Source organism: Saimiri boliviensis, chromosome 12, assembly GCF_048565385.1.
Source record: "Saimiri boliviensis isolate mSaiBol1 chromosome 12, mSaiBol1.pri, whole genome shotgun sequence".
In the NCBI taxonomy this organism is placed as follows: Eukaryota; Metazoa; Chordata; class Mammalia; order Primates; family Cebidae; genus Saimiri; species Saimiri boliviensis.
In genome coordinates, this window is record NC_133460.1 from 76,521,420 (window position 1) to 76,593,508 (window position 72,089).

The following is a 72,089-nucleotide window of genomic DNA, read 5'->3' on the forward strand; positions in this document are numbered from 1 at the left end:
GGCATTACCCCTCCCTGCTTTCGTCTGGTTACGTAGTTTCTCCTGATGGATGCCATCCTTCAGATCTCAGCCTTCCGTGACTCCCACACTAGGTCAGTTTTCCCTTCTGAACCCTCCTAACACCAATGGCTTTTCCTTCCTGACACCTACACCAGCTTATAATTCAAGTTATTGGGAGAGTTCTGATTAATATCTGACTCTCCCACTAGACTGTGAGCTTCTTAAGGGCAGGGACTATGTCTTTCTCTACTCACTTGTGAATGTCTGGGGGCTAGCCAGCGTCTGGCACACAGTCAGCACTCAGCACTCAGTAACTGTTAAGCGGATGCACAGCAAGGATCTTCTGCAACTCTCAATCACACCACCCATGCCCTGCATCTGCACAGAAGTTGGAGAATGGGCTGTAATCCACAGCAGGAAACCAGCCTCCCCTTGACTAATAAATGACAAACAAGAATGCTGCCAAACCGGCATACCTTGGGTTTATCCTTTTGACTCATTCCTAATGTGAACTCACAATGAGCACAGACAAATAGCTGTTTGTAATCCTAATAGCTGTTACTTGTAAAAGGCTGTACTGTTACCCCCAAAGCATAAATCAGAAGATGGAGCTAAATCATATATTTAAATTAAAAGCATGGAACACATTCCAACAGTACTGTGGCTTCTCCAAAACTTGAGATCAAAAAGAAATAAAGTTAAGTTGAATCCTTCTAAGTTTAAGGCACTGCGAGGATTCTCCAGAATTATATAATAGATTTGACAAATTTTGCAAGTAAATTCTCTGTTCAGTATGAAAACCTTCTTTCAGAGGCAACCACCGTTTTGATAAGGAATTAATTTAGTGGTAAATGAAAGAATCCATTGCAATTCAGAGCCCTGCCTCATGTGGTCAGCTTGGGAACCTATTGCAAAGCCTTCATTTCAGGCCACTTGGCTACTTGACTGTTTAAATGAAGCCATCTCTTTTTCCACATCAGGTTGTTACCTATCAAAGCTGCAATTCTTCTCCTGAGGGTCCAGTTCCGTGTTCATTTGCTTGTTTGCTGAGTCTCAGTTGATCTTTTTTAGCTCCAAATATAAATCAGTCTCCAACCTTGACTTAGGGCCAAGGGTTTCTAAAAGCAAGTCAGACTTCAGAATGTTGTTCTTTCCTGTAGTAGTCTTATCAGATCCCATCACACACATACTGATCTTGTGAAAATAAACTTACTGAAAAACCGGTAAGAAGCCCAGCTTTGGGACTGGTGACAGTGAAAACAAATCATAAATGTAGCTATGGGGTCTACTGGAAGAGGCTTCTTTCATTCTCCAAATATGGCAAAGGATTTGCTAAGAAATGTTCAATTCTCCTGCAATTCCGGATTGGCCAAAGCAAATATAATTTAAAGCATCAATATCTAGTAGCCCAGTGCAGTCAGAGTTGACATGAAGTCAGAAATAACTGATTTCAGAAGGAAGGATTTCTGTAGACAAAGGAATGGTTGTATTTCCGGTTGCCCTTTGAGACATTTGAGTCTCAAAAGGGCTAGTTTGTTCTCAAGAAGGTAAAAATTTTCAGAAATTGGATGAAGAATTTCTTCAACGTAGATTGTTAATCTCCTTGCTAAGTCTGAGACTCCTAAAGAGAAATGACTCATTTATGCCTCAGCTCATCCTTCTGCTTCCTGGCCTAGTACATTAAAGATAACAGAAAGGTCAATGTTTTCTCTGCTAGACAAAGCCCTGCCAAATATTTGTGATTAAGGCCCAGGCTATTTGCATCTAGGAAGCAAATTCTTCCTCATTCAGGACCTTCCAAAAGCCTTCCAGCACTAAAACTTAAATTTGAGCACTTAGACCAAGAATCTCACAGTAGCACCCTGATGGCTGAACCCAGCTGGTATATGTGTTTCAATTGGCACTATTTTAAATTGAATTTCCAAGACTTTGGACAAGCCACCCCTTCTGTTTTACAGCTAGGTCACTTCACTAATGTACTTTGCCTACTGGCTCTTGAAAGTATTTGAGTTTCTTAACCCTCATAAAGATGAAATCTTCCTGAAAAGTATTATGTCCTTCCCAGTATTCTTAAACAGAACGTCTGGAATATTGAAACTGACCCAATACTCCCATAGACTATTCTTCTTGATAAACATAGAAATTGGCCCTTCTACTGTTAAAGCCCGAAACTTTATTTGTTTTATCTGAGGTCCTTCCTCCTTCAGAGCCTTTCAAAAAAAGCATCAAAGAACTAAAACGCACCAGAGCATGGAACTAGATGCCTCCTCGCCTCTCCCTAGTTCTTGTTTTCTTACACATTGTTACATCTCTTCCCTGTTACATAAACCCCTAGTTTTAGTTGGTCAGGGAGATGGATTTGAGACAGAGCTCCCAACTCCCCAATGGAGTACCGATTAAAGCATTCTTCCTGGGCAATACTTGTTGTCTCAGTGGTTTGCTTTCTGTGTGGTAAGAAGCAGGACCTGGCCCAAACTGCTGGTGTTTCGGTAATAATATAACTTAAACTTTTCTTAATAATTTAAAGTTATCACTGTGAAACTCAGTGATTATACCATGCAGAAATATCCTCATGGATTATTCAGATGTGGGGACACTCAGTAGTCCCAGGATGCTATGCTTCTTGAGGTTTTTAAAGTTGCCTCATCTTGCCCCTGTCTACCTGATCATTAGCTATTCCATTTCACTGTTGCCTCTGTACCTATCATCACCATATCAAACACACACACACACACACACACACACACACACACACACACACAGACTCGTGTCACACATAGTCTCTTCTAATCCTCCACTGTTCTGTGGTCTAGAAAACAAGAAGGTAATTTGATTATAATTATATGCAGAATAGTAATATTAGGAAGTCCTTAAGGAAGTTGCCTCTCTTTTAAAAATATTTAACTTAATAAATTAATTTATAAATTAATAAATTAAATTGTTTTAAATTTAATAATTTAGTTTTTGTGGGCACACATTAGGTGTATATATTTTTGGTGTACCTGAGATGTCTTGATACAAGAATGCAATGTGAGATAAGCACAACAAGATAACAATAATAAATGTCAAGGCAAATTCTTCATCACCATTTTGACTGCTCAGAAATCATCACTGTTTCTGCTACAGGCTCTTTCCAAAAGGTCAGCAAATACATGACTCCTGTCTGATTTAAAAAAAAAAAAGTTAGCAATTGAAATTCTGAGAATACAGTCTCCCATAAAAAAATTAAAACCCACTCACTGACCCAAATAAAAAGCATGCTCACTGACCTCCAATTCTTGGCCATCACTGCCAACTACAAAACAAAACAATTAGAAACAAACAGCCACAGATGCTATACTCTCCAGTTGATGAGGAAACACCAAGAACCTGTTGCATCAAGTACTGTCATATCAGTCATTCACATAAGCAGTAAGCCACTTTCCAGTCCCTGGATAACTATGGCCAAGCTAGCCCAGCCAAGAACCTCTTCTCACTCTGTTCTTGAAGGCCACAAAAGCAGCTCACTCAGAGGGGCTGGGCTGCCTTGCTCCTCTTAATCTGATCTGGTTCACTGGCCACCTTCAGCCTAGGTTTTTATCACTTCTCACTTGAGCTACTACAATGACTCCCCCAAGTGACCTCTCTCTCTCCCTGAGCCATCTGGCCATTTTTTAACCCTCTGCTCACATTGCATTGCTTCCAGGTAAAAACAGACTTCAGTCTGTCTCCCTTTTATCTAAATAAAAAGAGGCTACTTTCCTCAACCTCCATCATGTGGCTATATTCAACCTCATCACAGCCTCAGACTATGGCCAACCACATTTCTCTCTGCTTTCCCACCACACCATAATCATTGCCACCTCTTGCCTTTTTTCATGCTCTGTGGCTTCTGGAAACACCATCTTTTCCTCTGTGTCTGTCCAAACTCCACCCATCTTTCATATCGCCACTCAAGAAGCTGCTCCCAGACACCCTATCTATCCTTTAAAGGTTGCCTTTTTCATTTAACTCCTTATAGCTCCTAACGTTTTAAGTACTCCTTTCATTTTCCACGGTCTTGGGCATAGGCCCTGGACTTGGAATAGAGCAGGATTCCGACCCAAAACTTCTTTGGCATCTCCCACTCAATATCTATCCCTCTAAATCCTAACATGTTCAATGAACACAACTGCCCTTGTACATGAAGACCCTAAGAACAGCAAAGTTTGTATCTGGAGAAACTGCAGACCTCTCCCAGAATGACACATTGCCCTTCAAATCTCCTGGAGAAAGTGTGTGAGACAAGTTCCCAGATATCTGGTGAAGAAAGGCAAGTCAGCCTCCTCCCCTCTCCCAACCCACCACTCTTGCCAGACAGCATTTAAAATGCACTTCAGTGTGTTCCTCTTTTATTTGGAAAGGAAGCAAGTCTTGACATTCTGTTTCTCCCATTTCATTAAGGATGGAGGTCATCCCGGGAAGGGGAAGGGTAGTTTCCAAAAAGAACTTGTGAGAGAGTGGAGGTGGGGCAGGGGACGCTGCGGTCCCTTCTCATTAGCCCTCTTCACCCTTTGAAGAGAACAAGCCCAGCTTTCACAGTGAATGATTTGTAGTTCGGCCTCTGCCAGGACTGGGCTCTCCCTGGCTGAGGCAATATCCAGAAGGATTACGTGATAGCTCAAAGACAGACAAGGTGTCCAGAAAGAACTGGCTGGAGGAGGTGACATTAAGACAGCCGGGAGATAAAGGAGTGGCGAAGGGAGGAGGGAGAAGGTAGGGTATGTGTGTTAAATTGAAACCCAGAAAAAGCTAAATCCACACATTTCTCTCTCTCTCTCTCTCTCTCTGTCTCTGTCTCACACACACACACACACACACACACACACACACACACACACTTGCATACTACAAACACATTCTTTGCTTTCCCTCTCCATCTCTAACTCCCCAAGACATTTCTATAAATAAACAATTGGACCCTGAGCCTGCAATAGGCCCATTATTAAATTCTTACAGTGTTCTGGCTATAAGTATGTGAACACTTTTCCTCACTTCATGGTTTGCAAAGCCTTTTCCCATATATAATCTCCACCTGACTCCTACATCACACACTTGAAAAGTCCTGTAAGCTTCTCCTCATCAGTCGCATATATAGAATCGGGCACCCCATACCCACTCTCAAAGTTCTTAGCCTTAAATCTTTAAATTTCAGGTTGACTACTCCAAAAATCTCTTAGGGTTTGCACCACATTACCTATTTTCAAAGTTATCAAATAACAATTGTACATATTTATGGAGTACAATGTGATATTTTGATGCCTGTATACATTGTGGAATGATCAAATCGAGCTAATTTAACATGCTCATCAATTTATAAACTTACCATTTCTTTGTGATGAGAACATTTAAAATATATCTTTTAGCAATTTTGAAATATGCAATACATTATTATTAACTATAGCCACCATACTGTGCAATAGATCCCCAGAACTTACTCCTCCTGTCTGAAAATGAAACTTTGTACACTTTGACCAATATTTCCCCATTCCCTATCTGCCTGCCCCTCCATTAAACCTCTTATAACCACCATTCTACTCTCCACTTCTATGAGTTAGACTTTTTTAGATTTCACATTCTAAGTGAGATCATGCAGGATCTGTCTTTCTGTGGCTGGCTTATTTCACTTAGCACGATGTCCTCCAGGTTAATGCATGTTGTCGTCACAAATGTCGGAATTTCCTTCTATGTTAAGGCTGAATAATAATCTGTTGTGTATATACACTATATTTTTTATCCATTCATCTATGGGCACTTAGGTTATTTCCACATCTTGGGTATTGTGAATAATGCTGCAATGAACATGGGCATGCAGATATCTCTTCAAGATATTGATTTCGATTCATTTGGATGTACACCCGGAAGTGGAATTGCTGGATTGTACAGTAGTTCTATTTTTTGTTTTTTGAGGAATGGTCATATCATTTTCCAAAATGGCTGTATTATGTATAATTTACATTCAACAGTGTACAAGGTTTCCTATTCTCCAGAGGTCTTTACATGCATACTATCACTTAAATTCTGCAAAATTCCTGAAGGGTGGATATGATCAAGGCATTTTAGAGGAGGAAAGTGAAGCTCTAATGTCATGTTACTTGACAGAAGTGTAGAGTGTGGGGTGCAGTGTCTTGAACCCAGGTCTGAATATAGTGCACGTGTTCTTCGCCCCTGCCCTGGGATCCTCATCCTAAGAGTCCTTTATCATCTAAGATTCCAGAGCATCTATTGAGAGGTTTAGTCAGACAACTGGAATGCCAGGATTCATGACCAATTAAACTTCCCCATGCCTATAGTGGCGTCTTTTGGTTTTCACTTCAACATTTATTTTGCCAGACTCTATACCAGGGAAAGTGGGTAGAGCAGGAAATAAGACACATATGTCCTGCTCTCATAGAGCTTAAAGTCTGATTAGAAGAGAGTTCATAAATGCGCACACAATTAAATGTATGGGCCAATTCACCAAGAAGCTTCAAATCCACAGAGAATAAACACGATGTGTTTTCATTTTTTTCACTGCCCTTGACTGTGCTATGTCAAATCATCTCCTCCCCTTTAAAAAAAAAAAAAAGTTTCCATTACTTCCTGTCACTTTCAGCTATTCAATTTAGTCCAGACCAGTTTAAACTCCCATCTCAGATCTGATCCCAAGCTCTCTGCCCTCCCAGAGTAGCCAAGACTTGCTGCCACTGGGGCTTGGTGTAGATCCAGGCAGGGTCTGCTCTGTCTCTGTTCTCTCCTTTCTACCTGCCTCATCAGGAGGATGTGGTTCCCTTCATGGTGGGGGTGGGAAGGGGAAGGGGCGTTTGAGCTCTTCCTTCCTGGGCCCCAGCCCTTACCACTTGTAGCCCACCTCACAGACCCTTGTTGCTGGAGACCCTCATCCAGAGGGTGGCTATCTTCGAGGGGCAGCGATGGGGGGGTGCAGCAAGTCAGCCCAGGCCCAGTACCTTCCTCAGCATTCTTTTGTCCCATGGGAAATTCAGCCATCCTGCTGTGCCAAGCTGTGGGAAGGAGCCTGCGCCATGGCCACTCCGTATTTCAGCCCCTCCCTCTCTCTCCAATGTTTCTCTTCTCCCAGGACAGGGCTGACAGCAGGACTGCGGCCCAGGCAAATGTCTAGCCAGTAAACATGACACTAGTGATTCCTCTTAGCACCCCCAACTCTCTCGGCTTGGAGAAGTGAAAACCCCTGTTCTTTCCCCTGCCCCTGGGAATATGCTCACAAGGAACTCTGTACCTCCCCCCGGCTAAGGACTCTGAGCCCCTTATTCCAGCCCAGACTTCTCCTTAAAGACCCAGGACAGGGACAGGGTTTGTGGTATTAGGGCCAGCTCTGCCATTACCTTGTTGAAGGGTGGTTAAGAGCTCATTAGAAATCCAGCGTGCTTAGCAGTTTTTGGGTCACCTTTGGGCATTGGTAGCTATTCCAACACAACAGAAAAAATCTCACTCACACCTTGTTACATACAATTCTAATTGTGAGACGTGTAAGGAAGGAAAAGAACAGGGTGCTATGAGAGGAAATGTCATGCTCTGGGATCGCACTGCGGGGTCTCAAATCCCAGCTCTGCCCCTTATTCAATGTGTGATATTGGGCAGGTTACTTGGCCTTTCTGTGCCTCAGCTTCCTTATTTGTAAAATGGTGATGATAACAGTACGTATCTCATAGGACGAAATAAGAAAATGTAAATAAAACTCTTAGCATAGCGCCTAGCACATTAATAAATGCTCAGTAAACATAAGTTCCTTGAGGGATCCAGGCACCAAACAACCAACACTGATGAAATAATGAATGAGGTAGTCAGATCCCATCTCTACAAACATTTAAATATTAGCCAGACATGGTGACACATGCCTATAGTTCCAGCTATCTGGGAGGCTGAGGCAGGAGGATCACTTGAGCCCCAGAGGCTGAGGCTGCAGTGAGCTGTGATCATGCCACACTATACTCCAACCTGGGCAACAGAGCAAGACTCTACCTCAAAAAAAAAAAAAAAACAGAATTACACATAGATTTCCAATCCATATTAAAAAGGCTAACAAGGACCATATTATGTGAGGTTTGAGAAAAGAGAGGACAGGAATATATTTTATTCACTCCCGTAGATTCAGTGCCTAGCACATAGTAGAAGCTCAGTCAGGTGTGTGTGTGTGTGTGTGTGTGTGTGTGTGTGCATGTGTGTGTTGAACTGAAAATATATTATGTACAAAATCTCTCCCATGGAACCCAGGGGATGTTGGTAAAATTAAACCATGTGATACTTGAGTAGTGTTAATGTTTTGTTCATAAGTTTCATGGACTTTGCATATATTTTATGGCATTTATATTAAATTCATAAATAAAAATTTAAAAAATAATAATGCATGAGGGAGAATGATTGGGAATATCTATTTGAGATGGGTAGTCAGAAAAGACCACTCTGAGAAAGTGACACTTAGGCTTTGACATAGACGAGAAGGCAGAAGTCAGCCGAAGAGCAAAGGGATCATATTGCCCCAGGATCAGATTACAGAATAGACCTAGAAAATTCGCCTTTGACATTTTAATACCATATATAACACAGGGTTGTAAGATATTGATTCCCTCTGGACCAAAGATTGTCATAACTCCCAGGAGCCAAAGTCCTCCAGATACCTCTATCTCCATCACAGCAGCTCTAACTGTGCAGTTAGTTGCCACAAAGGCAGTTGATTTGGGGTGTTGTTTCCATTTTTTAAAGTTGTTAGTCAGGACTTTAGTAGCAATGAGGTCAAGATCCTGGCTAAATGGTAAGTCTGATTTCACATTATCTAAATGGTCAGAGCCAGAGAGTGTCAGCTACCACAAGGAAGAGAGTATATCATAAATCCAGAGCAGACATATGAACAAGCAGTTTATAGACTGGGCTTTACCCAAAGATCAATTTTGAAGGTCGTATCATCCAACAGAGTACATAACTGGACACTTGAGTCTGTGCATGTCTCTGGTTACAGCTGGTTTTAGTTACTTTCAATCTGGTCAGCATTATAAATGGCTGGGATAAAGTATCTGCCGGAGGAGTTGGTATAAGCATGTGACTCACCAGCCCCTCTGACTCATGGGACCCATAGTTGTCCTGAGCTGTTAATCCATTGACAGAGCATGAGTGAGACAGACTGGCTGTGAGAAGCTGTACTGACAAATAGCCAGGAACACCCACTGCCCATTGTTATGACTGTATCCTTTTTCGATACAGAGCATTCTTAGAATAAGCCCAACTTGATCATAATACATTTTCAAATATATTATTGGATTTATTTTAATAATTTATTGTGTATAATGTTTTCATATCTATGTATTTGTGAGATTGGCTCATTGTTTAACTTTCCTTTACTATTCTTGTAGGATGTCAGCGTCAAGGTTATGCTAACTCATAAATAAGTTGAGGAATGTTCCCCCCTTTTTTATATACTCTGAAATATTTTGTGTAAGATCAAAGATATTTGGCCTTTTAATGTTTGATATAACACATCTATAAAAACATCTGGACCAGTTATTTTATTTGTGGGTGTATTTTAAACTACAAATCTTAAACTACTAATCTTATATATTTATAGGAGTAATCAAGTTTTCTATTTCTTACTGAGATCATTTTGATACAGTATACTTCTTGAGAAACGTTTCCATTTTATCTAAATTTTCAGATATATTAAAGTTAATCACAATACCCTATTATTAATTTTTTCATTTCTGCATTACCTATAATTATGACTTTTTAAAAAATTCCCATTTTAGTGTTTTCACTTTTATCTTCATTCATTTTCTCAAAGATTTGTCTTTTTTACTGCTTTCTGTGTGAGCTCATATTTCATGAAAATTCCTTGAGGCTTAGGCTGAAGGCACACTTACAGAGAGCATGTGTGCTTGCTTTCACTGAGCACCTGGGTACTGCAACCAAGGACCATTTTATTTATTTATTTATTTGTTTGTTTATTTATTTATTTATTTAGTGGGACAGAGTCTCAATCTGTGTCCCAGACTGGAGTGCAGTGGCACAATCTCAGCTCACTGCAATCTCCATCTCCCAGGTTCAAGCTATTCTACTGCCTCCTGAGAAGCTGGGATTACAGACGTGTACCATGCCTGGCTAATTTTTGTAATTCTTAACAGAGATGGAGTTTCACCATATTGATCAAGTGATCTGCCCGCCTCAGCTTCCCAAAGTGCTGGGATTACAGGTGTAAGCCAGAGCACCTGGCCACCAATAACCATTTTTTAATAAATTCTTGGCTTGAGGTTTTTCAGAGCACAAGGAATATGAATTCAGATTGTAAATCCATAAGAGAACCAGATGGTGTTTATGAATGTTAGGAAGAGTTGATTGGGGCTTTTTTTCCATCTACTGTATTAGGTTGGTGCAAAAGTAATTGCAGTTCAAACCTTGAATTTTAAATCATTATAACTAGACTCAAACATATCTTTATTAATCAAAATAGGAACCATTACAGTCAACACATTTTTGCCAATGAGAAATGTTTGTTTATTCCTGTAGCATAAAAATCAATACTTTGGGATTCAACAAACTCTTGGAAAGCATCTTCTGCATCCTGCTGATTGTGGAAGCATTTTCCCTGCAAAAAGTTGTCGAGATGCTTGAAGAGGTGAAAATAGTCAGTTGGTGAAAGGTTGGGTGAATATGTTCAATGAGGCAAAACATCATAGCCCAATTCATTCGACTTTTGAAGCATTGGTTGTGCAACATGTGGTAGGGCATTGTCATGGAGAAGAATTGGGCCCTTTCCGCTGACCAGTGCTGGCTGCAGTCATTGCAATGTTCGGTGCATCTCATGGATCAGCAGATGTAATGGTTCCACCAGGATTCAGAAAGCTGTAGTGGATCACACTGGCAGCAGACCACCAAACAGTGACCATGACCTTTTTATGGTGCAAGTTTGGCTTTGGAAGCACTTTGGAGCTTCTCAGTCCAACCACTGAGCCGATCATTGCTGGTTGTTGTATAAAATCCACTTTTTGAGACATGTCATAATCCAATCAAGAAATGGTTCATTGTCATTGTGTAAGATAAGACAACACTTCAAAATGACTATTTTTAAAATTTTCACTCAGCTCATGAGGCACCCACTTACCAAGCCTTTTCACCTTTCCAATTTGCTTCCAATGCCAAATGACCGTAGAGTGGTCGACGTTGAGTTCTTAAATAACTTCTCATGCAGTTGGAGGAGGATCAGCCTGAATGATTGCTCTCAGTTGGTCACTGCCAACTTCTGATGGCCAGCCACAATGCTCCTCATCTTTAAGGCTCTTATCTCCTTTGCAAAAGTACTTGAACCATCACTGCCCTGTACATTCATTAGCAGTTTCTGAGCCAAATGCATTGTTGAAGTTGCAAGTTGTGTCCACTGCTTTACAACCCATTTTGAACTCAAATAAGAAAATCACTCAAATTTGCTTTTTGTCTAACATCATTTTCATAGTCTAAAATAAACATAAAATAAATAGCAAGTAGCAAGTCATAAGCAAAATAAATAAATAGAGAAATGCCCATTAAAATGATGTATAACACAACCACATTTATTTAAGAATGTATTCCAATATCAAAAGGTAAATCCCAACAATGCAAAAACCGCAATTACTTTTGCACTCACCTAATATCTAAAGCTAATGTTGAGACAGGCATCTTTCCTAACTGAATTTTTCCATAAAAGTTATGTTATTTTCTTACTAAGAATGTATCCTGTCTAGGTCTTAGCTATACCAGATATTCACTGTGACACTCCCAACTTACCCACACACCATATTGGGCCCTAATCCTTTGTCTTCTGTCCCCTTAGCAGTCATAGCTGTTAAAAACAAATGTTGGTAACCTAGGGATTAACAAATAGCTTCAGGACAGGTGCCAATTCAACACACATTTACCTCTCTAAAGACCTGCTTTTGCTTTTCATTTAGGAGGGCAGAGAAGGCCTTTAAGGCCATCGTTACTCTTCCCAGCTCAGCTTGATAATTCTAAAAATATAATTAGAAAGCATGTTATCTAATATTTTTAGATGTTTCATACTGGGAGGATTTTGGAGAAGGCAATCTAGACTTTTAAACTTTCAAGGCCAAAGTCATCTTGGTTATGTTGTATAGGGTACAACTTTGAGGATGCTATCAAACACTTCTTTAGGTACTACAATAATCCCTAGAGTACTCCCAAAGAGCAGAGGTGAAATAGTTTTCCAGCCAGGCTACAAACCTGGTTATACTCTTCAATTTTTAAAATAATAAAGTGTATTTATTCCCTTCTTCTTGTAATAGGATGAGGCATTGGACTAAATGCTTTATGTAAGTTATTTCACTTAAGATACAACATGTAAGGTTATGACAAAGTAACTTGCAATAAATGAATGCTCTTGATGAGAATAATTAGAAGCCATTTAAAAAAAAATCCCAAAACTTTTTTGAAAACATTGGAGAGTTTCTGAGACAACCAGGACTTGAAATGAGCAGAAACTACACAGAGAGAATCAAAGATCTGATGGACTTACACTTCTGAACATGAGAGGAGCTTTGAGGCAGATCAATACTAACATACAGGTCAACTAAAAATGCAGGAAAAAATGCCAAAAAATCATTTAAAGGCATTAAAGAGCTACTTAAACAAGTAGGACTTTATAGTTAGGTTGAGTTTGTTTGTTTGTTTGTTTGTTTGTTTGTTTATTTGTTTGTTTTACCTGGATGTATTTGCTGATTCTGGGAAGGCAAAAAGCTGAGAAGCTGGGTGTTTCCTGGGAAGAGGGCCAATAGCATTGATAGAGCCATCGATGGCCTCATAGAGCTAGAAAGAAGAAAATGTAAAAGTTCAGAAGTCAATATCCTGGTGAGGAGAGTGTATGCGGAAAACTGAATCTAACACTCAGCTCATTTTTCACTCAAGATATTTGCCAAACTCTGAAGGGAAGGAGATAGAGGGAAGGAGGCTAAGAGGCTCACCAAAAAGACTGAAAATCCGAGGGGAATTCTGGCAGATTCAGCATGCTGAGAAACAAAGATTAGAGTTCAAAACCTTCCAGGAGGAGGAACACTGGTGCAAACATCAAACTCTCAGCTTTAGAAGGCTGTAGATTAGGAGCAAAGGTGAACCAAATATAAATATAGCTTTACCAAGACTGCAACTTTGCCTTGACTCAGCTCAATCCCTCACTGAACTCAGGCAAGCAGCCCTGAATCTGTCTGGCAGAAGAAACAGTGAATACTCTCTGAAGGAATATTATACATCTGGTGAAATTCTCTATCATTTCATCTATTTTCTTGAAAAAAAAATTTTTTAACAGGTTCTCACTCTGTCACCTAGGCTGGAGTGCAGTGGCATGATCACAGCTCACTGCAGTTTCAACCTCTCAGGCTCAAGGGATCCTCCCACCTCAGCCTCCCCAGTCGCTGGGACCACAGACCCACCACACTACACCTGGCTAATTGTTGTGTTTTGTTTGATTGATTTGGATTTTTTTGTAGAGACTGGGTTTTGCTATGTTGCCCAGGGTGGTCTCAAACTCCTGAGCTCAAGTGATCCACCCAGTTTGGCCTCCCAAAGTGCTTGGTTTACAGGTATGCACCATAATGTTCAGCCCTAAAATTTTTAATATCTATTTTTGTTATATATAATACTTGTCATTTAATCAAATATGACCAGAATACCAAGAGGTAAGACCACATGAAAAATAAAAGTATATAACAGAATCAGACCAACGGGAGATTCAGATTTTGGAATTAGTAGACAAGTACTTTGCGATTAACCATCGTTAATATTTCCAAGAAAAATAGAGGAAAGGGGGGAATGGATGAAAGATGAAGGTGTTCACAGAAAATTAGAAACTATCAAAAATAACTATAAAAAATTTTTAACTCAAAAATATAGCTGAAATTTTAAAAATGCAGACATGTACTTAAAAGCAGAATTAGACATTAGCAGAAAAAAGGCTATGTGAACTGGAAAACAAGTCAATAGCAAATATGTGAACTGAAGCCCACACAGAAAAAAGAGTGGGAAATAGAGAAAAGAGGAACATGTAACACAAGTCTAATCAGAATCCCAAAAAGAAAAGAGAAAGAACATGAGACAGAAGAAATATTTGAAGAGCTAATAGCAGAGAATTTTCTAACTTCTACCTAAATCCCTACCTAGAAGTATATATTTACTGAAACTATGTTTCAAAAATGAAAGCTAAAGATTTTTTCAATTAAACAAAAACTGGGAGACTTCCTCACCAACAAACATACATTTAAAGAAATACTAAAGGGATTTCTTTTCAGGCCAAAGGAAAAACAATCCAAGATGGAAACATAGAAATATAGAAAGAATAACAGAATGAGTAAAACACAGATAAAAAAATAATAATAGTGACTGAACAAAACAACATGATCCTATCTTATGGGGTTTAAAGTATATTTAGTACTAAATATATAATAAAATGCAAATAATAGGAAGATGGTAAAGTACTTAAGGTCCTAGCTTTATCAAAGAAGGTGTCAAAATGATCATTTTTACTCTACTGTAAGAATAAATGATGTGTGTAATCAGTAGTGTAATCTCTAAAAGAAAAGGAAAAGAATCTGTAACTAACAAGTTAATAAACTGGAAAAAATAGAATAACAAAAAAATCCAAAAGAAGACAAGAAATAAATGAAAAAGAACATAAACAAATGGGTCAAATAGAAAACAAATAATAAAATGATATACATCAACTCAACTATATCAAGAATTGGGTTAAATACAAATAGACAAAATACTCTACTTAAAAGGTACACTAAGAAGGGTTTTGAGAAGTATCATGGTGTAAATGTTGTGACTGCATTAAGTCTGAGCTCAAGCCTTAGCTCCAACACTTTGACCTTAGACAAGTCACAAATCTTGTCTGTGCCTCAGTTTCCTCTTCTGTAAAATGAGCTTAAGAAGAGAAACCACCTCATAGAACTGTTGTGAGAGTTAAACAAGTCTATAACTTAGAACGGTGCTGGCTTATATAATTATTAGTCACTTGATATGTGTCCCTACCCAAATCTCACCTTGAATTGTAATAATCCTCATGTGTCAAGGGTGGGGCCAGGTGGAGATAACTGAGTCATGAGGGCAATTTCCCCCATACTGTTTTCGTGGTAGTGAACAAATCTCAGGAGATCCGACAGTTTTATAAATGGGAGCTTACCTACCCAAGCCCTCTTGCTTGCCACCATGTAAGACATCCCTTTGCTCTTTCTTTGCCTTCTGCCATGATTGTGAGGCTTCCCCAGCCATGTGGAACTGTGAGTTCATTAAACCACTTTCCTTTATAAATTATCCAGTCTTGGGTATGTGTTTATTAGGAGCATGAGAACAGACTAATACACCACTGTTATTAGCCTCACAACAAGCTTGTAAATAATCAACCCGTTTCATAGAGAATTAAATTGAGACTTAAGTGATAGTGCAACTTACCCAAAATTACCCAGCTGGGGTGTTACTATGAAGTGATAGGATAGAGAAGTGAAAATGTCTCTAGCACTCATGCTCCATGACGGCAGAAATCTTATTTGTCTTGTCTTGTTCATCGCTATATATCCACTGCCAAACACACAGCTAGTGCTCTATAAATATTTGTTGGATAAACGAGTGACTCTTACTACAGTGCTATTTCAGATACTGTACTCTCTCAAGCAGTAACATAGAATACTAATATTAGTACTAAGTCCTTATTTGAGAAAAGAATCTCGAACACTAATACCAATCTTCAACCAGAATCACCTGAGTTTAAGCCACTGACTTAACCAACTTTGAAAACACTCTACCTTGGGTCTTGTATTGTAGGATAACCTATTTCCTTTATAGTTTAAGCTATGTGTGTCAAGGGATCATGTTACTTGTGCCCAAAGGCCTCCTCATTAACCTACTCCTATATACAAAAGATCAGAAAAGAGAAAAAAAATGTCAATTGGTAAAAAAAGAAGTCCATGTCTAGGCTGTTTAGCAGGAGATGGCATAGGCAGGGCTGCTGTGTTAGAGAAGGGGCAGTAGGCCAGGCTCTACTATTTCTGGAGGAATCCTTTGAGTCATTATCTGACTCTGCTCTCTGAATAGGGACAGTTGAAAACAACTCACACAGCTTAAATCAGAGGTCCTCAAGCTTGATGCATATTGGAAACATCTGGAAAACTTTCAGAACTGTCCAATGCACAGGCCACGACTTGGACCAATTAAATCAAAATCTTGGGAGGTTCCAAGGGAGGCATCAGTATTTTGTAAAGCTTACCAGTTAAATCTGATATGCAGCCAAAGTTAAGAACTGCTGGCTTAGAGGGACCATCCAAATCCAGGAATGGGTGTCCACTCATTGTCGGAAAGAGGGAAAGATCAAGGCCAGGAGTCAGCAACACTGCACATGGGCTGCTCTGAGGTTGGGATCCTTGCCCACTAATGAGAGGGTTTGTTCTGATCACAGCTCCAAGTAGCTGCTGGAAAACTCTATGAGGAACCTAGTGATGAAAGCTGAGGAGGAGGTTCTCCCTTTGCAGCGTGAAGGGCCAAACTTGTGCAGAACTTTTGGATTCACATTGATAAAAATGCACAGTTCACTCCCACACTACAGATTTCAGCTTGGGGATGAACTAAAAGGAGAGCCATCAATTTAGAGGGAAAAAAATAGTCCTTCCTTGTATAACTAAATTAAACTTTATATTTTTTTGGAACAGAGTATCATGCACTCCAAATTCAAGTGATTCTCTCATGTTAAATTTTTAAAAGTAAAGTTGCTTTTACTATTAGGTGAGATATCAGGATGTTAATTCTATTTGATAGTAAAGCTCCAGGAACACCCTGCTCTTTGACCAGCTCCTCCCTCCTCAGCTGCCCACTGTCACCCCAAAATTGGGTCAGGCTGGCACAGGTGACCAGCACAAGCTGGCCATGCCTGCTGGGAAATAGCTCCCCTGTAAGAAGGGGGTTGTGGGAGAAGGGGCACCTCCATGGGAGATTTCAAGAAGGCCATGTAAAGCAGAGGGAGGGACATTAAGTGACCAGTCAATGTTCAGCTGGCTCAACCTGGCCACGCTACCTTGAAGAAGTCACTTCACCTATCTGGATCTTAGTTGCTTCTTTTATAAAGTTAGGCACTTGAGCCCCATGGTCTTCGAGGTCCCTGATAGACCCAAGTTTGATTTTTCTCCATCTCTTGGGAACAGGGCACTCTCTTCCACCAAACCATCAGCATAAATAGAGAGGAAACAAAATAAGGGCTACAAATTCCAGCACTTACAGAGGTTGGCAGATAGTGGAGAGTGAAACCATGGGTGGAGACTGTGGCCAAAACAAGACTGTGGCCAATGACACATCTAGGATGCATGCCCCATCTAAAGGGCACAGCTGCTATTTGACTTCATGTATTGGTTGCCATGTGGGAAGACCTTATAATTTTTTCGGGAAAAAAAGTAAACCCAGATTTTTTAATGTAGTTCACTGATTGTAATATCATGGCAATAAATTCTTTAAAAATCCTGTGTCAAATAAAATACATCTGTGCCCAGATACAGCCTGCAGGCCTGTGGCTTACAGCTCTGACATAGAGGATTCTGTGATATGATAAAACTTTATTCTTCAAAATTGGGCCTTTTTAGTAGCTTGGTCAACGTCATGCAGATCTTTCTTTAGATACACTGTGCAGATTTTAGGCAGAACGAGAGCAACAACTTATATCACAGACCTGCTGCCTCTCACTCCAAGGAGCTGGGCTGCTCCCTTCCATCCAGAACTGGTGGCCACTGCCCCTTCCCTATGCCCCTCTGTGCAGCTGGAAGTTTTGCCCCTTCAGGAAGGTGCTTGCTCAAGATGTAGATGCCACTCCAACCTTTTTCACACCAACTCCTTGTCCATTAAAGCTGAGACATGGCCTCCAACATAACCCTGACCCAGCAGAGATTGTGTGTGTGTGTGGGCAGAAACCACAGATGCAGACAGTCAGAGTTGGGGGAGAAGCAGTAGCAGCAGCTCAAGTCATTGCCCCTGCTCCCCAACCCAGTGGTCAGGTGGTAGGAAGGATGGTCACTAATGGGACTGGGGCCTTGTGAATATCCTCAGATAGATCCATGTCTTGGTCCCTACTAACTCTGATTAGTTGTTCCTAAACAAAAAAAAAAAAAAATGAGAATGTCAGTTGAGTTTCTTATTTGACTGTGGCTTTGCAAAAGAAAATATACTCAGGTCTTATATCAAACACATTTATTCTTAAAGTGAGAAGCTCATCGAGGATAGCTAGAGGAGAGTGAAATATTTACAGTAGAAAAAGTATGGATGCTAGCCAAACTTCAAATTCTGTCACTGCAGAGTTATTCCAATAGTACTTTTCCACCATGGCATATCACACATGTTAAAATTAACTGCATTCTTGTAACACCTCTCAATGACGTGCACAAAAATAGAAGCAACATTCTGGGACTCCTTTTCTCAAGATCCTACAGAATGGATTTCTGCACACACAAAAACAAGTATAATACAACACATTCAAAACAAGTCACATCCATTTTTCTTAAAAGAAAACAGCGAGATGAAAATAGGCAAGCGATGGGTTGCTACTTCTATGTGCAAGGTACTGGATTCTTGCATTGAGAATCCTAGTGTCGGGCCTCACGTCGAACATCACATCAAAAGTGTGCAGAAAAATGACTCACCTTCAATATGAAGGATGTGAGTTGTGTATAGTGACAACAGTCTCAAAGATACAACATTATTGCAGGAGGAATGCCTGTGTACAGAGTGGACCTTTTTATGAGGCCAAAATCTCATGATTTATCAGATGATCATTCAGATATCCGGGTTAAGTAATGACAGTTTTCTGGTTTAGTCAAGGCACTTTCAAAGAGCTATCTTTGACATGACATGAAGTCCCTATGTATTGTTAGCCATTGATGATGGCATGATTTTGCTGTTCCAAGTATTCAATAACAAGAACTCAAGCATGATGTTTTGACAACAAAGTCACTTATAACATTAGGACTGCAAAGCTGGATTTGCTTAAACTTTCCCCAAATTATGATTTTTTTTATAGATAACATCTGAACAGAAAGGCTTCACTTAAGATCTTGATCTTCAGAGCTGTAATTCATCTTCTTCCTTCAATACCACCCACACTCTTAAAGGTTATTTGACTTTTCTCCACAAGGATACATAGAATGGATCTTTTTCCCCTCCACAAATAATTTCCCCAGGAGAGAACTGTAAAACCAACTTAAAAACACAAAATAACCTTACATTTTTTCCAACAACAATGATCAGACCTCCCACTCCTCTGACTTGAGCTTCAGAGCCCTTTGTGTATACTTTTCACACATTCCTCATACCATTAACACAGCTTTCCATCACCATCAGCCATTTTTCCTCAACTTTTCCTTGCCCAACATGAAAGCTAGTGGATTGAGAGGGAAGGAGGAAGGGCATTGAAAAAGGATTACCTTTATAAAAATAGTTTTCAACCTGCTACTTGACCCTCCAAACCCCAATGAGTAGCATCATCTGTATAGACCCTAACACTAAATTATCACGTGGCTTTCTTTTCCATAGCCAGGTCTCAAAAGCTCAGATCTAAACCTACTGATGGAGTAGCAAAGGCTTCCTAACATTGAGCAATACAGACCTAGGATTGCATGGGCGAATATGACAAGTCAAGACCAGTCACATTGTTGCTTAATTCATCGATAAGAGGCCAAGTTCTCCATTCTCCCCCAGCTCTGCCACTCTGGGAAGAGCCCACTAGCCAGCCTCGGACTGCCAAAGATTGTTGACTCTAACTCTGTCTTAGGAGATGTCTGGTGGAAGGCACAGTCCTGAGGTGCCATCTGTGTCTGCACCCCATCAGGCTTCCACTGAACATGGACAATTCTATAATTCTGACCGTCGTTGTTGTCCCAAAAGACTTGCCCATTAGCACGGTAAGAGATGCAGAACTCAATTTTCTGCTCAGTTGGAATGACAGGGGGTAAGTCAATGGCAAATGAGAAGGTATCACTATCTGAGCCACCATACACATTTTTCATATAGACACAGTCCATGTCAGTGTAGTTTTTCCAAGAATCAAAAGTGATGCGGACCTGAACTTTCTTCTCAAAGCTCACATTTTTGACCTTTACAGTCCCTGTCACTGTTCGCTCTTGCAAAGAGCAGTTCTCCAAACAGACAAAGTTCTTCTGAAAGTGGTTCCGGAAACTTAGGTAATCAGTTGAAGGCTGAGGGAAATCTAAAATCAAGTTTTTCTCCTCGTGGAGTTTTAACCCAGAGGAGATATCATTAAGGTCCAAGAGATCAAACTGGAGATCCCATGCTGGTTCTTCTGGGATGTCAGAGAAGACATGGATCGCGGTGAGAGAGAGGCCCTTGGAGTCAGCAAACACAACGCGCTTTTTGGCTTGGTTGTGCGAGCACTTCCAGTCATTCTGTGATTTGGCTTCCTGTTTTATGTTGAGACATGGTTTCAGAGGCTTTAATTTATTCACAAAATGTCTTCGTTGAAAGTCATTGTAAGGGCCCAGGAAACTCTTCACGGGTGGTGAATGAGCCAAGCAAAGCCTCATGGCCACATCCACTGGCATGACTGAACTTGTCAAAGGACGTGGATCTAAAACCTGGATCATTCTGGAATGCAAAGGGAAGGGGGATTATCACCTGGATCGGAAGTGCTCTTCCCCAGTGCCAAATGCATATGTACTATTTTTGTGCTGAGTGACAGCCAGTGCACTAGTATCAGGCAGGTGCTGTCATATGCAGTAAAAGAGAACAGTATTAAGTGATCAGATCTTCTTTCTATGTGTACCTTTACCTTTGGCTGGCTAAAGGCTGACTAAATGTTAATTGCTTAAAACACTTAGAGGGGGATGGGGTCTCAGTTTCCCCATCTGAAAAATAAAAGCGTTTGATTTGATGATCTCCAAGGCAGCCTTAAGAATCCTGTGCTCTGTTCTCAACCAGTGGTCCTCAAACCTGTCTGGTCACCATGCCCAGGGAAGTTCCCTCCTCCCTCCCTCTCTCCCTCTTTCTCTCCTTTCCTCCTTCCCTCTTTCCCTCTTTCCTTCCTTCCTTTTCTTGGGACTTCATGCCTCAGGGAATCTCTCCCTCCCTTTCTCCCTTCCTTCCCTCCCTCCTTCCTTTTCCTGGGAATTCCTTCCTTCCTTCCCTCCTTCCTTCCTTTCCTTCCTTCTTTCCATCCTCTTCCTGGGACTTAGAACCACTGAGGCAGAACTTCTGGGACTAGGGCCAAGGGATGCATAGGTTCTTAAAGCTTCCCAGGTGATTCTAATAACCAGACAAGTTCAGGAGCCACAGTTCCAGACCCTCTGCTCCCTCTGGATGCTTTGGTTTATTTTGCTGCTAAATTGATTGACACTTCTCTGGTAATTCACTTGAAAAGAAACAAAAATAACATGCAACAGTTTTGAGAGTGAGAAGGCTAGAGAAGTCGAATAATTATCTTTGCACTTTATCATGCTCTTCCTCATTTTTCACAAATAACCACTGAAATACAAGTCAACAATTCATGCACTTAAAACCTGTGTGTAATTGATAGTTCACCTAAAGAGATGCCCATGACAAGTCCACATTTAAGTGGAAAAACTGATTACCTGAAAGTTGGAGTGTTTTAAGATATATATTATATATATGAACTTGTAAATATTGAAAAACTCTATAGGAAATATGCCTTTCCTAATAATATAATAATTATTATCTCTGGGTGATAGGATTATAGATGATATATTTTCGTTTTTGTTCTTTTTTGGTATTTTCTAATAGGTATTTATAAGTAGAAATACAATAAAGCTATTTAAAGTTTTAAACATGACCGTGCTCAACAATATTAAACCAAGAAGCGTTCATAAAGAAGACTTTTTTTCTGGCTTTTAGTCCTCATTATATATTTCCAAGCTTATGGCATTAGGATTTTTTTCCCTATCTTAGCCTCACAAGTAAGAGGTGTGTGTATGCTGTACATGACATTTCTCAGTCTGGCTTTAGTAACTCTCCTCACAGCAGCTCTAAACATGTATGCAAATGGTCATTATCACAAAAATAATAAAGAACACTCACAAAATTTACTGTATTAGCTCTGGGGTTTTTCTGGGAGACTTGCAAACTTAGAACAAACAAATGAAAGCTAAAGCTATATTTGTGAGTCTAATAATAGTTAATAGGCAGGATTTTTAGAGAAGTCTTCTGCTATGTCTGGAGAAGCTATTTAAAGTAGCTTTATGGGAGGGTTTTTTTTTTCTTTGACTTTGCATTTATAGAAGGACAGTTTTAGTATTGGGTGACTTCCCTGGAACTTTTAAGTCCTGGACGAGAGTCAAAAATAATCAATTGCTCAAACTCTTGAGATTTTGCTATGACAAACTGTGATAAGAAGGACGAATGACTGCAAACATAGTCCTGTAAATTTTTTCCTCCAAGCTAAACCACCTAACCAGCAATGTCAGAGTGCTATTCTCGCCACTTTAGCTGCCCAAGTCTTTGGGACATTTGTGCAGGACCAAAAGAACAGCCGCATCCATGAAAAAATCCGAACTCAAGCTGATTCACGTTAAGATCATTTCTGCTTTAATTTGCTGATTTCTAAAATAGGCTCTGCTTAAGAAATAGAGCCAAGTTTCTATACCTCCAAGGCCTCTCTGTTGCCAGATTCAACTAAGCAGTCAGTCCACTTGACCTCCCCTGGGGTGTCCCTTTCCAGAGACGACAGAACTGAAACGCCCCCCAACTTCCCCACAAGTGCGCGCCCCCTTGTGTTCCCGGCGCGCAGAGTTGCAGCGAACCTACCTGGTGCAGCTCATTAGGCAGAGAGGCGCGGCGGACCCTAAGAACCAGCACCCGCTGCCTGCACAAATTTGTACCCCAGGCACCGGCCCTGTCCCCGCGGCGGTCGCTGGGACGGAATGAGGGCCGGGCACCGAGAGACCGCTTATCTGCTCCGAAGCACGTGATCCGATCCCTGGGTCCAATCGCCGGGCCTCGGGCCCCACGGCGCAACCAACCAGCGCCCAGCTAGGGCACGGGCCCTCGCCCCGGGAACGTGATCGGCCCTGGGCCGGACGTGCGGAGCGCGAGCTGGGCGTCCCGGGAAGGTTCGGGGATCCCTGGGCCAGCTGGACCCAGCCGCGGAACAGGAACCCTGGGCCAGGGGCCGGGCAGGCACGTACCGCATGCAGCGGGCGCCGGCCAGGAGAGAGCGCAGCCAGCTCGCCCAGGAGGGGCGCCAGTGCCTCAGGCTCGGGGCGGCTGTTACTCGCGAATGGCTTTGTAGGTCAGTGCAGTTGAATCTACACACAGAAGATGTGGCTCGGTCCGAATGTGTATGTATCGCATTTAAAATGTTTATATTGTTCATTGCCCGCTGTATCCGCGTTTCTCCCTCACCTTAGCCTGCGCGACCCCAAACTGGCTGCGTGCTTTTTGGTTAGGATGAGTTACAGATGCACCCCACAGTAGACAGCTGCCAGGAATTACCAACTTATCTAACAAATGTTAGGAAAGCACACGAGCCCCAGAAAACACAGAGGTGGAATTAATTAAAAGACACTTTGTATTTCTGTTTATTCTTCGATTTTCTCCCCTGAGAGGGACACTAAAGCCGAAAGTGAAATGACCCTTTTCACACATAGAGCCTGTCAGAGGAAGCAGTCAACCCAAACCCCTCACTCAATTCTGAGGTCCTCTGGGAGTGGTGTGGAAATCAAAATGTTAAAATACAATTTTAAAAAGCACGCTGTATGTTTCATGAGTCTTCTGAGTCAGTCCCTTTCGCTAAGGTTTCATTATTTTGTTCAGTTTGGGGATTTTTTTTTAGACCATCATCTACAACTGTAAAATTAAATGTTTATCTAAGTCAAGTCTAAATTATTTCCACGTCCTAGTTCTGCTTTACTGAGATATCCATTAGTCAATTAAAATATACAAAAATTCCTATGTCTTTTAAACAACTGTCAAACAGTGGAATTGTTAAAGTGGAGTTATTAGAGTGAAGAAAAAAAGATCACGCTGAATATCACTGGGAAAGGCACTTCATGCCTGGGTTTTATTTTTGAAATATCTAACTCATGGCAGGTCTTCTAGCCCCCTTAGCTCAACCAAAACTAGCTGGAAGGTCTTTGGATTGACACTTACTAGCTACATAAATGTAGGCAAAGTCTAACCTCAATTTCCTCATGTGTAATGGTGCCAATGAACAGACTCAGCATAATACCCAGCTCCTGTGTTCAACCCTGGCTAGCCTTCAAGTTTCTGCTTGATCTCTCAGATAGAGGTTTTACTCTATCACCTCAGGACACCTGGTGCCTGAGCTAAAATATTGAGAATAGCTGCTGCTTGTTGAGCCTTTACTCTGTGTCAAACACTGTGTGCTATCGATTCAGTTCTCACAACAACCCTATGTGATAGGTCCAATTATTAATCCCATTTTAGAGAAAAGAAAACGGAGACACTGAGTGGTCTGGGAACCTGTCCAGAAGATCACTTGAGGCCAGGAGTTTGAGACCAGCCTGGCCAACATGGTGAAACCCTGTCTCTACTAAAAATACAAAAATTAGCTGGGCATGATGGTGCATGCCTGTACTCTCAGCTACTCTGGAGGCTGAGGCAGGAAAATCACTTGAACCAGGGAGGTGGAGGTTGCAGTGAGCCAAGATTGCACCACTGCACTCCAGCCTGAGTGACAGAGTGAAACTCTGTCAAAAAGAAAAAAAAAAAAAGAAAGCAAGAAAAAACCTACCCAGGATCCCACAGGTAGAGCAGGGATTAGAGCCTGGCTGATGCCAGAGCAATAATCAGTGCACCATACCACCTTCTTTTAATGACCCATCAATGGTTAGAATTATGGAGGTAGAAGGAGGTGATAGACATCAACCTCTTTATTTCACAGATGAGGAAGTGAAGACTTAGAGAGGTCAGGCTGCTTGCCAGAGGCTGGCTAGGTCTGAGCCAAAATTAGAATCCTGGGTATACTTTTCCTCTACCCATAATCATATACTGAGCTAAACACTAAATATTACCAGTTAAAATGATGGAGAAACATGAATAACAATTTATGGTGATCGCATTTTGAGAGAAAGATATGCATGCATAGAAAACAGAATGTGCTCTACAGAATGTGAACAGTTCATTTTGGAATGGCGAGATTATGAGTGATTAAAAATGTCTGTTCTGCTGTTTTCTTTTTTAAAATTTTCTATAATGAACATGGATGACTTAATTAAGAAATAATTTTTCAAGGAGGTTTAAACTTTCAGGTTCAACTAACACATATAGCATACCTGCTAGGTGCCAAGAACTGTGGTGGAAATTTTCACACGCTTATGCCGTTTATTGGCACCATCCTTTCGAGTTGCACCTGTTTCATTCATACAGCTTTCTCTCCTGCCCCCTGGTGTCTACTGTGTCATAGTAGTCATTCCCCCTTTCAACTCCTTCAAATGGAAGATTCAGGGAGACTATGCTTTCTCCTAAAGGGACTCAACACTCAATAAACTTCTAAACTGGATGATCCAGGCTTTTCACTTCTGTCTCCTTCCCGGAGACAGAAGGGTCTTACTCCCCTTCATTATGAGATGAGAGGAACTGGGATGGAATCAGTGTTCTTAGTTGGGGGTCGCAACAATGAAGACAGAGTAGACAAGGAATCCTGGGGAGTTTTATTATTATTCATAGGATTTCTCCCACTGTGGTTTGGCAGCATCTAAACATTGTTTGGTCCTACCCATCTTAACAATAAATCTATCAGCAGGAGATTATTGAGCTGTGCTGTATTTCTAGCTACATGCCAGGAGTTCCAAAGTCTCAGCAGCCATAATCCTTTGACCGTGGGGAGGTTACCATCATTATTACAGAAAAACAAATTCATAAAATAACCAGGGGACATTTTAAGAAGCTACTAAGCAAGCGGCTGATGACTGTGGGACTGACACAAGTGGGTGTCTTACAGCATTCGCTCAACACATTGCCTGAGAGTTGCCTTTGGAAAAACACCCTGGGGGGTTGCCAGGTTGCCAACTCATTTTCTGCAAACTTGTCTTTTTTCGGTGCCTAATCAAGAAAGTCCTTGAGAGTTCAGCCCCATAGTTATTAATATAAAAATATCAGTACTTTAACCACAGTTAGTGGTAACTGAGAGAAACCTCACAAGTGATCTTCACTGAAGATCAATTATGAAGTTTCAGTGAAGAGTCAAGGAAGTTGAGAATTGTTTTTTTAATTATGATTAAAAGGAGCAGGTTTTGCATTTTGGAAAACAAAAAAGGTACCAATTCATTTGTCTCAGTCAATAGTAAGCTCTCTTGTACACTATTTTCTTCTTCCTTCTTTAGCTACATTCAAAGGAACCCCAATATTAGATGAAAGGATATAACCTGAAAAAACATATAGTGCTTACTTCGGGCTAGGCACTGTTTTAAGCACTTAGAAATATTAACTCATGTAATCTTTATAAGCATCTGGTGAGGCAGAAACCCATTCCACAGATGAGGAAAATAAGACATCTGGGGGCAAATTGTCCAAGATTACACAGCTAGTAGGTGACAGGATCAGGTTTCAAACCCCTTTAGAATCCATGCTCCTCGTGTGTGAGTTGCTCTGAAAAGGACAAGCACCACACTAGTACCTACTAAGACCAAAAAGCAGCTCCAAAGGCAGAGAGATCCTGAAAAGAGAAGGCTCCCTGTAGAATATCTGCAAAGCTTCAAGGAGGTGGTGGGACTTGGGAAGGCCAGGAATATGGGAAGAACTTAAGTATGGTGTGATAGCATCTTTAGGGCATTTAGATGACACGAATACAGCTATGTGGCTAAACAAGTGAGAGAGCAAATAATACCACAATTGAAGCAGTGCCAGCCACCCACTGATCCACTCAAAGGGCATATTCCCAGAGGCAAGTGGGGGAGGTCAACAGAGTAACAAATCTGCTTGTCACCAGGTATACTATGCTACCAATCATTCGGTATAATTTTCACTACTGGAAATGTTTGAGTTTTTACTTCAAACCCCACTTGTAAAATATCCCAGTAAAAGCAGAGAACAGTCTGGGTATGGTGGGAAAGCATAATTGTTAGCAATAATAAGGGGTTGAAGAAAGTGCAGGTCTGGGCATGGTGGCTCACAACTATAATCCCAGCACTTTGGAAGGCCAAGGTGGGCGGATCACTTGAGGTCAGGAGTTCGAGACCACCCTGGCCAACATAGTCAAACCCTGTCTCTACTAAAAAATACAAAATTAGCTGGGCATGGTGGCAGGCGCCTGTAATCCCAGCTACTCAGGAGGCTGGGACATGAGAATCACTTGAGGCCAAGGTTGTAGTAAGTTGAGATCAAACCACTGCATTCCAGCCTACATGATAGAGCAAGATCGCGTCTCAAAAAAAAAAAAAAAAAAAAAAGTGCAGGACACCACCTGAAACATGTAGATATCTCAGGTGAGGTGAGGAAAAGGAGAGAGGAGGGTGGATGAAAAAAAGGATAGTATCACTGTATCCAGTTGGCTTAGTGGCAAATGGATCTTGTGAATATTACACACATTTGCTACACATACTTCAGGACTTCAGAGAAAGGAGCAGCCTGTGGGGGTCAGGATGGCCAAAGAGGACCAGGACTTACTGGGTAATTACAAGAAGAACAATTTGGCTAGAGGTGAGGATTCTGGCTGGGGAGAATGGAGAGGTCAAAAAGAATGGTTTGTGTTTTTTTTTAAGACAGACTCTCACTCTGTCTCCTAGACTGATGCCATCTTGACTGCCACCTCAGCCTCCCAGATTCAAGTGATTCTCCTGCCTCAGCCTCCCCAATAGCTGGGATGACAGGTGTGTACCATGATGCTTGGCTAATTTTTGATATTTTTAGTATTTTTTAGTAGAGATGGGGTTTCACCATGTTGGCCAGGCTGGTCTTGAACTCCTGACCTCAAGTGATATCAAGAGATACTAGCCCTACCAGCTTAAATGTTTTATAAAGTTAAAGTTTAAAAAAAATAAACTGGAATTGGTATATGAGTAAAGAATCAGATCAGTGAGATGAAAGAGTTCATCAAATAGACTACTTACATATCAGAATTTCATGTATGATACAGGTGGGTATTTCTCAGGAGCGGAAGAACAGCTTATTCAATAAAAGGGCAGCTGGCTAGGCATATAGGGTGGGGTGGGAGGATTGAAAGGATGTATGTAAGAAATTGTTTTATTCACACCTCTATAGAGGGGGACAACAGTGCTTTGATTGCACAGCAATGTACATGAATAAAGCACCTCATGAGGCAATTCTGCAAAGGGAAGGCTGGCCTATTCAACTGCCCTGCATACTGTAATTTGGGTGACTTAGAGAGTTTTCTTTTTGACTTAGGACTTATGGGATAGAGAAAAAGTATCGGGGCAATTACTCAGTAAGAAAAAGCTCATTGAGACAATACATTAAATATACCTTTTTTTTTTTTTTTTTTTTTTTTTTTTTAAGATGGAGTCTCTCTGTATCACCCAGGCTGGAGTGTGGGGATGTGATCTCAGCCCACTGCCGCCTCCATCTCCTGGATTCAGACGATTCTCGTGCCTCGACTTCCAGAGTATCTCGGATTACAGGTATGTGCAACCATACCCAGCTAATTTTTATATTTTTAGAGGAGACAGGGTTTCACCATGTTGGCCAGGCTGCTCTTGACCTCTTGACCTCAAGTGACCTGCCTGCCTTGGCCTCCCACAGTGCTGGGATTACAGGTGTGAGCCACCACACCCAGCCTAATGTATACTCTTAAGTACACGTTCCTTCCTATCTCAAGTTCCTTCTTTCTAAGAAGGAGGAGAAAACGCCCCATGGGTACAGCTGATAGGATGTGTCTGTGCTGGGTGGGCCTGGATGCCCCGTGTGTGTTCTAGAGCTCTATCTGGGCAGGGATATGCACCTCTGGTTTATTTTACTAAATCTTTATATCCTGACTTTGCAGTCTATCTTTTTGCTTGAAAACCCAATCGCCTTTGAGATGCAGAGGCTCTCTGTCTAACCAGACCACTGTTTACTCACCAGATTCATGTTGTCTAAAGTAGTCTACTTTTCAGCTCTGTAATCTGGTTTCTGGACTCAGCTGTTAAACTTTAGCTATTGAAGGGGTTTTGAAGACCTTTTGGCAGAGGAGACCAAACTGAAAACAGGTCCCCCATTTGTAAGGTACCATAACACTTTCTTTCTCATATAACAAACATTTCTTCCTCTGCGAGTCCACTCCCCTCATACATATACAAACACATCACATCACCTTTCTCCCAACTCTGGACATAACTGTTAGTAACTGCTTGCTCCAAAAGATGTTCAGAACTCTTTGTTCTTTTCTTTTAAACCAGAATGCTGTATTTTCTCCCTTAACCTTGGGGAGAAAAAGCAGATCTGGTCTAAGCCAGAGCTTTGTGTCTATCAGAGAACTGTTTCTGTTTAGCTGCTAAATGCCTGGTAAGTGGTGAAAAGTTCCAACTGGGGACAGTTGGGGAGGATTAACAATTTCCAGACCCTACTGAGTCAACTGTTTTTACTAGGGCTTTAATATTTTGTCTGAAGTGTAGCAAATCCTCTACAACGTCAGCCACGGCTTTAAAAAAATATTTTTTATTTTTTTTATTTTTAAGGTCAGGGGTACATGTGCAGATTTGCTATATAGGTAGACTCGTGTCACTGGGGGTTGTTAAACAAGTTATTTCATCACGCAGGTGCTAAGCCCAGTACACATTAGTTATTTTTCCTGACCCTCTCCCTCCTCCCACCCTCTGCCCTCCAGTAGGCCGTGTCTGTTGTTCTCCTCTGTGTCCATGAAAAACACATTTTAAAGCCAACTTTCTCCTAGTCTTGTTCCTCTCTATTAGCAAGGTATTAATTTTTTTAAATGAACAACTATAAATCTCCTAAGTCACTTAGTAAAATTGGCAATTATTTGAGAGCCACTGATAAGAAGACAAAAAACTTCAAAATGCTGTTACTTCCTCTGTCAAAACAAAAACACCTCCAATAATCAAAAGTGATGGTGTTGGGAAAAAAAGCATTAGATCTTGCTTTCCTGTATACATTGTTGAGTTTTCTTCGTTACAGAAATTTGGGGCTCAGACAATTGGTGATTAAAAGTAATTTTTTTTTCCGAAGAAAGATAGAAGAAAAGTTAATGTTAAGAACAAACTATGAATCTAGCACTGCTCCGTCTTTTTACATATTTTATGATATGATCACTGCTACAATATGATTATAATCTAATGTGTTCTTTAAGTTTAATGCTATTAAATTAAAAAGAACAGGACTGTTGCTTAAAACAAGGCAAAAGATGGTTAGGTATCACTTTCTCTTCTCAGGTTTCTACCCTGTCCTACCCCCAAATTCAAAGTCTTTATGCTATTTACAAAATTTAATCTTCTTCATAATTGACAGTGGATGAAGTTACTATTTTGCAAACTACAAACAAAAATGCAAGATCCAATCAGTCAAAATCACAGAGGCAGCACGGAACAATAATATTTTACGTATGATTAGCTCTTTCAACTTTACAAGTGCCTTCATATCCTTTATTTAATCTTCATTAAAACTCTGTGAAGCCACTCTTATGATATCATCTTACAAAAGGGGAAACTGAGACCCGAAAAAGCTGAATGACTATAGCAGTGTCCACAACTATTAAGTAATCGGGTCAGGCTTCCAAGCCAGGACCTAATCTCATGTGTATACCTCACCTGAGTAGTTAGCTGCTTCATTCACAGATATTAAAGTAGGATCTGAGCATGAGCATCTTGTTGGACGCTTCTGTCTTCTTCACCTCCATATTTAATCAGTCACCAAGTCCTGCCTACTTTGACCTTTTTACTACTTCTCAAAATTGATGTCCTCCTCTTCACTCCCTTGCCCCTCACAATCCCTCACTTGAATTGTAATAGCCTTTTAATCAGCTTTTCCTAATCTATATTGTGTCTCTCAGGTGCATCTTTCTCACAGCCAACAAAGTGTCTAAAATGTAACTCTGACCACAGAATCTTCTATGGCTGTCCATAATCTAAATCTACTAAAAATAAATAACAAACAAACTGCTGACTTTCATGGCCCTCCAAGAACTCTGCTTGCCTCACTGACTTCATCTTCATTTGTCACTACCTAGCCCTACTTGTACCCTACTCTACACTTTATGTAGCCCTACCTACATAAAGTGCCTATCCCACCTGGAGCGTCCTCTCTTCATTCGCCTTTGCTTGACTAATGTCTAGTCCTTCTCTGTGGCTTACCTCAGATGTCACCTGCCCAGGATGCCTTTCCTGCTCTCCCTCCACCAACTCAGGGACTTTCCTCTGTCTTTTCTGTAAGATGCTGCAACTATTTTTATTATTCATTTACCACCTACTTTTATAAAAATCTGGTTTATGTTTGTCTCTTCCATTAGACTGTAAGCTCCCTGAGAGCAAAGGCAATGTCCTATTCATCTGTGTTTCTCCAACACTGGGCACAATACACAGCTCAAACAACACATGCCTGTTGGGTAAATTGTATACCTTAATCATGAAAATACTTGCTGGTTTCAGAATCCTGCACAGAAATTGAGAAGATGATGTTGAAATGATGTGAATGTGGTGAATCAGCAGGACAAAATCATGAACTCTCAAAAGATGCTTTCAGAAACAGTCTAAAGTGTTGACCACAAACTCTAAATAAGGAGAGTGTACTATTAAGTTGGCAGTCGGGGGAAATGTTATTTTAAAAATACCACAGAACAGTGCCAACCAAACCACCCAATGCCCCATACTCAGGAACCTCAGCAAAAGCACAAGTTGTCCTAGGACATGACAGATTTGTTTTCAGATCATAAGTCAAACACAGGACCATGATTGATGGAGACTTGGGTTCTTTTAAGCAATAGCTCATCAGGAATTCTTTTAATATATAAACCCATTTGTCATCCTTTGAGTCTTCTTTGCTACATCTGGTTATTGTCCAACTTCTCCTTTTCCTTGTGAGCCTTCAAATACCTCTTTCCTCCTCTGTTTTCCAATGTCTCATTGCCTTCTGCCTCTCATGTTATTGCTTGTGTAAGATCACCCTTGTCATAAAAATATCCTGGAAAATTCCTCTGGCTAATGTATGCCTCTAATTGTGGAAAGTACATGGATCACCCAAGTCCCTCCCTTAATGTGCTGTGTTCTCCTGTTTGTTTCTACTGTTCCCTCTGCCTGGAAGCCCTTCACCTGGCCAACCCCTATCCTTCTTCAAGGTCTGCCTCAAATGTCCAATGTTAAACTTCCCCCAACCCTAGAGACAGAGACAGAATGCCCTGCTCTTTTCTCTGTACTACAGAGATGAATTTGCTTAGACAGCTAAAATAGCTTTTGTAGCACTCCACTGTTTTACTTGTTTATGCAACTATCTCCCCTATTAGACTATGGCCCACCGAGGATAGGCACCAAGTATCATCCATCTCCGTATCCCTTACACTTACCAATGCCTAGAACATCATAGACACTCAAAAATATCTCTTTATTCCCAGGCAAGATGGCTGAATAGGAACAGCTCCAGTCCGCAGCTCCCAGAGAGACCAATACAGAAGGTGGGTGATTTCTGCATTTCCAACTGAGGTACCTGGCTCATCTCACTAGGACTGGTTGGACAGTGGGTGCAGCCCATGGAGAGCAAGCAGAAGCAGGGTGGGGATTGCCTCACTCAGGAAGTGCAAGGGGTCAGGGAACTCCCTTCCCCAGTCAAGGGAAGCCCGTGAGGGGACCATCCTTTGAGGGAAGGTTCAGTCCATCCCAGATACTGTGCTTTTCCCACCATCTTCACAACCCGTAGACCAAGAGGTTACCTCGGGCATATAAGCCACCAGGACCCTGGGTTTCAAGCACAAAGCTGAGCGCCATTTGGGCAGACAGCAAGCTAGCTACAAGAGGTTTTTTGTTTTGTTTTGTTTTGTTTTTGTACCCCAGTGGTACCTGGAATGCCACTGAGACAGAACCCATTTGTCATCCTTTGAGGCTTCTTTGGATAGAGGGCAGAAGCCAGAGAACCAAGTGGTCTACCTCAGCGGATCCACCGCCACAAAACCTAGCAAGCTAAGATACACCAGCTTGAAATTCTTGCTGCCAGCATGGCAGCCTGAAGTCGACCTGGGACACTTGAGCTTGGTGGGGAGAGGGGCATCCAGCATTACTGAGGCTTGAGTAGGCAGTTTTCCCCTCGCAGTGTAAACAAAGCCACCAGGAAGTTCGTAATGGGCAGAGCCCACCACAGCTCAGCAAAGCTGCTGTAGCCAGACTACCTCTCTATATTCCTCCTCTGTGGGCAGGGCATCTCTGAAAGAAAGGCAGCAGTCCCAGTTAGGGGCTAATAGATAAAACTCCCATCTCCCTGGGACAGAGCACCTGGGGAAGGGGTGGCTGTGAGTGAAGTTTCAGCAGACTTAAACATTCCTGCCTACTGGCTCTGAAGAGAGCAGCAGGTATCTCTGCACAATGCTTGAGCTCTGCTAAGGGACTGACTGCCTCCTCAAGTGGGTCGCTGACCTCTGTGCCACCTGACACTGAGACAGCTCCCAGCAGGGGTTGACAGACACCTCATACAGGAGAGCTCCAGCTGGTATCTGGCTGGTCCTCTGGGATGAAGCTTCCAGAAAGGAGCAGGCAGCAATCTTTGCTTCTCTGCAGCCTCCGCTGGTGATACCCAGGCAAACAGGGTCTAGAGTGGACCTCCAGCAAACTCCAGCAGACCTGCAGAAGAAGCGCCTGACTGTTAGAAGGAAAACTAACAAACAGGAAGCAATAGCATCAACATCAACAAAATGGACAACCACTCAAAAACCCCATCCGAAGATAACCAACATCAAAAACCAATGGTAGACAAATCCACAAAGACAAGGAAAAATAACAGCACCAAAAGGCTGAAAATTCCAAAAACCAGAATGCCTCTTCTCCAAAGGATCACAACTCCTAACCAGCAAGAGAACAAAACTGGACAGAGAATGGGTTTGATGAATTCACAGAAGAAGGCCTCAGAAGGTGGATAATAACAAACTTCTTCGAGCTAAAGGAGTGTGTTCTAACCCAATGCAAGCAAACTAAGAACCTTGATAAAAGATTACAAGAACTGCCAAAATGAACTGATGGAGCTGAAAACACAATACAAGAACTTCGTGAAGCATACACAAGTATCAATAGCAGAACCCAGGCCTGGGCACCTTCAAAACCGTATGTTTGATCCTGACCTACCACTGCCCATGAAATAGCAATAGCAATAGTTAACTTTACTGATGACTTGCTAAATGACAGGCATTGTACTAAGCACTCCCTTGAACTGTTTTATTTGATGCTGGTAACAACCCAGTGAGATAAGAATCAATTTAAGTCTTGTCTTAAGAGTATGAAACTAAAGCAGAGAAAGTTAGAAACTTGCTCAAATGCCGCCACCTCCTCAACAAAGCTTTGCCAGATTCCCTACACTCTAGAATACAGTTGCCCCCTCTGAAATCTGAGGCACTGCAATGCATCTCCAATAGCATCACCACCCTCTGCTTCATATCCTTGCTGCTTGGCCTGTATCAACCTTTTACTAAAAAACTACAAGGGCAATCTAGGTCTGACTCACCATCAGTTACCCCAAAGCACCTGTCCATAGTTTCCCAACAGCCATTCCCTAACAATTCCTTGCTTCAAGTAAGCACTTGTAGTATATTATTGAATGAACACTGGAATGCCTGCAATGTGCCATCAAGGGACTCAACCAGTGATGAGTCACAGAGTCACCCTCAGTATTTGCTTAGACCACACCACTGGACCCTCCAGCCAGGGAAGAACCAGTTATCTCACAGCCACCAGACTTCTGGATCATATTCAACATTAACCAGGACACTATGTACACTGCCTGAAGAGCAGACAAAATAAATTCAATTTCTGTTATTATAAGTAGCTCTTAGGTAGTAAAATAATCATAGCAGTGGAGACTTACAGGTTTTGGAAGCCATCACACCCAGTCCTGCTTTTCACCACTCCATAAACTTGAGCCCATTAATGACTTAACTTACTTGAACTACAGACTTCTTATCTATAAAATAAAAAACAGTAAGAACCACCTGCTTGGGATTTTTAGTAGGATTAAGTGAGACAATACATGAAAAGCATCTATAACTAAGGTGCCTGGCAGTAAATGGTAGTTATAATTAAGTATGAAAGTAGTATATTCTACATGTTGCATTTAAGGAGGATCATTGGCAAACAGGAAACATGAGAGAGGACAAGAGGATTGTTCCATATCTTGTCAAAGGAACTGTTGGAGTTTGGCCTATGACATCTGGAAGAATGTGCAAGATATATCTTGAGAGATGGGTAGAATTCACATGTAGAAGAGAAAGACGAATTCTCTGTGGCTCCTAAGCGGAACAAGAACCAATGGATGAAGTGGTAAAGTCTAAATTTTGATTCACTGTAAGGGAAGCCTTTCAAACGACTAGGCTGTCCAGTTGGACTGCAAAACTAGCAAGAGTTTGCTCATTGGACTTGCTCAGGCAAAGCCTGGAAGATACGTCAGAGATGCTAAAGGCAGAAATGCTTTATGTAGGAGATCAGCCTCAATGGCAAGACAGTTTCATACTGACGCCAAGATTCTGTTATTTTATTGTCCAGAAACTCAAGTGCACATTGGAAAGTTGAATAATGAAAGATCCAAAGATTTCATGCACTAGATTATTAATTCTGGAGTGGCACAAATTAATCTATCAGCTGCAGTGATTTATTTCCACCCACATCGAGGTCGACTTCTCTTCCTGTATACCTACAAAGATGATTCAGAGCTGTCATCTTGGCATTTCTCCAGACAGTAGACTCATAGTTTCCTAAAGTTGGATAGAACCTGTGAGTTCTTTAAAACAACTTCTAATCAAATGTCTTTGAATAGAAGAATAATCTCACACTCCTTAGCTGATTAGCAGTGCACAACAACAACAAAAAACAATCCTACATAGTAAGGATAAACACATAAGGTGATTCTGTGAACATCCAAACTTTAGACACCAGGACTGCTGTCTGTCAAGGGCTGTTCTCTGCTTCCAAGATGGCACCTTGTCACTGTATCCTCCAAAGGAGCAGAACTCTGTGGCCTCACATGGTAGAAGGCAGAAGAGCAAGTCAATCAAACCTTGCATAAAACCTCTTTTATAAGGGCTTTAATTTCATTGATGAAGAAGAAGGCTTCATGGCCTAATCACCTTTTAAAGGCCCTACCTCTTAATCCTCACTTTGGCCATTACATTTCAATACCTAAATTTTGGAGGGGACACATTCAGAGCACAGCACTCCCCAAGCTTCTAGAAAAAGAAGAGGGAATCACAAAAGCAGTTGAGAAGCAGAAGTAGGTGTCTTTACTTTTACCCATAGACATCAAAGCAAGGACCCTATTTTTACCTATATAACATTAGGTGTGCAGTTTGCTGTGTTTTCATAGATACCGTGTCTTTCATCTGAAGTCTACTTTGACTGATATTGATATATCAGACAAGCTTTTTTAAGATTCATTTTTTTCATGGTGTATCTTTTTTCATCGTTTTGCTTTTAACTTGTGTCTTTATATTTAAAGTGGGCTGTTTGCAGACGGTATACATCTGGGTGTGGCTTGGTTTTATTTTAAATCATGTCTGACAAAAGTCTTTCTTGTAATTGGAGTGTTTAGAACATTTTCGTTAATATAATTACTAGTGTGGTGGATATTAAATCTGCCATTTGCTATTTGTTTTGCCGAATGTTATTCTTTTTTTTTTTTTTTTTTTTTTTTTTTTTTTTTTTTTGGAGATGGAGTTTTACTCTGTTGCCTAGGCTAGAGTGCCCTGATCATAGCTCCTGCAACCTTGAACTCCTGGGCTCCAGCAGTCCTCCTGCCTAAGCCTCCCAAGTTGCTGGGATTACAGACATGAGCCACTGCACCTAGCATATTTATTACTTTGTGCATCTTTTCTTGCCTTCCTTAAAATCAATTGAGTATTTTTAAAGAATTTTATCTCAAGTAAATGCCTATTTCCCATACTTTTTGGTGGTTTCTTTGGAGGTTGCTCTAGAGTTCACATTGTGCTTCTTTCCCTTACTGCAATACACTTTCAAATAGTATTATGCCAATTTATAATATAAAAAAATATAATGTTTTAACAGTATATGTATATTTCATTTTCTCATCCTTTATGCTATTGTTGTTGCACATTTTACTTCTAGACATATTATAATGCACTGTTATCTTTTCTTCTGCAGTGTTAAACTTGCAATTGATCCCATCTAGTAATTTTTAAATTTCAAGTATCTAGAAATTCGATTTGGCTCTTTTTTGTATCTTCCATTTCTCTCCTTGCTGCATTCATGTTTTTCGTTAAGTACTTAAACATAGTTATATTAGTTGTTTTAGCATTCTTGTCTCCTAATTGCATCATCACTATCATTTCTGTGTCTGTTTCTACTGACTGATTTTTTTTCCTGGTTATGAGTCTTATTTTTTCCTTCTTAGCATGTCTAACAATTTTTTTTATTGGATGTTGGACATTATAATTTTAAGTCGTTGAGTTACTAAATTTTATTGTCTTTCCTTCAAGAGTTTTTGGCTTTGTTCTGCTAAGTAGAAATTTTATTTGAGGTTCAACGCAATTGTTTTCCAGATTTGTTAGAGTATGTCTATAGTAGCTTTCACTCTATGGATTATTTAGCCCATTAATAAGCTATGGTGGCTAGGTGCAACGGCTCATGCCTATAATCCCAGCACTTTGGGAGGCTGAGGCAGGAGAATTGCTTGAGCCCAGAAGTTCAAGACCAACCTGGGTAACATAAGAAGACTCCATCTCTGCAAAAAAATTAAAAATTATCTGGGCATGGTGGTGCATGACTGTAGTCCCAGCTACTCAGGAGGTTGAAGTAGGAGGATAACTTGAGCCTAGGAGGTCAAGGATGAAGTGAGCTGTCACCATGGGGCCACTGCACTCCAGTCTGGATAACAGGGTGAAGCTCTGTCTCAAAAAAAAAAAAGAAAAAAAAATATATGGCCAATATGGCTATTCTGAGGTCTCTAGTGAATACCCCAAATAATCAGCAAGAACTCTCCACCCTGGCTTGGCTTATGGGAACTCAATGATCCCAGTCCTATGTGAGCTCTAGAACCTTTTCAGCTCACAGTAATCCAGTCACTCTTTGCCCATACCTCATAGAGTTTCACACTCTACATATTCAAGTCTTAGTGTTCAGCAAGGACTCAGCAAGCACCATGCAGATTTCTGGAGGGCTTTTTCTACATATCTTTCTCCTCTCCAGAACTCTGCTCTACAAATTTCTAGTTCCTTAAGACTACTTGAACTTCAGTCTCTGTCTCAACTCAGTGAGTCTACCATGTTCTGCTTGGGATTCCTCTTATTGCTTTGTGATCCAGAATTTGCCTGCCTCCAGGCAGAAAACCAGGGCAGTTATAGGGTTTGCCTCATTTGTTTCCCCTCTCTAAGGAATCACAGTCCTGTGACGCCTGTTGCCAATGTCTAAAAACAATTGATATTTTTTCCAGTTTCAGGTAGGTAAGTAAAACCTTGATGACCAGAAACGGAAGTCCTCTAGTTGTTCCTAATTTTATAAAAACATGATTGTGCTTCACATAACCTTTGAAGACTTCTATTTTTCACTCCATATTCTATTGCTAGGATTCATCCATATCTTCATATGTAGCTGTGAGTTATTCTTTTGACTGCCATATAATAGTACAGTGTGTGAAGCCATAAACTATTTATCTGTTCTCCTGTTGATGGGCATTTAGGTTGTTTCCGGCTTTTTGTTGTAATTATTTTTGTATATGTTTACTGGTATATTTTTGCAAAAGTTTCTTTTGTATGTTTACTATGTTAATTAGAAATGGCTGCTGATTGTATCAAACTCTTTTCTGACATTTATTGATGACATCATTTTTCCTCTGAATTTGTTGCTGTAGGGAATTATATTGTTGGATTCCCTAATGGCAAACCTTCCTGGCATTCCTAAAATATACTTAGTTGGGGTCTATCATTCTTTCAACACCACTGTTAGACCTACTAAATTTTTGAGTACACTTTACTGAGGTAAAATTTATAGATAGTAAAAATCATACTTCTAAAGTATATAGTTTGATGTGTTTTGACAAGTATATTTAGTCATATAATCACCACCACAATAAAGATACAAACATTTCCATCACACCAAAATGTTTCCTCACACCCTTTTGCAGTCAATTTTCTGTCTCACCTCAATCCCTGGCAATTATTGGTCTGAGTTCTGTCCTTATAGGTCCACCTTTTCCAGAATGTCATACTGTAAATAAAGTCATATAATATGTAGGCTTTTACAAATGACTTTTATCACTGTACATAATGCTTTTGAAATTCATCCATATTCTTGCATATATCAGTAGGTTTTTTTTCTTTTTTACTGTTGAATAGTACTGTATTGTATGGGTATACCACCATTTGTTTATGCATTCCCCAGTGAATGAACTTTTAAACTTTTTGTTTCCAGTTTTTGAAAACAATTAGAATTCAATCTGCTACACAAATTTAGGTATAAGTCTTTGCATGTACAAATGCTTTTATTCCCTTAGGTAAATGCCTAAGTGTTAGATTGCTAGGTCATCTGATAATTTTAGCACTATAGAAACTTACAGACTTTTCCAAAGTAACTGTACTAGTTTGCATTCTCACTAGGAAGGTATGAGAGTTCCAGTTGCTCCAAGTCGTCACCAGCATTTAACGTTGTCAATGGGTTGTTTGACTTATTATCGAGCTGTAAATTATTGAGTCATTTGTTTATTCAGGATATAGGTCCTTTGCTAAATAGATTTTTTTAGCATATCTGTGCTTTCCTTTTTTCATTTAATGTCTTTCAAATGCTTAACCCAAGATCACAAAGATGTTCTCCCATATTTTCACCTAGAAGTTTTATAGCTTTAGCTCTTACATTTCTGTCTATAATCTATTTTGATTTAGGATCTTTATAGATGTGAAATAAGGTCAAGATTTTATTGTTGTTCTTGTTACTCTTTTGTTCTGATTTTACATATGGAGTTTCAATTATTCCAGCACAATTTTTTTAAATATGACCCTTTCTCCATTGAATTTCCTTTGCATATTTGTCAATATTCAATTGTACATAAGTATGTGTAGGTCTATTTATGGAGTCTCTATTCTATTCCATGTTCTATAAAACTATTCTTTTGCCATTAAAACACGTTGTTCTTTTTTTTTTTTTTTTTTTTTTTTCTTAAGATGGAGTCTTGCTCGGTCACCCAGGCTGCAGTGCAGTAGCGTGATCTCGGGCTCACTGCAACCTCCACCTCCTGGGTTCAAGCCATTCTCCTGCGTGACCCTCCCAGGTAGCTGGGACTATAGGCATGCACCACCATGTCCAGTTAATTTTTGTACTTCATTAGAAACTGAGTTTCACCATGTTGGCCAAGCTGGTCTTGAACTCCTAACCTCAGGTGATCCACCCACCTTGGCCTCCCAAAGTGCTGTGATTACAGGCTTGAGCCATTGCACCTGGCCTCATTATAACATGTTCTTGATTACCATAACTTCACAATAAGTCTGAAATCATGTAGTGTCAAAGTCTTGCAACTTAGTTTTTATTTTTCAAGTAGACTTGCTTAAGTTTTACATAGAATTTTTTTTTTTTTTTTTTGAGATGGAGTCTCACTCTGTTGCCCAGGCTGGAGTGCAGTGGTGCATTCTCGACTCACTGCAACCTCTGCCTTCAGGGTTCAAATGATTCTCCTGCCTCAGCCTCCCGAGTAGCTGGAAGTAAAGGCACGTGCCACCACACCTAGCTAATTTTTGTATTTTTAGTAGAGACGGGGTTTCATTGTGTTAACCAGAATGGTCTCGATCTCCTGACCTCATGATCTGACCAACTCGGCCTGCCAAAGTACTGGGATTACAGGTGTGAGCCACCATGCCAGGACTTACATAGAATTTATTCATATTTAGTCATAAGTTGAACTACAGAAGCATTTTGTGATAGATAGATAGATATTAGGTTTTAATAATTAAGGTTATGCTTGCTTCATATTATTAATTGAGGAACTCTCTATACTTTTTCAGAGTCTGAAATAATTTGATTAACATAGAAATTAACTCTTCTTTGAAGATTAGATGGAATTCCACTATAAAACAATTTAAGTAGGTTTTTATTTCCTTAGACAATTTTAACAATCTTTTGCATTTCTTCTATCATTTTTGGTGTATTTGGGTTTTTTATATATCTTCCTGCACCAATTTTACTCATATTTTCTTAGAAAATCATATGTTTTGTTTAGAGTTTCAGATTTACTGAGATTTATCAATTTACAATTAATTATTAAACTTCAAATGTATAAATATATTTATAAACATAGAAAAGTGAGGCTCAGAGAAATCAAATAACATGCCAGAGATCATACAGCTAATAGCTGGTAGGGCCAGGATTTGTATCTGGGCTTCAGAATCCCTGCATTTAACCACTAGACATGAGGAAAAACTGACAGTGACCTACATGTTTGGAATATCATTTGATAAAGTCTTTCATGATATCCTTATGAACAACATAAAGAAGTGTTAGGCAGCTACAAAACTTGTTGAACAACCTTACCCAGAGAGAGCTCCATCTTTAGCTTTCTTCTTTAAATCCATCAAGAAAGAAAATAAAGGACTTGATATAAAGATCCAAGACTTATATGAGAACGTCAAATACGGTTTCCAAATGTGCAAATGATACAAAAGTTCATGTAATAGTTTGATGATGAAAAGGAACTGAAAAAACCCTTCACCACTGTAGCTTAGTCAATCAAACAAATATAAACTGAACAGACTTTAGGCACCATAAGAGCAAAGGCAAAATATGTCTTATTCATCAGTGTAAACAAAGCTCCCAGAAGAATCATAGCTGCTTAGTAAATATTTTTTAATGTTTATTGAAAGAAAAATAAACACATTACTGAACTTAAACAACTGCACAAGTTTAAAATGCAGATGGCATGGTTAAACATTCAGACAAGTGGAGAAAAAAGTTTTGGTTTGCCACAAGCTGTGTTAATTAACAATACAACGGTGCAGAATTTGGCAACAGAAAACTTAAAACTAGATCTGTTTCCAGGACAAGCCACTTAAGCTCACAGTAAAATAAGTTTAAAAATAATTCCATTTTTTATTTTATTTGAGACCGAGACTCACGCTCTCATCCAGCCTGGAGTACAGTAGCATGACCTCAGCTCACAGCAACTTCTGCCCCCATACTCAAGCAATCCTCCCACCTCAGCCTGCCAAGTAGCTGGGACCATAGGTGCACTCCACCATCCCTGGCTAAGTAAAGATGGGGTTTTGCCATGTTGGCCAGGCTGGTCTCAAACTCCTGGGTTCAAATGATTTGCCTGCCTCAGCTTCCCAAAGTGCTGGTATTACAGGCATGAGACACCATGCCTGGCCAATAATAATTCAAAATATTGGTATAAGTATAAGATCATTCATGTGAGAATTTTTTGCAAACTATGAATGTCTATTGTTATTGTTGTTATTCGATTATAAATTCCAACAGGATGTTAAAAAGCACCTTGATCTTAACTGTAATTTCTCAATTTTGACAGGGTTTGGGGACAGGGTGAAGATTTTAAAAGCATATATACGAAGTGCCTAGCAGGATGTCAAACATATATTTAACATTTAACAAATCCTAGTATAAATGGATTATCCTTTTATACACATGACACTGTATGCATGAGGGGACTCCAAAAAATTCGTGGAATCTGGGTGCAGTGGTGTGTGCCTGTAATCCCAGCTTCTGGAGAGGCAGAAGTTGGTGGATCATTTGAGAGCAGCCTGGGCAACATAGTGAGACCCTGTCACTTTAAAAAAAAAAAAAAAAAGAAAGAAAGAAAAGAAAAGAAAATGTTCTTGGAAAAATGAAATTAAACATAAATATAGAAAATATAAACTGTATCTCTCAACATAAGCTCCATCAAAGTTAAGCTACTCTGTAAGCAGTGATACCAGCCATGTAGTCCGTTCTTAAATAAAGAACAGGGAATTTAACAATGTCAATGCATTTTTTTAACATAATTAACTGAAGAAAAATGGGTGCCTTTTAAAAAATTTTTTAAGATTAGAAAACATAAATAAATAAGAAGGAGTCAAATCAGTACTGTAAGGTGGATGCCTAATGATTTCCCACAGAAACTCTCAAAAAATTGCTCTTGTTTTTTGAGAGAAATGAGCAGGAGCATTGTCATGGTGGAGAAGGACTCTCTGGTGAAACCTTTCCAGGTGTTTTTCTGCCAAGTCTTTGGCTTTCTCAGAACACTCTCATAGTAAGCAAATGTTATTTTTCTTTGGCCCTTTAGAAGGTCAACAAGAAAAATGCCTTGAGTATCCCAAAACACTTTTGCCATGACCCATACTCTTGACTGATTCACTTGTGCTTTGACTGGACAACGTCCACCTTTTGGTATCCATTGTTTTGATTGTGCTTTGTCTTCAGGATCATACTGGTAATGCCATGTTTCATTTTCTGTTACAATTCTTAGAAGAAAGGCTTCAGAATCTTGATCCCATTTGTTTAAAATTTCCATTGAAAGAACTGCTCTTGTCTGCAGCTGATCTGGGCACAGTGGTTTTGGCAACGTTGAGTGGAAGTTTAATTCTTGAGTCTGAGTGTTTAAGCTGAACCAGTTGAAATGCCTGGGTGTTGGCTATTGTTTTCTGGTGTTAGTCATCAGTCCTCTTCAATTACTTCATGAGCAATATTAATTGTTTCCTCACAAATTGATATGGATGGTCTGCCATTGTGGGCTTCATCTTCAACAGTCTCATTCCTTCTTAAAATGAATTATTTATTTGTAAACTAATGATTTATTTGGGGCATTGTTTCCATTAACTTTTCCTAAAGCAACAGTGGTTTCAACGTTCTTCCACCCAAGCTTCACTGTAAATTTGGTGTTTGTCCTTGCTTCAATTTTTGTAGAATTCATCTTGTTCTGATAGGGGCTCATTTCAAATTGTTGTCTTATCCTTCTTAGTGCCTCAATCTAGATCCTGTTCAGACACATCAATTTAGTGTGATTTTATTTTAGTGCAAAAACATTTTGAAATGCATGCATGGTTTTTTCATAATATGTATTTTCCATGATTTTTTAAAGACCCCTCAGATAAGAATATATGTGATCACATATGTAAGGATATGTGCAATCTTGTACAATAACTTATGTAAGGATATATGTTAAAATGTAAACAGATGGACTCGAATTATCCCTGAGTCGCTATTCTAGATACTGAAGATACAACGGAGAATTACATGGACAAAATACTACCTTCAATGTTTTGTTATTTACTTCTCTTCAGCTCCTCTCTCATTTACAAAGACCACTTTCTTAATTAGTAAAATTATAAGCAAACTACAGTATAGAGGTGATAAAAAAAAAATTAGTGGTTGCCAGGGGTTTACAGAAGGAAAGGGAGAGGGATGTAGAGTTGGAGCACAGGAGATTTTTAGGGCAGTGAATTACATTGTCACTTGGAAAAAGCCATAGAACCGTACATCACATGGAGCAAATCCTAATGTAAATTATAGATTTTAGTTAATAATAACGTATCTCCATTGATTTTCATTTCCAACAAATGTACCAACCAATGCAAGATGTTGATAATAGGGGGCACTGAGAGTAGAATTGGGTATATGGGCAGTCTCTGTACTTTCTGTGCAAGTTTTCTGTAAATCTAAACCAGTTTGAAAAACAGTCTTGATTAAAAGAAAAAACTAAAATAGAAAAGAAAAATCAATGGAAATTCTGGCTTGCTTAGATGGATACTTTCCAAATACTAAATTACAATTGAGTTATTCTTGGCAGTAAACAACTTATGGCCTTTTTTTCTTTTATAGCAAGAAATAACTAGCTGCATGTCTTTTTGACTCAAGTATATTGAACAATAACAAGAAAATGCCTGGTTGCGTATAGAAAAACTGCCTTGTTAGCTATTTTATTTATGATGTGTGCTTTAATATTTGTTTATATGCTAATAGTGGTTGCTTGGCGACTAAGTTTGGGTCTTCCTTCCAGGTAGGGGTGTGTTGTCTAAAAGCACCTCATTGTCTTCAATGCCAGATTTCCAAAGCCACCCCACCATACCCAAAGTTACTGAATTCTTTGTTTGAATGACATTCAGATCTACTTTTTTTCTTATTCATTTACCAACTATTTATATAGAGTACCTACTATGTGTCAGTCACAAGTCTAGATTCTGAAGATAGAGTAAAGAATAAAGTGAACAAAGCACCTGTCCTCAGGGAGCTTATATTCTAGTAGGGTAGAGGGATAAACAAATATAATTTTTCAATTATAACATTCAGATAAAGATGGAGATGAGTGCTATGAAAAAAGTAGAGAAAGGAGATAAAAAGACTTTGGAAGAAAGTTTCTCTTTGCTAGTTTTATGAGTAGTTAATGAAGATCTCTCCCAGGAGGTAATATTTGGAGATAGCTCAATTAAGTGAGGGGTGTGCCATGGAAATACATTTGTATATGGGATTAGAGGCATGCCATGGAGGAACAGCAAGTGAAAATGTTAGGTTTTGAAGGGAAGGTGAGGGTTAAAGAAAGACATTCTCAGTAAGAGGGTGGCTCAATAGCAAATGCAGGCTTTATGTCCAGCATAAAACATACAGAAGTCGGGGACCAGCCTAATGCCAGAGCCCCCTGCTGCTTACAATCTGGGGCAATTTATAGGTATGAGTGGGAGGGGTCTAAGCAGTATGGCTTGCTGCCCAGCAGGATACTGGTAAGATGTTCCCGTGATGAGGCGGTTCTGGCCCTTGTTCAGGTGGGATGTCATCGTGGTGTTCCTTGGACCTTTGTCTAGCAAGATATAATAAGGATGTTTCTCTTTTTTTTTTTTTTTTTTTTTTTTTTGAGACAGAGGTTCACTCTTGTTGCCCAGGCTGCAGTACAGTGGCGTGATTTCAGCTCAGTGTAACCTCCACCTCCCAGGTTCAAGTGATTCTCCTGGTTCAGCCTCCCATGTAGCTGGGATTACAGGTGCCTGCCACCATGCCCACCTAATTTTTGTATTTTTAGTAGAGACGAGGTCTCGCCATGTTGGCCAGGCTGGTCTGGAACTCCTGACCTCAGGTGATCCGCCTGCCTTGGCCTCCCAAAGTGCTGGAATTACGGGGGTGAGCCACTGCGCCCAGCCTGGGATTTGGGCCTTTGCCATGTGGTCAGGTGGTTAGGCAGGATGTGTCTCACGGCCCAAACCACTGTGAAATGTTTCACTTTCACCAAGGTCTGAAAAATAGCAGGGAGCTTACAGAATGATGCGGTTTGGACTAACAGCAAAGACCCTGGTACAGGAGGGGCATACTTGGAATTTCCAAAGACCACAAGGTGAGTAAGTCAGTGAGTTAGACAAAGAGGTTGGGAAATAAACCCAGAGATATGGAAAGCCACTGGAAATTTTTGAGCATTTTTTAAAATGTGGCAACATCGTTGCTATATGGGAAGTAGACTGTGAGGCATATTTAGAGGTGAATGAAGAGATCAGGCAGACACTACCAGGTGAGACCACAAACTGAATAAACCAGTCAGGTGGACAACCAACAATCCAGGTTTATTGACATGTTTGATGTCAAAGAAAAGCTACTATTTATCTCCAAATTAGAGATAACAAAATGATTTGGGAAACAAAGACTAACTGATTAGTTAAAAGCAAGTTCAGCAGTGATTTCTGTAAAAATCACTTTTCCCTAAGCTTCAGGGAAAAACTGACTTTCTAAGCAATATTCTCCTCTTCTACATTACCTGAAATCTTTTTTCACTACCTTAAAATCAATTTCTCATATTCACAAGACACATCAGGCAAAAGCACTTATATTTACATCTCAATAATACAACTTACTTCACAATAATAAAAACAATCTAATTTTTTAATTAGAGGAAAGGTTTTGAATGGACATTTCACAAAGATATACAAATGACCAATAAGCACATTAAAAAAGCCTTCAACATTAAACTAACCGAGAAATACAAAATAAAATCACAATGGGGATACTATGAGACGCCCATTAGAATGGCTATAAGTAAAAAGACCAAAAATACCAAATGTTGATGAAGATACGGAGCTACTGAATGTCTCATATCTTGTTGGGAGTATAAAATGGCACAATAACTTTGGGAAATAGTCTGGCAGTTTCATTTAAAATGAAATCTAGTACCTACCTTATGATTCAGCAATTTCACTCCTAAATGTTTGCCCAAGAAAAATGAAAGCCTGTTTCCACAAAAAGAAAATAACATACATATACCCTTATTCAAAATGTTCCAAAACTAGAAACAGACTAAGTATTGTCAACAGGAGGAAACTGAATAAATAACCTATCATATACTTACACAGCAGAAGACTACTCAGCAATAAAAAAGAATTAACTAATGATACACAAAATAACATAGATGAATCTCAAAAACATTATGCTAAATTAACAAAGCCTTACATTTGAAAGCACATATTATATTATTCCATTTGTTTTAAGTTCTAGAACAGCCAAAAATAATTTATGTATCTCTTTAAAAAGTCGACAGTCGTTACCCCTGGGTAGAGGGTCAGATGAACAGGGATTAACTGGGAAGGAAGAAGAGAGAAATTTCTAGAGTGAGAATAATGCTCTATGTCTTGATAGAACCTTAGATTACACTGATGTATACATTTGTTAAAATTCCTCCAAAGCCTTGCATGGTAGCAAATAGTCCCAGCTACTTGGGAGGCTGAGGCAGGAGGATCTCCTTGAGCCTAGGAGTCAGAGCCCAGCCTGGTCAACATAGTGAGAGATCACATCTCTAACAAAAACAAAATTTCCTCCAATGGCACATGTAATATTTGTGCACTTTGCTATATGACAATTACCTCAAAAATTTAAAAGAACCATAAACAAAGATTGAACTCGTGTTAATGATATGCATACTGAAGCATTTAGGGGTGAGGGATATAAATAACTGCAACTTAGTTTGAAATTCTGCAAAGTAAAAAAAAAGTGGATTGATGGAGAGATGGAGGGATGGATATGTGACAAAGTAAATGTGGCAACATGTTAATTGTAGAATTCAGGTGGTGTATAAATTATTTTAACTCCTCTATATGTTTGAAATTTTTCATATTAAAATATTGAGGAAGAAAATGTCAGTTTCTCCTATATGAGTTTAGCTCTTCAAGGGCAGGAATTTCAAGTTGAATGATGAAGAATTATATTTTAAAAAGCAAGCAGGAATTGACTCTTCTTAGCATAATGATAGTATTCAATACATTTTGATTAATTAGTTAATTTTTGAGTACAGGAGACTTTATTGAAAGTATATGACAAAGTGGGGCTTCCTAGGCCCCTCCCTCTTCAGGGGGTCTGTGTGAAAATTGTGGGGAAGGGAGATTCTCAGTGTGGTGGGGAACTGAGTGTGGCAGGGACTCCCTAGCAGCTGAGGGCCTCTGTCTTCCTCTCGTGCTCTCACTGGGGCTGGTGGTTGGTCTGGAGTCTTACTCCTTGGAGGCTTTCTGGGCCATGCGGTCCACCATCCTGTTGTTGTATCCAGATTCATTGTCTACCAGGAAATGAGCTTGACAAAGTGATTATTGAGGGTAATGCCAGCCCCAGCACTGAAGGCAGAAGAGTGGGTGTCACTGTTAAAGTCAGAGGAGGCACCCTGGTGCTTAGTGTAGCCCAGGATCCCTTGAGGGTGCTCTCCAATTCCTGCTTTACCACCTTCTTGATGTCATCATATTTGTCATGTTTCTCCAGATAGCAAGTCAGGTCCATGACCAACATGTTGGCAATGGGGACCTGGAAGGCCATGCCAATGATCTTCCCATTCAGCTTGGGAGTCACCTTGCCCATAGCCTTGTCAGCACCAGTAGATGCAGGGATGATGTTCCGGAGAGCCCCATGGCCATTATGCCACAGTTTCCCAAAGGGGGCCATCCAGGGTCTTCTGGTTGGCAGTGATGGCATGGACTGCGGTCATAAGTTCTTCCATGACGCCAAAGTTGTTATAGGTGACCTTGGCCAAGGGGGCTAAATAGTTGATGGTACAGGAGGCATTGCTGATGATCTTGAGGCAGTTTTTATACTTCTCGTGATTCATGCCCATCACAAACAAGGGGGTGTCAGCAGAGAGGGCAGAGATAATTACCCTTTTGGCTCCCTCTTCTAAAACATCTCCAGCCTTCTCATGGTATTGAAGATGCCAGTGGTCTACACAACATAATCAGCACCAACATCACCCCATTTGATTTTGGTGGGATCTCACTCCTAGAAGATGGTAATGGGATTTCCATTGATGACAAGCTTCCTGTACTCAGCCTTGATGGTGCCATGGAACTTGCCATGGGGGGAATAACACTGGACCATGTAGATCATGTAGTTGAAGTCAATGAAGTGGTTATTGATGGCAACAGTATCCCCTTTGCCAAAGTTAAAAGCAGCCCTGGTGACCAGATAGCCGATTTGGCCAAATTCATTTACTCTGGTTTTCATCTTCACCATGGTGTCTCAGGGATGCAGCTGGTGTTGCATGAGAAGATGCTGCTGTCTGTTTAACGGGAGGAGCAGAGAGTAATTGCATTCATTTTCTACGTGCTTTTCTTACTAATATATGGCAAGCATCTTTCCTTTTCATTAAGTATTCTTCTAAAACATCATTTTTAATAACAGAAAATTTGAGGATCTATTGCCCTCATTCTCACCTACATTGGGTTTTTTCTTTTAAATCTGTCAATTTGGGAAATGAAAACATCTCTCTCTTATATTTTTGATTGCTAGAGAGGTTTTTCGTGTTAATTGGTCTGTCTTTTCTATGAAAGTGCTTTTATTGATCTATAAACACTCTTTATATATTAGGGTTGTTAAGATTTTTGTCATATGTGTTAAAAATGTGTACCCAAAAAATGTATTTGTTCCAGATTTTTAATTTTGATAGACTTTTTTTTTTTACCATACTGCACTTAGATCTCTTGAATTCATTCTTCCTAACTAAAATTTTGTGTCATTTAACCAACATCTCCTCAAGCTCCCTTCCCCTGCCTCTACCATTTTACTTTATGTTTCTATGAAGTCACCTTTTTTACACGCCACTGTGAGGACATGTAATATTTGTCTTTGTATGCCTGGTTTATTTCACTTAACACAATGTCCTCCAGCTTAATCCAGTTGTCACCAAAAAAACAGGATTTCTTGTTTTGTTTTGTTTTGTTTTTTAGGCTAATATTATTCCATTGTTTATATATCCTACATTTTCTTTATCCATTAATCCTTTGATGGGCACTTAAGTTGATTACTTATCTTGGCTATTGTGAATAGTGCTGCAATAAACACAGGAGTGCAGATAACTCTTCACCACACTGATTTCACATCCCTTGGATACATACCCAGTAGTGAGATTGCTGAATCATATGGTAGTTCTATTTTTAACTTTTTTAGGAACTTCCATGCTGTTTTCCATAATAGTTGTACCAATTTACATTCCCATAAATAAATTAGAATTTTTTATTCACAATAGTTTGATATAACATTTGTTTTTTATTTATTGTTTGCTTTTCTTACCATGCCGCCTTCAAAAAGACCTGGAGAGATTGGAAACTAACTTAATGAAGAGGCTTGAGAAAGGAGAGAAAGAAAAAGTTTTAAGGCAAATGTTGCAAGGAGTAGACAGATCTAATTTTAACTCCATTTCAGCCATTAACTACTAATTGGTCAAGTTATTAAATCTCTCAAAACCAGTTTCCTCTTTGAGAGCTTGGGGATACTACTACTTTCCCTGAAGGGTTGTTGTGAGGACTACATAAAACAAAAGATAAAGTACCTCCTGATGAATGCTTATGCACTGTTGGTGGGAATGTAAATTAGTTCAGCCCCCGTAGAAAGCAGTTTGGAGATTTCCCATAGAACTAAAAGTAAAGTTACCATCTGACTCAGTAATCCCATTACTGGGTATATGACCAAAAGAAAATAAATTGCTCTACCAAAAAGACACCTGTATTCAATTGTTTTTCACAGCACCAGTCGCAATAGCAAAGATATGGAATCAACCTAGGTGACCATCAACAGTGAACTGGATAAAGAAAATGTGTTACATATGCAGCATGGATGCATATGTAAGACAGCCATAAAAAAGAACGAAATCTTGTTCTTCGCAGCAACATGGATGTAGCTGGAGGCCATTATGCTATGTTAATTTTTTTGTTTGTTTTTTGAGACAGAGGTGTGCTCTTATTGCCCAGGCTGGAGTGCAATGCCACCATCTCAGCTCACCACAACCTCCGCCTCCCAGGTTCAAGTGATTCTTCTGCCTCAGCCTCCCAAGTAGCTGGGATTACAGGCATCTATCACCACACCTAGCTAATTTTTGTATTTTTAGTAGAGACGGGGTTTCACCATGTTGGCCAGGCTGGTTTCGAACTCCTGACCTCAAGTGATACACCTACCTCAGCCTCTTAAAGTGCTGGGATTATAGGCATGAGCCACTGTGCCCAGCCTATCCTAAGTGAATTAATGCAGGAATAGAAAACCAAATATGCATGTTCTCACCGATAAGTGGGAGCTAAAGATTGAATACACAGGGACATAAAGATGGAAGCAATAGACACTGGGGACTGCGAAAGTGGGAGAGGGAGGGAGCAAGTCCGGGAAGGACTGACAAACTTCCTATTCGGTATTATGTTTACTATATGGGTGATGGGATTGGAAGCCCAACCCTCGGCATCACACAATATACCCTTGTAACTAACATACACATGTACCACCTGAATTTAAAATTAAAACAAATTTTAAGTGCCTCCCTTGAGAGACAGTAAGTTGTAACTGTATGTAACTAAATGGAAAGGTGGCCTAAAACACTGCTTCCCAAATATTAAAGGTGCATGTGAGTCACCTGGGTATCTTGTTAAATGCAGTTTCTCATTCACGACACCTGAAGCAGCCCCTCAGCCGCTTCATTTCTAACAGGCTGCTAGATGATGCTGATGCTGGTTGAAGATTCTAGAGTCTTCTGACAATGAGAATTCTTCACAGGAAATATTTAAGAACCAATTTAACAACCGATGTCTGTTTTCAGAAGAATTGTGACTCTTGATACTACATGGAATTTGAAGACATGGCTAGCCCTTAGAGGTTGTAATTTGAATCTAAAATTATCTTAACAAGGTCAGTGTTTGACCAGATGAAATTTCATTAGAGTCATGTTGCTATACAGTGAAGCCAAATATCTGATGATTAGAAAATTGTGTATAAAGAATAAAGAAAAGGATCCAGGAGCAGTAGCACACCTGTAGCCCCAGCTACTTGGAAGACTGAAGTGGAAGACTGAAGTGGGAGCATCACGTGAGCCCAGGAGTTCCAGTCTAGCCTGGGTGAGAGAGCAAGACCTCATCTCTAAAAAATAAAGACAAAAATGGATTTTTGAGAGAGCCTGTCTTTGTCATTGGGCTAGAGTGCAGTGCCATGAACATGGCTCACTGCAGCCTCAAAGTCCTGAGTCAAATGACCTCCCCACCTTAGCCTCCTGAGTAGCTGGGACCACAGACATGCACCACCACAACTGGCTAATTGTTTTATTATTTGTAGATACAGGGTCTCGTCATATTGCCCATGCTGGTCTCAAATTTCTGGGCTCAAGAAATCCTCCTACCTCTGCCTCCAAGGTGCCAGTAGTCACAGTCCTCCCAATAACTTCCTACCCAAAAGCCTACCCAGAACGCTCATTGAAAGGAAATACCCCTGTATGAAAAAACTGAGGGGTTTAGAGAAGACAAATCGCAGTATTTGGCATGCATCTTTCACCTGCAGCTGTGTTTCCCAGCCTCAGCCAATCAGAAGCATCACTTGGGTTACTTGCTACCACTCTAGAGCTTGGGAGAGTTTGTGGAAGGATACAGGTGAAACTCAAAGCATCTATGTTTCTAAACAGAAATGGTTTGGGAAATCTGCCTCACTATGTTTGTTCATCTCCCCTTTTTTCAGTTTGGAATTCATAGCAGAGGGGAGCTGTACACAGTGGACAGAGGTTCTATTGTGAGGAAAACTGACACTCATCTGTGATACCCAGTAGCAGTGTAACCTTGAGAAACTTACTCATCCTTCCTCAGTTTGAGTTTCCTCATGCATAAAACCAGAATAAGAAAAGCTTCTACATAAGGTTATTATACAGATTACTTAAAGTCATGGATTTGACTGCCATTTGTAAACTGAATACAAATGTGATTTCCATAAATGCATTTACTATGGTCAAATCTTTGCTGAACAAAGCAGTTGAGAGGTCCTTTGGGATTCATTAGTGTGATATTTTATCCACTTAGCAAGGCGGGGTTGGTAAACTAAAGGTCAAGTTGACATAAAACCTGGGTATAAGCCCAACTTTGCTTTTATTGTTTGAGCCCCCTTGGGGAAAGATGGCAACCTTCTGGTTCTCCACTATCTCATCTGTAAATAGTGATGATGGTAATGCCTTGCTCCCTGCTTAGAGTGGTTGAGAGGCTTTGTAAATGATGCTATCTGAAGGTGGTTTGTAAACTATAAAATGCCATACACATTGTTGATGCCTGTAACGAAAGAGCTGGAAAGGCCAAGGCATCAGTTTTCAGATTCACTAATATCCCATCCCTACCGTACCCACTCCACCTAATCCCTGCCCTAAAGGGCAAGAAGTCTTGCTGGGCTTGGGAGGCAGCACTTTGCATCAGCAGCTCAAGAAACTCAAGAGCGCTAAAAGTTTCTGGGACAAAAGTCAGTCCCACAGGGTGGGCTTGAGGGGTGGCTGGTCAGCAAGCAGGGATGTCCACCATTGTATGCGAGCTGCCGTTTGTGTTCCCAAGTGTTTAGTGATGGATGTGCCAGATATTTTCCCTGTTGCAGCAGCTGCTGCTGCTGGCTGAACCTGTCATGATACATCAAATTTCAAGAGCAAAGTTACAGAATCTCTGCCTTAGAAGAAGAACAAGGTTTGAATATCTGTGGAGTTGAGGACAGACTTAAGAGATTAGAAATGTGTGAGGCCCTGCAGTGGGAAACTAATCACAGTGACTAAAAGAGAAAGTGAGAACAGCTCAGAGATGCCACTCAGAGATAGGAATCAGGACAGGGAGTGGAGAGATGAGGGGCAGAGGCTGCAAGCAGATGGGAAGATGGAATGGCCACCAGAGCTGGCAAGTAGAGCATGGACAGATTGGCTGTGGCAGCCATGGCCACTTCCGGGGTGGAATTCCAGGAAACCCAGGAGTGGGATTCAGCAGTGCGGTTTGGGTGAGGTGGGCTAAGGAGACTGAAACCCCCCAAAAAACAGCCTCCATTACTTTCTATTGTTTAGATTTTTTTCAAAATTATTTTTCTTACCAAATTTTACTTAGAAACCAGCAAGAAATGTAATATCACATTTATTTACAGCCTAAAAGTAACAATTCCTGCATATGCTGTCCTCTCATGGTTCATCTCCTCATAGTATACACCATTAAACAGGACAACCCTTTAACTTAAAAAAATACTGAATATGCCTTATGGGGGTGAAGATATATGTGGCAAGAAAACTATAGCTTTAAACTAATGCTTCTCAAACTAATTTAAGTCAAATCATTTGGAGTGTTTTTACAATACCCAAGGCTGACTCAGTCATAACTCACTGCAGTCTTGACCTCCTGTGCTCAAGCAATCCTCCTACCTCAGCCTCCTGAGTAGCTGGGACTACAGGCATGTGCCACCACATCAAGCCAACCTTTTTTCTTAATTTTCTGCAGATTTTTCTTAGATTTTCATAGAGATGCCATCTCACTTTGTCACCCAGGCTAATCTCAAACTCCCGGCTTCAAGGGATCCCCTCCCTCCTCAGCCTTCCAAAGTGCTAGGATTACAGGCATGAGCCACAGGGCCCCACCACAGTTTTTGATCCATTAGGTCTGGGGTAGGGCCTAAGAACTTGCATTTCTAACAAGCTCCCAAGTGATACTAGAACCACTGTCCTGGATAATTAGGGATCCTTAACAGGAAGAGAAATGAAAATAAGTAGACTAGATTGGCAAATATGTTTCCTTAACATTCCAGTTTTCTAAGTTGAAGTTCAGACATGCCATCCCTCTTCAGGAGATCACTTGCAATATTAGCCAGTTTCTCGCTATGTGGAAAGTGATAGAAATGATAAAAGTAATCCTAAAATGGAATCCTAGAATGGTTCATTGAACTAGAGCCATAGCATGCGGCAGAGTCCACTCAGATGCTCTTGGGTGTAGTGACATTGGGATCTGTCCCCTATGGGGACAGGCCTGTCAAGGGCAAGTAATATAGAATCATCTCCTTCAGACAGTACTTCCAAGTATGTTACCAAAATCTTGGTCTTTGAATCTTATGTTAGAGAATGTGTCATCCATTTGATCAGTCATTCAGGGACTGATCCCTCGCAGGACTATATAGAACCTCCTTTCTGAGGACACAGGCTCTATTAGACTTAGGACAGTCAGTGTTTTCCAGTAAAAATATAACACAAATGACATGTGTAATTTTAAATTAAAAAGTAAAAATAGGCCAGGTGCAATGGCACATGTCTGTAATCCCAGCACTTTGGGTGGCTGAGGTGGGCAGATTGCTTGAGTCCAGGAGTTCAAGACCAGCCTAAGCAACATGAAAAAACCCCATCTCCACCAAAAAAATACAAAAATTTAACCAGGCATGGTGTTGCACACATGTAGTCCAAGCTACTTGGGAGGCTGAGGTGGTAGGATGGCTTGAGCCCCAGAGGTGGAGGTTGCAGTGAGCTGAGATCACACCACTGCACTCCAGCCTGGGTGACAAAGTAAGACCCTGTCTCAAAAATAAAATAAATAAAAGTAAAAATAAGCAAGTGAAATTAATTTTAATAATATAATTTATTTAATCCAATATAAACAATATATCACTTCAACATGTAGGCATGCTAAAACTTAATGAGCTATTTTACAGTTTTTATACTAAGTCTTCAAAACCTAGTATGTATGTTATACTTATAGCACATCTTAATGTGGACTAGCCACATTTCAAATGCTCTATTGTCGCATGTTGCCAGTGCTATTGCAGTGGACAATATATTGAGGGGTTGCTGGTCAGCAAGCAGGGATAGATCCCTTATAGTATTAGGGTAATTCTGGATGATATTTTCTTGATAAGATCAAATTTATCAGACACCAACTACTTTTAATCATCACTTTCCCCTGTGTCATTAAGCTCCATCAGACTCTGAAAAGTCTCCCTGCTTTGGCTGCCCTAGAAAGTGGCTCTCTGTGACAGTCTGATAATTGGCCCCTGCTTTTCATTCTCTCTCTTTTCCATAGTAACAAAAAATTTAGCTGGACAGCTACCCAGAATAATACATTTTTCCTGGCAGCTAAGTGAAGCCATGGAACTACATGTTGGTCGATGAGATGTAAACAGAAGTTCATGCAGCACCTTCTTAAAGAAATAGCATCACTTTTTGTCCTATTCAATCTCCTTCCTCCTTCCCATTGGCCGGAATGAAAACCTGATGGCTAAAATTAGAGCCACCATATTGGACCATGAGATGACTGGGAAATGGAGGCCACACAGTAGACTAGGAGCCAGTTTCTGAGGATGTCATGAAGAAGAGCCTACTTCCTGACTTTAAAGTAAAAGAGAAATACATTTCTACCATGTTGAAGTCAGTATTGTTTTTCCAGTTGTTATAGCTGAACTTTAACCATTTCATGTTCCCACCCATTCATCCTTGCTTGTGAATATACAGCAGAAATCCCCAAGAAAGGAGTTAACAGATGTATTCTGCATTGTTAGCACAAAATGAAACTAATAAGAGCTAATTAGTATTGAGCTCACACTCTATCAGTAAGTAGCCTTATGTTTAGTACTGCACATACCTCCTTTAATGCTTGCAACAACCTTCATGTATAAATAAGAAAATTTAAAACAGATTAATTGACTTGTCCAGGATCACATGGCTAGAACATGTGAAGCCAGGATTTGAATCCAGGTCTAGCTGACTCCATAAATGAAGTTCTTGGCTAGGTGTCTTCCCATGGGTAGGCTGTGCATCATACGGCAGCAAGATAGAAGGAGGCACATATCCTATTTTTTTTTAAGTCAGCAGAAGCTCTGAATTTAAACTTGAATTCACATCCTTCTCCTGGCAAGATTCAACCAATCAGTACAAATGTGAGAATCAGCTGTGTTCTCATCACTCTGTAAGGTATTTTAGGGAATAAGGTCACATCACTTAACAGCCAGTTTCCTAAAACTCAACTCCCTTTTGAGACCTTCTGCACCTGTTCAGGTGTTCTATTCTTTTTGCCATTTTAGCACTCTAAGGATTAAAAATTGACATATTTAGGCTAAAACATCATACTTAATAATGCATTTCTGATAAGCATATATTAAATATACATTACTTTAAGAAACATGGGCTGGGTGCGGTGGCTCACGCCTGTAATCCCAACACTTTGGGAGGCCAAAGCAGGTGGAACACCTGAGGTCAAGAGTTCGAGACGAGCCTGACCAAGATGGAGAAACCTTGTCTCTACTAAAATTACAAAATTAGCTGGGCATGGTGGCACATGCCTGTAATACCAGCTACTCAGGTGGCTGAGGGAGGAGAATCACTTGAACCTGAGAGGCGGAAGTTGCCGTTTGCCAAGATTGCACCATTGCACTCCAGCCTAGGCAACAAGAGTGAAACTCCGTCTCAAAAAAAAAAAAAAAAAAAAAAAAAAAAAAAAGGAATCATGGAATCATTTTGTGCCCTGGCTTATGAGCAGGTCATCAACAGAGATATCTGGGAGCTCTGTTACTCATTTCCAACAGTGCCACCAATAAAACTAGTAACAGCAAATAATTTTTGAGCACTTACTTTAACAGACCTTATTTTAAATATTTATCTACTTTTAAGCTTACAACCCAAAACATGAGTTCCCTGAGTATGGGGCTTGTGTTGTACAGTCACTTCTGCATCACCATTTCTTATCACCTTACCTGGCAAATAGCAGGTCTGCGATAACGTCTTGTTGAATTAATGAAAATGTGTCAGATACTCCTTAGGCCACTTCACATTCTCTCAGCCTTACCTGTCTCTTGTTCCAGCTGCTGCAGAGAGCAGTACTACATTAGGCTCTGAGCAACTTCACATAGGTAAAAAGGGCATGCCTTACCTGCCTTTGATGCTTCCTGTTTCTTGCTCTGGGGGTTGCCTTTTGACACAGAGGTCTGGGCACCATGACACGTCCCCTGGCAGCTCAGCATGTGCAAAATGAAAATGTGAAGAAGTTAACACTTAACAGGACAAACCTTTGACCAGTTGGAGACAGGAATCAATGAACAGACAGCTCTTTCTTCTCTTCAATGGACTATTCTGATACATAATTTATTTGGCTTCTTGGAAGACAGTTGTGATGCTCCTTCGGATCAAACAATTAGCAGTAACCAACTTGGTAACACACCCTCCTATTGACTCCCTCCCTCCCTTCCAGCCTCTCTTCCTTTGTCCCTTCATCCTGCTCTAATAGAAATAGCACAAACATGCTCTATCTCAGGCTTTTCATTCTGGAGAGCTTAGACAAGACAAAGAAAGTGAATTTACCTTTGAATACCTTGTCTAAAACCATCCAGATAAATCATAACAACTGGGTCATCTTACTTTAATTGCCAAATTCAAATAAAAAGAAATGATGTTTTGTTTTGTTTGCTGGACTGGGCTGGTTGCCTCCTGTTGTTGTGGAGACTACTCACTTCATCCCAGCTTCTTGACACTTTCACTCCTGGAGATCATATTTCTCTAAAATCTTCCAGAAAAAAGTCTTAAAGCTGCCTTAGCCTTTTTTCCAGTCCAGCTCTTAAAATTTTTCCTCCTCTTCCCCAATAATAACATGAGTGTAGATCCAGCTTGTCCCCAAAGCCTGCCTTGCTTCAAAGCATCTGACTATGAAGAATTTTCACCTATGCCTGTGATTTGTGGGCCTAAAGAAAATGATCCATCCTTGCAAATGTCTTCTGCTGAGATGCCTCACACAGAGACTGGACAGCCCTGATTCTTCCAGCAGTCCCAAAGGCGAACAACCCACTGCTGCAGAGAATAGTGCCACAAAAAAGGAAAACAAGGTCCCGGTCAAGAAACAGAAGACCAGAACTGTGTTCTCTTCCACACAGCTAGGTGTACTCAATGACAGACTTCAGAGATATAAATGCCTCAGCCTTCAGCAGGTGCAAGAACTTTCCAACATCCTGAACCTTAGCTACAAACAGACCAATATTGTGAAACATCTTTCCAACATTCCCTTAATCAAAAAGAAGTATGTAACTCCACTTTCCAATTGAAGACCTGGTTCCAGAACCAGAGAATGAAATCTAAGAGGTGGCAGAAAAACAACTGGCCAAAGAATGGCAATGGTGACACTCAGAAGGCCTCAGTACCTACCTGCCCCAGCCTTTCCTCTTCTACCACCAGAGATGTCTGGTGAACACGACTGGGAATGTGGAGCAACCCAGTTGCTTCCGATGTGGAGCAACCAGACCCGGAACATCCAGTCCAGGAGCAACCACTCCTGGAACACTCAGACCTGGTGTTCCCAGTCCTGGAGTAATTAGACCTAGAACACCCCTTCTATAACTGTGGAGAGAAATCTCTGTAGTCCTGCATGCAGTTCCAGCCAAATTGTCCTACCAGTGACTTGTAGCCTGCCTGGGAAACTGCTGGGGAAAGCGATAATGTAGTACAGCAGACCACTAGGTATATTAGTACTCCTCAAGCACTAGATGTATTCGTAAACTATTCCATGAACATGCAACCTAAAGATATGGGAAGATGAGTGAAATTGATATTACTCAATTTCAGTCTGGGCACTGGCTGAATCCTTCCCCTCCCATCTTCCTCTCTTTCATAGGGTTTTTCTTGTTTGGAAACCATGTATTCTGGTTTCCATTATGCCTATCCAGTCAATCTGATAGAAGGCGAGGTATGGTTGGAGCCCAGTCAGAGAGGTTTCTTTCTTTTTTCCTATTGTATCTTCCTGGAGAAACATTTTAAACATTTAAACCTTGGCTGCTAAGGACACCATGATAGAAGCTGTCTCTTGCTATAGATAACTAGATCTAATGCTAGTTTGGATATCTTTAGAGTTTGGAATCTAACCTCAAGAATAAGAGGAAAAAAGTACAAATTGGGGTGGGGGAGTGGGTAGAAAAGATATGATGGATGCCTTCTTCCAGAAATGTGTAACCCATGACCAGGGATGCCAATGGTGGTTATTTCTATCGGGTACAGGAGTATGACACAAAGGCAGCTGGCCTCATCTGATTCCTGCAAAGGCCTTATTTCTCCATAAGAAGCATTGCCTCTAAAGGATTCTTTGAGGGCAGGAGGATGTGATATTGCTGTGTCAGGGTGTTACAGTACATGGTGGCACAGGGATGCCTACAGCTAATATCTGACAATTACACAAATATGGATATTTATTAATTTGCTAAAAAGTAAATTAATTTACTAAAACATGAAGAGGGGCTGATAAAGCAAACAACTAGCAGTAATAATAAAATAGCAGATGCCATTTTTCCCCTAACATTTATTGAGTATTTACTGTGTGCCAGGCCAGGGTTTAAACTTATTGTGTCTTCACAAAAGCCCTGTGATAATATTACTAGTTTAATTTACAGGTATCTGAAGGATTTCAAAGTTACTAACTTACCCAAGGCCTCACTGCTAGGAAATGGCAGATGGCATTCAACCTTCAGACTTCTTTTATATGGAAGAGAAATAAATTTCTCTGTTTAAGCCAGTGCTGTATTGTTACATGTAGTTTCTGTTATATGCAGTGAAAGCTGTCAAGCTTACCTAATCACAAGAGATTTCTAATACTTCTTTTGGTTCAAATCCAATCAAAAAATCTGGGGAAATAGGGCAGGTGCAGTGGCTCATGCCTGTTATCCCAGCACTTTGGGAAGCTGAGTCAAGTGGATCACTTGAGGTCAGGAGTGATTCAGCCTGGCCAACATGGCAAAACCCCATCTCTACTAAAAATACAAAAAAAAAAAACAAAAAAACAAAAAACAAAAAAACAATTAACCGGCGTGGTGGTGCACACCTGTGGTCCCAGCTACTCAGGAGGAAACTGAGCACAAGAACTGCTTGAACCAGGAGGCAGAGGTTGCAGTGAGTTGAGATCGCACCACTGCACTCCAGTCTGGGCAACAGAGAAAGATCCTATCTCAAAAAAGAAAACTAGAGAAATCAATCCTAGTGGACATTCCAAACAGGTGTAATCATAAGATACTAAGTGTGCGTCAGAGAAAGAAGAATCAATTACCATCTGAAAGGCATATCACGGCAAACAATAAGTCACACAAGAATTTCCTGGGGTTCCAAGGCCTTTTATAGGAATAATGACTATTTTTTTCCTCTAACACTAAAACTGAAACAGAGGAAGTGACAAATAGGAATGTACTAATTTTCAATAAGAATTTTAGAAAATAGTTATATTTCACTTAAGAGTCATTTATTAAGCCCAGGGGAGCTACAGAGATGTAAAGGTGAGACCTTCCTTATAGGAAGATACCCAAGAAGACAGCCTACGCAGTGTGTGCAGTGCTGTGGTCCAGAGAGCGTGATCTAATGTTGAGAGAGGAAGGAAGACTTTCTGGAAGAGATGATACCAAGTGAATCCTAAAAGTTGATTAGGTGTCCTTGGGAAAATAAGTCTGGGTAAGGGGTAGCAGGAGGGGCAGAGAGAGAAGCAGGGCACGCTGGGAGAACTTAAGAGAGTAGGTATGGTAGGAAATTTAGGAAGGAGGGAGAAGAGTATGAAGGGGCCCAGTCACTGCAGTATAGAGAAACCACATCATGAAGACCAGGCACCAAGGTGACCAGACCACCTCAAAAGCTATGAAGAGCTGCAGAACACTTTTCAAGGGGGAGCAATGTGAGAAACATTGTCATTTAGAAAGATCTCTAAGGTGCTTTTCTTCAGGTGAGCTCTCCGACCCTTTCTGCTCTATGAATCAAGGAACTAGTACAATGTTAAAATAATAATAACTTGTCTGAGTCTAGACTGTTAGGAACCTGCAAGTAACTCTTGCTTTCATTTGGGAAGCTAATTTAGCTTACCACATATTCATGCCTGATACTGTCCTTTTGGAACCTGCCTGGTGGCCATGCCTAAGTTGGGAAAAGAGATACCTACTTGCTATGTTCCAAATGTTTGTGTTCCCTCAAAATTCAATGTTAAAACCTAATCCCCAGTGTGATGGTATTTCGAGGTGGAACCTTTGGGAAGTGATTAAGTCATGAGGGCAGTACTCTCATGAATGGGATGGGTAAGGGACACCAGAGAGCTCCTACTCCTTACGCCAAGTGAGGACACAGGTATAAGGCACCATCTGTGAACCAGGAAATGAACCTAATCAGACACCAAATCTGCAGGTGCTTTGACAGTGAAACTTTCCAGCCTCCAGAACTATGAGAAGTAAATTTCTGTTGCTTATAAGGCTCCAGTCTATGACATTCTGTTATAGCAGCCCAAATGGACTATAATAGTACCCTTTGTTTGGGATACCATTTGGAGCAGAAGTCAGGAGCAAAGACTAGAGCTGACAAACAATAAAGCCTTCCCTGAGTACCCAGTCTAACTCAAGACTTAGGATATAAGAGGACTCAATGATAACATGATGTCAGCTAACTAAATGGCAGCGGAGGCTGAGGACCCAATGGATGCCCATGCTTACCCCCACCAGATGGTTCTTCCAAGGAAATTCTCTTTATATTTGCACATTATCTGCAGAGTCCAGGGGGGCTTCCAGGGAATAGGACCTGGGTTAGACTCCCAGTGGCTCCTGGTGTAATAAAGCAACCCCTGCACCGTTCCTGGCCCCCTTCCACATACATCAGCCAAAGCTGGTGGGTCCCTCCTCAGTAACCCCATGCCTCTTTTTACATAGAGTAAGGTGCAACAAGCCAGGTGCCAGGCAGGGACCAAGTCTGGCCTGTTCACAGTTACATCTCAGCACTTGGTATAGCACCAAGTACATGACAGGTACTCAAAAAATATTTGTGAAATAGATGAACAAATGTATCAGTCAATAGTGCCTTTGCATATAGAATAATAGCAAATACATACCGTGTTTACCATGTGTTCTACACATTTTACAAACATTTTATCCTTAAAGCAACATTATAAGAGAAGTATTATTATTCTTCCCCTTTTACAGATGTGAAAAGTTAGGCAAAGAGAAGTTTGTGACTTGCCTAAGGTCACACAGCTTAAAGCCTAGACTGGGTATCAACAACAAAATTTGTCAAATGAATAAATTCTAGCATTCATAGTTTCTTTACAATCCCATTATTTTCTCCATTTGAGGTAGCTGTGGGGGTTTTTTGTTTTGGTTTTGGTTTTGGTTTGGTTTTCTTTCTCTCTCTCTTCCTTTCTTTCCCATCTTATGGTGCTGAAGCTGCAGGTTTTAGTTGTTAACAGAGTGGCAATACTAAATTTGCACATCTTTTGGGTATGATTCTACACACTGAAAGAATGGAATGAGGCTCAGGTGAGAGAAAACCTTAAAAATCCTCCAATGCAAGCCCCTTACTACTAGAATGAAACCCAAATGCCTAGCCTTGTTCTGTGTAATGAGGCCTTCTATATTGCCTCTGTCTACATTTTGTGCCATGTTTCCCTCAGGTCCCTAAGGTCTCTGTCACACTAGCCAGCTTTCTGCTCTTCAAACAAGCCAAGCATGTTTCCCCTCAGGGGATACACCTCCTGTTTCCTCTGCCAGGAATACTGTGGGCTTTCTCTTGACTGGATATCTTCTCACCATTCAGGTCTCAGCTTAAATGTTACTCCTTGATAAAGCTGTCCCTGAGCCCCAATCTAAAGAACAATTCCGCAGCTCCCACCCCCAACTCCATCTGACCTGTCAATCTCTCTCTATCCCATTAACCTGCTTTCTTTTCTTCATAGTACTTATCACTAACTGAAATCATCACTTTTGTTGGCTTGTCTCCTTATTTCTTTCCTCTTCCCACTTGAGAATTTAAGATTCATGAGCTTAATCAGGGATGTTGGCAACATAGAGAAGGTGTGCAGTTCGTATGTATTGAATAACAGATGATTCAACAAATTACTAATCTTTGCCAAGCACTGGCCATCACCAAGTCAGATGAGGACAGGATTCTCAGACCTCCATGCACCCCATGTCTCAGCACTGGAATCATGCAGAATAAATTGCCCAGGCTCCTGGAGCTTCTGTGTCAAAACTTACTGATGACATCTGATTGCCCCAAAGACAAGGCCCGCTTGCAAATCTGAGAGATTAAGTGAGGAAAGCTTCGGGAATGAGGGGGATAACTGTGAAATCACACCAAAGAGAGGGTTTAGCACCACCATGGATGTTGGAAATCCATGGAGCCACCTCCAAGAACCTGGAGAAAGAGTTGGTGCAGCCTCTAGTACCAACAGGAAGGGTTTCCTGTTGTTTTTGTTTTTGTTGTTGTTGTCATTGTATGTTGTATAGCATAAGATTTCACATTAAAAAAAAAATCCCTCCCATTTAAAAACATAGTTTGGAAACCATTTCTTTAGAGAAATTCTTCTGATTATATGCAGACTACAAATGCTAGAGTTTTTTTTTTTTACTTAAGTCTTTCTCAATATTCACAGTATAATTTTTAAATGTTGTCCTTCCCAGTTAGAAATTTGAAAACTTCAAGGCCAAATGCCCTGCCTGCTTGAGCTTGGAGGCCCAGGGAGCTGAACACATTTGGCTTCCCCTTGTCCACCCATTTCTCCTCACCAGGTGGTGGGTAAGGCTCATTGTCTGCTCCAGGCAAAACACATTAGAAATATAGGGCGCTCTAACGTGCTACTTTGATGTGGGTAATTTTTTTTTCCTGCAGGAAGAGAAACCAGGAATATAATTGCCCTAGAAATAACTCAATCAATGGGCATCCTACGCCCAAACCTCACCAGGTGCCCACGCTTGTGAGGCATAAAGTAATGGCATGCTTGCCAGCAGCTACTGATGTTCACCAGCAGCTCATAAGGCTTTGGGAAAATGTCTCCTCACAGCCATTGTCATGATTGGGAATGTTTTGCTGAAAATAAACGCCTTCCTCTCATTTGCACTTCATGCCTTAAAGCTCCCAAGGTGCCACTGCCCCTGCCACTGGGTGGAGAGCGGCAGGGATTTTGCAGGATTGCTCCCCAGCAGCACAGGCCTAGAAACACAGAGCAGCCACCCACACACCTCTGCGTTGTGACTGCCGCCTCACTGCTGCTAGCAAGATAATTGGCAGTGCTGGAATGTGGCCAAGATTTAGCAGGATGCAGAGCAGGCATCTAAATTGGGGTGCTGGTGCCAGCAGCAGAACTCTGGCCATGGGGTAGGAGCCAGAGTCACCACGAAGCTCAGTGTGACCCTGGGGGTGAAGACACCCCATCTGTGTCCTGGGTCCCACTCGCTCAGCTTCCATGCCAGTTTTGTGCCACTCTTCCTACATATAAGGCCCTAGCTAGGGCAGCAGCAGGAAGATGTTGGGTGACACATGAATTCTATAAGGTATGCAGGTGGCAACAGCATACCACCCACAGGTTGGATGGTGACAGTCACAGCTATATATAAGGAAAGAGATTACCACAGTCCTCTGTGGGTACTGCAAGTACTGGTATATAGGCCCTTTGCATTGCCCCAGGGAGCCTGTTAGCAATGTACAACTTGTTCCATGCCATTTGGACACACAGTCATTTTTAACTTTAGCAGGAGGGAGAACAGAATCTGATGTTTAAAGGGAAAGAAAGAGCCACACCCTGGTGATCAGCTGAATGATTGACTGAATCCAACAACCAGTGTGTCTGCAGCATTTGTTGGCAGGTCACCCTCACCACCCTGCCCTTAGCCACTGAATTTTCATCCCAGAAGCCCAGCCACAGCCCTATTTCTGAGGTTGTGTGCCTCTGGGGACAGGGAGGGAGCGCTCCCTTGAGTGGAAGGTTTTAAGTGGAACCCCTGTCACTCTCAGAAGCAGGGGCAGACATCCCATTTCACAATGGGATGACAAGATGCCATCTGGCCAAGGACTCAGTTCACAAAGGGTCTTAAACTTAGAATTTTGAAATTATCATCAAAAGAACATATAGGCTGACAAGAGTTAAAGAAAATGGCATTCAAGACAAAACTCAACAGTGCCAACCAGATGACATTGCTTGGAGCACATTAAAACAGTAACAATAATAATAGCTAACACTTATCTAGTGCAGACTGTTGTAAGAATCTGGGTACTTCTCTAAGACTTACATTTAACCCTCACAAGAACCCTATGAGGAGATACTTAGATGCCTATTTTATAGATTAGAAACTGAGGTACAGAAAGACCACATCATGTGCCCAAGATCACATGGCTAATAAATGCTGGTCAGAATCTGAACTCAGGCTGTCCAGGCTCCAGTGTTCCCATGTTTAATCACCATCCTCTGAAGTAATGGTTTTAAAAAATAAATCCTTGCTAATAGCACAATCACACTGCAATGTTACTCATTAAAAGCATCTACCTCTTAGCATGAAAACGCTTGACATTTCACCATTTTTTAATATCTCAGGAGTCTGTAAAAAGGCTTTAAGTCAGGCTAGCAGCAGCCTTTCTTCTTTACAAGGATTGCTCTTACTCAATAGAACAGTAACACACAGGCCGGGCACAGTGGCTCATGCCTGTAATCCCAGCACTTTGGGAGGTCAAGGCAGAAGGATTACTTGAGTTAAGGAGTTTGAGACCAGCCTGGGCAGCATAGCAAGAACCTATCTCTACAAAAAAAGAAAAAATTTAATTAGTGTGGGGTGGTGGCATGCACTTGTAGTCCTAGCTACTCGGGAGACTGAGGCAGAAGGAGAGCTAGAACTCAGGAGTTTGAGGCTGCAGTGAGCTATGATCATGTCACTGCACTCCAGCCTGGTCCATGGAGCAAGACTCTGTGTCAAAAAAAGAAAAAACAAATAACACACTTCTGGAAAACAATTATAGAGCCCCATGTGTGAGCCTCCTCTATGAAAGAGGGGTACTCTTTACTTGGCCATGTCAGGTCCTCAATTCAAACTCTCCAATTAGGGAACCCATAAGAGATTCTCTGTTCCCAATAACATGATGCCAAAACTCTCTGAGGGCTCAAGCCCTTAGCCCCTCCAAAACCATGGCAGCATCAGTTGGGGAGGGAAGTGCAGGGCCCCTCAGCCAAGTTGCTGAGAGGTGTTGAACTACGATCCCAAGCATGCCGGAGGAAAGCACTGTGTACAATTAGTTTCAATATATGGACAGTGGGATTTAATGACTCACAACACAGCTGTTAACCCTTTCCAGGAAGGCACCACGCTAGACACTGTCAAAACAGGAACTGAATGAGACACACAAGGGCTCTAAAAGGAGTTAATGAACACAGGGACAAATCACTCCAGTACAGTTGGTTGGGAAAGTAGGTCATGGCATGGACAAGTGCCATGAGAGCCTGGAGGAGGGAGTTTCCCATTCTGTAGCGAGAATTTGTAGTTTTCCGGTCAGTCTTTAAAGATGAGCAGGTGTTAACTCAGCTCAGCAGAGAAAGCTGGAAGAAAGACAAAGGGAGGCTGCAGGAAGAAAAGTGAAAGACAGGCCCCAAATGCCATCCAATCTACAATAAGCCTTCTGCCTTTGAGCAAACTGGCCTGTTAATTAACTGATTTAATGAGCATTTACTGAGCACCTTCCATTTGACTCGTAATACTTGAAAATTTGGGGGTGGGGAGCTACCTGGAATGCTTAACAAATGTTCTAGAAAGATAGAGCTAGGTATTTCTCAATTAACTCTTGTAATGCGTATTTATCTTCCAAAACTGAAGTCAGCAGAGGCCATAGGGAGAATGCAGAGTTGGGCACACTCACACCCTATCCACCCCTCCTTGAAGATGGGGATAGCCACCGGGTTTTAGAGCATCTTCATCTTTAAGTTTCACTCCTGCTCTGACTCCTTGGATTATATCTGTTGGGTTGGCATCCTTTTTAGGACTGTCAGCAACAGATCCTACTCTCAGTGGGCCTTGGGGCATGCTTGTTCCCATTAGGGCAGCTATGACCAGAGACAGATGCCAACATGTGCAAGCACAGTGAGGCTTCCGCATCATCTTTAGGGACGTTGGATGCCGATCTGGCTCTTTGTTCTTTATATCTTCATTGCTCCCAAATACTTTAGAAAAAAAAATCTGTTTGCATGGAGTATCTAGTTTATAACTTGATGATCAAGGAATTCTGAATCTCAAATGGGCCTCCTTTATTTACATTTTTAATGTGTGTATTCTTTGAATATTCATCTCTCCTATGCATCTGACTAACTCCTAGTCACCCTCCAGACCTCGGTGCAAATGTAACTTCCTCCAGGAAGTCTCCTTGGCACTACCACCATGCTCCAGTCAGAATTAAGGGCTGCTTATGTGGTCCTATACTTATCTGGACTTCTCCTGCCTTTTCACAACACATTTTTAACTTTCTTTTTATTTATCTGACTCCTGATGCCAAATTATAAAATTCTGTGATGGTGAATCTCCTTGTTAGCATTGTATTCTCAATCCCCTAATACAGTGTAAAGAATGTATTAGGTAGTCAGTAATTATTTGCTAAATTAACTTATTGTTTAATCAATACTAATGCTTTAAACGACTACACATCAACAATAAGTATTTTGTTACTTCAAAATAGAGTATATTATGCTTTTTAGACTGTTTATATTTCTTTGGCAAGCCGAAGGATAGAAAAATATAGGTATCTCAGTCCTTCTGAAGGGCTGCATAGAAATCCCAAATTTAGAACTCACACAATTTAGGAGTTTGAATTAAAAAGCCCTGTAATTCCTGGTGCCTACTTCCAACTTCTTGGGAAACTTTAAATCAGATTTCCAACAACATATGGTAGAGCTCAGTCCCTATTCCCTTCCTTAGTTCTTCCTTCAAACATTTATATCATATGGTTCACTTTCCTTTTCTCCCTCATTCAGGAAAAGGTATATAAATCTTGCTATTGTGGCTGTCTGCTGAAGTTCGGCAGAGAAGGCAGGGTCGGGGAAGGGCATATAAAATGGATTTATGTTATTAGTGAATCAGTAGAGTGTGTTAGTAGATCTCTGCCCCACCACATTTGAGATAACCCTGATGAGGCTATGCCCCTTTTTTTTCTTATTTTATTTTCTATCTCAATTTTAAAGATTGATACACCTTTAATGAATTGTTATCTACAATTCTGAACACTAAATAAAAAGCTCATCCTACACACTTCTCAAATTCTTAAAGTTTTCTCTTTAAATGCAAATTTAAAAGCTCTCAAGTCTTTGGGAGTGAAGGGTATGGAAAGGGAGCTCTTGAGGGAATCGTAAGAAATGCATAATTTATAATAGTAATAACAAGGATATTTCATGGGACTCTTTCTATCTTGGTGGTGGCTGAAGGCAACCAAGCAAAACTTACAAGGGACATGGCTAGCCCAGTTTTATTACCCTTATCCCTCACATATGTCTGAGATACAAAAGGGTTGGGGTTGAAATATGATGGGAAATTGAAGTATTTCTTTACAAAAAGTTGTCAGAGAGTTATGGTCCTTTTCTCCCATCCTACTCAGAGGTCTTGACATGTGTTCATCAAGTCTGCAGAAGGCAGTGAACATGGTGGACTAGTCTGATGCATATTGGAAAAGCAGTATATTAGTGTGTTTTCACACTGCTGACAAAGATATACCTGAGACTGGGTAATTTGTAAGGAAAAAGAGTTTTAATGGACTCACAGTTCCACATGGCTAGGGAGGCCTCACAATCATGGCAGAAGGAGAAAGTCACATCTTACATGGCAGCAGGCAAACAGAATGAGAGCCAAGGAAAAAGGGTTATCCTTACAAAATTGTCAGATCTCATGAGACTTATTCACGGCCAAGAGAACAGTATAGGGGAAACTGCTCCCCATGATTCAATTATCTCCCACTGGGTCCCTCCCACAACACATGAGAATTATGGGAGCTACAATTCAAGATGAGATTTGGGTGAGAAAACAGCCAAACCATCTCAACCAGAAAGTTTGTCATGTCCCATCTCTGTGAGTTGTTTAGAGACAGGTAGCAGCACGTAGCACACCACCAGCTGATAAACCTCTCCTCTCCCCCTACTCAGCCCTCCCATCTGCTTTTAGAAACCAGCCAAGAAATCACTCCATATCCACACAGACTACCAAAGAACAGAAGGCAGATTCTATGTCAAAGCAGACGGCACACCTGACATAGTCAAAAGATCCTAGCAGTTAGGAGATGGGGGTTCTGGCCCTACCACTAACTATAGTGACCTGGGGTAGACCCCTTCACCTTTCTGCACCTCCATTCCCTTTCTGATCTCCTTTTTCTCTATTCCAGCCCATTGTTTGACTCCTTCATAACTTAATATGGTTTGTAATTATTTGATTTATCGATTTTTCTTTTTACTTGCTCTTAGTCTGTGCTCTCCACTGGAATATAAGCCCCTTTGGGCAATCTGAATATCCCATTGAATACCTAGCACTTGGTACATTTTCATCAGTCAGTAAATATTCATTTAAATTAATGAATGAATAAATTGATAGCAAATGATCTAGTTTGAATATTCTATACCTTTTCATCTATTAAAGCAAAAACAAGCAAACATATATAAAAAAAAGATGAGCTTGCCTCTGTAGTTTCCAGGGAAGAAATGAGTCATTGGATGACTAAGTGAACATTTCCTATTCATCAGCTCCTCCTTATAACACTTTGTTAGGATCATAGAAAACAATTTATTATTTTTTATATTTGTATGTCTAACATAACGTGAGTAATTGTGAGCACAGAAATTGGAAAATCTTTTTTCTCTTTCTGGTATTTTCTTGTCCTTCCTAGCATTTCTCACCTGATTTGATAAATTGTTTTAATCAGCACTTATGTACATGGTCTAGCCTACTCACCAAGTCTAGCCTAGTTTCTCCATTTCCATTACACATTTGCTCCCTGGAATTTTTGCACTATTTCCACCCAGTCTTACCAATAACCCCAGAGAATGTAAGATCAAATTGGAATTTAAAAGTACAAAAATGCTTAATAGAGTCCTTCAGACTAGTCTAATTTTTGTGTTAGCAGAAACCATCTCAGCAAATTCACTATAGTGACTGCCATTAGCCACTGTTGCTCAATGTAATATTAATATTTAATTAAGACTATGCTGATGGTTGGTCAATGATGCTGGTCTCCATCCTCGTGCCACTCCACAGCCATTGAATGTGTATCCAATCAGGCCATCCCAAGCTAGTGGACCAATCGCAGATCATTGCAGCTTATTTCTCCCGCATACACCCACTCTTTTATTTGGTGGCTTTGGCCGGAGTTTTCATCTTCTTTTTGCTTATTTGTTTCCAAGCAGCTAAGATGATGTATCTGGTACTTGCTGTTCATAGTTGCTCCTGACAGAGAAGTGAAGAGCTGGGTTTCCTTGAAATGTCTTTTCCATAAAGATATATATTTGATCCTCTGTTCTGGCCTTCTGAGAACTTCTGGCTAAAGCAAAAACATTTATGTGATATCACATGTTTATGGCAAAAGTTAAACCAAACAACTGATGCTTTTGTTCAGAGCTTTGCCCTATGTGGTCAAACTGTCAAGCCTAAGCTTCTTTCCCATTTCCTTTATTCTTTCTTCACCCTACTCAGATCAAATCATGCTTTGGCCTGAATCCTTGCCTCCTGAATAGTCAGTTCTGAAGGCTCAACTCATCTGCTGCCCCCTCCATAAAACTTAGATCACCCTGGTTAGAAGTAATCTGAACCCCCACAGCACTCTTACTTCTTTTATAGGACTTTTCTTTCTCTACCTTATCTTACAGCTTTTTACAAAATTGTTTGTCTCCTATATGAACAATAAATTACCTCTATGCAGGAACCATCTCTTCAAATTTATCTCTCACAAAGTGATCAGTATTATTGTTTGGTTGGATGATGTATTAGTTCTCACGCTGCTCCCTGAGACTGGGTAATTTATAAAGGAAAGAGGTTTAATTGACTCACAGTTCCACATTGCTT

The 72,089-nt window shown here is 40.6% G+C and overlaps 1 protein-coding gene, 1 long non-coding RNA gene and 2 pseudogenes across 2 annotated transcripts; 2 read left to right on the top strand and 2 right to left on the bottom strand.

The window, feature by feature from the left end:
- Positions 1–18,213: 18,213 nt before the first annotated feature.
- Positions 18,214–22,948, bottom strand: PPP1R3C (protein phosphatase 1 regulatory subunit 3C). The gene is made up of 2 exons (XM_003922402.3): positions 22,807–22,948; positions 18,214–20,634 (listed from the first exon to the last, which is right to left on the bottom strand). The coding sequence occupies exons 1-2, from the start codon at positions 22,818–22,820 to the stop codon at positions 19,695–19,697; spliced, it is 954 nt and encodes a 317-aa protein (XP_003922451.1). The 5' UTR covers positions 22,821–22,948; the 3' UTR covers positions 18,214–19,694.
- Positions 22,949–23,079: 131 nt separating this feature from the next.
- Positions 23,080–36,743, top strand: LOC141580626 (uncharacterized). The gene is made up of 5 exons (XR_012512896.1): positions 23,080–23,339; positions 27,747–27,830; positions 28,477–28,598; positions 32,516–32,575; positions 33,669–36,743. It is a non-coding gene; the product is annotated as an uncharacterized LOC141580626 (long non-coding RNA).
- Positions 36,744–48,535: 11,792 nt separating this feature from the next.
- On the bottom strand, positions 48,536–49,541 carry LOC101032141 (glyceraldehyde-3-phosphate dehydrogenase pseudogene; annotated as a pseudogene).
- Positions 49,542–57,509: 7,968 nt separating this feature from the next.
- Positions 57,510–68,089, top strand: LOC101031841 (homeobox protein NANOG-like; annotated as a pseudogene).
- Positions 68,090–72,089: the final 4,000 nt, after the last annotated feature.